Raw genomic sequence first — 72,089 nt, 5'->3', positions numbered from 1 at the left:
AATATATTTTATCTAAAGGAGACCACTTCAGCCTCATTTAATTCTATTACCCATTCATCTATCTTCCCAAGTTATGTTGAACTTCTTCCCTTTCTCAGAGATTCATTATTTTCTCCCTCTTCACTCATGCCATGCCATGGAGTTGATTCTGATTCATAGTAACCCTACATGACACAGTGAACCTGCCCTGTGGGCTTCTGAGACTGTAAATCTGAATGGAAGTAGCAAGCTTCATTGGTTTCAAATTACTGACCTTCTGGTTAGCAGCCCAGTGCATAACCTACTACTCTACCAAGGCTCTACCCTACTTCTACACATTCTCATGGTCTTTGTATATGAGGGGGGTGACATCCACCGCCCCCCCAAAAATGGAGAAGAGCTCTAGTGGGCAGAGCTTTCTTATTATGAATAGTTCCTCCTACGTGAGCATTGAGCAACTCACTCTGAGTTAAGGCACCTTGTGGCTTGGGAAGTTTCTCTCTGATCAAAGTGAATTTTTTCATGAAAGCAGTTTCACTCCAAGCTCATAGATTGGTGATGGCTAATTTAGTTTATTTTTAATCGTTTTATTAGGGGCTCATACAACTCTTATGATCCATCCATCCATCAATTGTTTAAAGCATATTTTTACATTCATTGTCCTCATCATTCTCAAAACCTTTGCTCTCCACCTAAGCCTCTGGCATCAGCTCCTTATGTTTCCCCTTCCTCCCCTCCCCCCTCCTTCATGAACCCTTGATAATTTATAAATTATTAGTTTGTCATATCTTGCCCTGTCCGACGTCTCCCTTCACCCACTTTTTCTGGTATCTGTCCCCCAGGGAGGAGGTCACATGTAGATCCTTGTATTCGGTTCCCCCTTTCCAACCCACCCTCCTTCTACCCTCCCAGTATTGCCACTCACACCACTGGTCCTGAAGGGACCATCTGCCCTGTATTCCCTGTGTTTCCAGTTCCTATCTGTATCAGTGTACATCCTTTGGTCTAGCCAGATTTGTAAGGTAGAATTGGGATCATGATAGTTGGGGAGGAGGACGCATTTAGGAATTAGAGGAAAGTTGTATGTTTCATCGTGGGTACATCGCACGCTGAATGGCTCATCTCCTCCCTGAGACCCTTCTGTAAGGGGATATCCAGTGCACTACAAATGGGCTTTGAGTCTCCACTCCGCACTCTCCCCCTCATTCACTAGAAGATTTTTTTGTTCTGATGATGCGTGATCCCTGATCCCTTCAACAACTTGTGATCGCACAGGCTGGTGTGCTTCTTCCATGTTGGCTTTGTTCTGAGCTAGAAGGCGTGATGGCCAATTTAGGATAACAGTGTGTACCAGTAAAATTTTGCTTCCTGTTGTGATGTTGAACACAGCTTACAAGGACAACGCTATGGGAAAAACTCAAGTGTGTGAATGGTTTACACATTTCAAAAAAAGGTGAAATGTTGATTGATGACAAACCTCATTCTGGATGGCTGTCTAGTTCCCGAACAGATGAAAATGTCGACTCACAGTTCATTTGGAATTTGTTCCACCAGATCAGACTGTTATTCACGCTTTCTAGTTAAGCTTCTGAAAAAATTGTGTAACAATGTGCAACAAAAAAAGACTGATTTGTGGCAGATGGGGGACTGATTTTGCCATCACAACAATGCACTTGCTTACACAGGCATCTTCAGTGTACCAGTTTGTGGCAAAAAAAAAAACAAACCCAAACATGCCTTTCTTGCCCCACGCATCTACTCACTTGACCTAGCTCTGTGCAACTTCTTTATGTTTCCTTAAATGAGGAGAAACATGAAAGGACAGCTATTTGACAATGTGGAAGAGGCACAGAAGAAAACAAGGGAGGTGCCGTCAGTCATCCAAATAGATGATTTTGGAAAATGTTTGCGAGAATGGAATTTCAAATTTGACAAATGTATTAAGTGTAATAGAGTGTATTTTTAAGGTGATAAAGTTGTTTTGTGAAAAAAAATTTAAATAGATCTCTTTGAAAACCAAATTCATGTTTTGGGGGGGCACCCCATCATATGTTAACACTTCTCAACTGGAGGAGCAAACCAGTGAAGCATACATAGATCTCTAGAGAAACAAACTTGCTTTAAAGAAATAAATCACACGGTTGTAATAACTGGTTTGCATGGTTTCGGAGGCTCAAGTACCCCAAACGGACAGATCAAGCAGTAAGTTCCAGGCCTTTGCAGCCTCCCGGGGTTGCAAGATTAGAAAATCCCAAGTCTGCAGATCACATGGCAACCTGGAAGGGTGCAGGATTAGATTTCATGAAATGTAAGCCAGACAGCAACTTTTCCAGAGCATCTGACCAGAATATACCTCCAAAGGATCTCCCCTTCCAACTAATGGGTTGCTTATATCAGACCATGAAATGAAAAAATAACTACAAAGTGTCTGTCGAACCACTGAAAGCCATAGTCTAGGCAAGTTTACACATTGTAATATTAGCCATCATAACCTCTCCTATTCGAATAGTCTTGTTCTCTCTCTTTACTTGACAAGCTTTCCAATTGCTTAGCTCTGAACTAAAACTGCATTTCCTTAAGGACATTTTCTTTGCTTTCTTTATCACAGTAGTCAGTCTCCCTCACAACAATCTCAACATCACTTCCTCTAGATTTTCTTCACAGCACTTGCATGGTATTATAGCAGTCTCTTTCGGTGTCTGTTTTCTATTCCAGATTGTGAGCTCTATGATTCTGGGGCTCTGGGACTTTTGTTCTTGGTTTAGAACCTAGACAGCATCAGAGAGGGCACAATAATAACACGCCAGTCCCCTTCTGCAACTAAAACCCTGCTCTGCACAGTGCTAAGCTTTGTAGTTGAATTACTAAGCCCCATCTCGGATTCCTGGACAGAGTAGGCATAGGCATGCTGCAGCCCTTTGCTTCATTGACCAACACACTTCTTCAGAAGCTTTAATATCATTTATCCTGGAGAATCATTAAAGGGTTGAAATAATGTATTAGAAATTTGAAGGGGAGAAGTTATGCACTTTTGAAAATGCACCCTGGCAACACTGGGGGCTTAGGAGTAGCCCATCCAGTTAAGATCGATAAAGTAAGAAGCTGAGTGTTGGGAGAAGTATAAGATTGTCAGAAGAAGGACATAATGTGAAGGCCTTTCTGCAGAATTTGAACCGAATTAATTTATAAAGCTACGAAAAGACTATAAAACAGCTTTGAAATTATTACCTAAGGTATCTAGAGTACCTAGGGTTTCTTACCTAGGGATGATGCTGTTCCCAGCCTTGAGGGGGGCAAATGATGGCAATGGAAAAATTCTGATTATTCATCCTTGGCTGTCTTACCAGGTATATGTGAACACTGAGTTGTTTTCGTTTAATTGGTGTGGTCAGTGTTTCTGTATAGCACTCTAACGATGTTGGGGAATACTTTGTTGCCACAAGAAACCCTGTGATCTAAAATATAGTTCAGAAATGTGCCAAGCCGGAAAATAATCAAGCTGTGTTTCAGAGTAGGACACAGTAAAAAAAACAAACAAACATTTTTTGGGGGGCTGGGGATTTCTTCTTTAAACCACTATTCATTTTGTGTAGCACTAGAATGTGAGAATAGTGCAATTTAATTAGATCTAAGATGCTTACAACCTCTATCCTGGTAAATATTGATGCCATTATGATATTAATATAAAATCGAGAGTTTAGAAAAGTATTTATAACGCTTAAGAAAAGCATCAGGAACCGATTTCAAGGAAATCAAGTTCATTGTCAGAAAAGTAAACAGATTTCTTGAGAATAGTACTCATATCAAGGACTTGTTAAATGTTGTCAGTCAGTTCAGCCACACAGCAACGTTAGATACAACAGAACAAATCACTCCCTGGTCCTGTGCTGCCCTCACGATTAGTATGTTTGAATTCATTGTTTCAGCCACACTGTCAATTCATCTTGTTGAGGGCCTGTCTCTTTTGAACCACCCCTCTACTTTACCAAGCACAATGTCCTTCTTCGGGGACTGGTCTTTCCTGACAACATGTCCGAAGGATGTGAGATGAAGTCTCTTCATACTTGTTTGTAAGAAGCACTGTGACCTAGACTTTACTTAATAAATTTTCAGATAAATTGTGGATTTATTTAAAGGAAAGAACCACATTTGGTGGGCTTTCATATTTAAATGGTGGATGGACCACACTAGGGTCATGGTTTTGAAATTTGAAAAGTATGATACTTGAGAGCGATGAGATTGAAAGGGCAATCAACAGAGGGTACATGAGTTCAGCACATTGGGGATGATGGAAGAAGATGGGGGGTGGTAGCTTAAAGAGAAAATATAAAGGAGGAATTGTCTATTTCTTCTGTGTACCTCTGGAGGGATATATGATTGAATAATATTGGGTAAAGGCATTGTCCCTGAGTTGTGCAAACAGTTAAGCATTTCACTACTAACCAAAGGGTTCATGGTTCAAATCCCTGAGAGGTATATCAGAAGATATGCGTGGTAATCTGCTTCTGAAAGATCACAGGCTTGAAACTTCATAGAGCAGTTGCAGTCAACAACCCTGGGGATGCCGTGAGCTGCGGTCTGATGGATTGCGGCTGGATGGATCCGTTGTTGTTCGAGGAAGCTGGAGCTAACGGAAGAGTTGCAAGGCGAAAACCATTCAATATACTGAACATGTGCCCAATATTTAACTTCCATCTTACCCTGTGCATATACAGAATGCTGCAAGAATGTCTACCAAATGTCCTCTGTGAATAATCCAGCACAGGGCATCAAGAAGGGCACCACGTGTGATTCTCAGCACATCTTTTCTGACAACTGGCCTCCTGTTGAAAACTGCCTCCAACAATGACCTCCAGAAATGACCCAATTCTTCTGAATCTGTATTGGTGTCTCTACGGAGGGCATAATAATTCGACCTTTTTCATAAGGCTTTTGTGAGCAGTAAGTTTGAAAATATGCATGAAACATTTAGAACTGTACCCGGCATATAGGAGAGGAGCCCTGGCTGTGCTGTGGGTTAGGCTTTGAGCTGCTAACTGCTAGGTCAGTGGTTCAAACCTAATAGCCACTCCCAAAGAGCAAGATGAGGCTATCTGTCCTCTAACAGCTTACAGTTTCAGAAACCTTATGCATGGCCACTATGAGTTTCAATTGGCTCTCTGGCAATAAAGTTTTGTGGGGCTTGAGGCAGGTTTGTTGGTTGTAAATTTAGCACATGCCACATCTTCAGATAGAGCAGTGGTTCTCAACCTTCCTAATGCTGCGGCCCTTTCATACAGTACCTTATGTGGTACTGAACATTTCACCCAATGAAATTCAATAGATGAACTGGAGTGACCCTGAATGAATCTCCTAGAACACAGAAAAGGGAAAGAAATATATAAGAATCCCAGTCAGTTCGATATCCAAGTAATATTAACAGGTGTTCTGGAGAGAGAAAACTGAAGCAATAGAAAAAAGGAAATTGTAATCTGGCCAATAGGAAAACATTGTAAAGGCCCATTTAGAAGAAAGAGAAAAGAAAACAAGACTTATGATGAATTCCTTAGAGGAGGGAAACATTTAGTAGACAAGGGTAAAATAAAAGAAGGTCACATTATGAAGAAGAGGCATCAAATATTATCAGGCTTCTCTCAAGAAATATTAGATACTAGTAGACAAGGACACCAATGTCTTTGAAGAATTGATGGAAAATTAAATTAAACAGATTTCTGGACCCACCTCATCTAACATCCAAGTTTGGGTGCAGGAAAAAAAAAACATTTTCGGCCATTCAGGGACATATACATGTCTCGCACCTTTTCTTCAGAAGCAACTAGAGGGAGTGCCTAAAGATTCAAGCAAAAGGCAGACATGGAGTTCAAAACCTAGCAGACACTGAAGAGAATATTCCTGAAGAGAAGTCCCAGACTGACCACAGTGTCCTAAGTCCTTAGAGAGCAGCCAGGCCAGAACAGAGCAAGAGGCTGGCAGATTCCAGGAATGCTGCCAAATCGACGCAGCAGCTACGCTGAGTGATAACGGAGTAAACGCCCCCACAGAAGTTTCCAGCAGCAGCACACATGGCACAACAAAATGCTAGAGCAACCCTGGCAAAGGCAGCCCCAGGAAAAAGGATCTACATTATTCATTAGCCTAAAAATTGCTAAGCTGGGAAGGAAAACACAGATGCCCATGCCATTTCACAGCTAAGATCTCCCATCATATACATTGTAGCAGAAAGGTCCAGGTTTTTTAAAAAGGCTTGGTCGAGTGCTGTGCCAAATGAACTGCCTTGGTATCTTAAGGCTTGCCGTTAGAGACAAGACGGATGTGATGGTTAGAGAAAAGCAGATCATGAAAGAGAAGCAAGCTGCCTTTCATATAAGAAGGAATCTAGTCTTAAGAAAAGTATTTTAAGTCATAAAGAGCTCTGGTGGTGTGGTAGACTATGTATTGGACTGCTAATGCAAGGTTAGCAGTTCGAAACCATCAGTGGCTCCATGACAGAAAGACAAGGAGACAAGGCTTTCTACTCCTGTAAGAGTTAGTCTTAGAAATCAACAGGGACAGTTCTACTCTGACCTACAAGGATGCCATGAGCTGGAATGGACAAAAAATGGGGAGCAAAAAGCAGTAACCTCTTTCTAAAATTAATTGCATCTGGAGTGTAGAACTCTGGCTGGCAAAACCTGGGGAATGGGAGGAGGGTCTTTCTTGCTCTGTAGTCATTTGTTTGTTTGTTTGTTTTGAATAAAGTATTTTATACTGAATCAATTATAATGATAAAAAGTAAAAAAAGGTTTATACTTGCTGATGACAAATGTATGCACACATACACTATTTAAAATACTGAAAAAATATGAAAAAGCACAAAAGTACCCCATTAACATATAAGTATATTTCTTTACATGAATTCATTCCTCCATTTATTCAGTCAACAAAAATTCATGACACACATGCAATGGATCAGACACAGTTGAAGGCATTGGGGATTCAATGAACATATTGTTTTTAATCTAGTATAAGCTGACCTGAATATCATCTGAGGCACCTAATTTTACCACAAAAACTGCATAAGAAATATGCTGAAAAACTCAGCTTATACACAAGTATATACAGAATGTTATTAGAAAAAAATTCTTGTCAATGTTCAACAGATGGAAATATTGCCTAGTTTTCTACGGTCCTCACAATGGGCGCATGGTTGCACCCACTGCTGAGTCAATCCATCTTGCTCAGAGTCTTGCTGGGTTTTGCTAGCCTTCCACATTTCTTGGCAGCATGCAATGAGTGCTGCTCGGGCTGCATCAGTGTTCCTTTGGTCTTCCCTCCATTGCTGGGTCCTTTTGTTGCTGTTCCTTACAGTTTACCTCATAGACTTTTTCAATAGAGCAATTCCTGGCTTGACTTTTTCTTCAGCTTTTTCATCTTATGAAATGCATACTGTGTTCTTCTCATTCAGTGTTTTAACGCTAGGTTTTCGGACATTTCATTATAATGCTTTGCTTATTCTTCTCAAGCTACCTTTTGAAAAAGTTTCCTTTACTTCATTTCTTTTATTTAATTTAGTTACTTTATATTCAAGAGCAAATCTCAGAATCCCTTGTGACATCATTTTGGTGTTTTCTTTCTAATGACCTTTTATGTTTGTCAGGTATGATGTCCTTGATGTCATCTCACACTTGTCTGGTCATTAATATTCAATGGGTCAATACACATAATCACACACACATACATGCATAGGGGGAATTGCGTGCGCTGATACTATATATGGTGATGTGAGAATACATTCTCTTTCCTGCCTGGACCTGACACCATGCAGGTGAGCACCCCAAAACTTTTGTCTGTCTCTGAATTCCTTCCCTTCAATTATACAACCGTCCCTTAGGACCCATCTGGAGGTGGGGCCAAGGTTATCATCCCAATGTTTTACTATGCCATCAGGGCTTCTTATGAACCAGGGGGTAAAAAAGTTAACCTGGTGTTGATCCATACTGTAAATATAAAATGGATTGTTGAGACTTGATTTGTTACAAACAAGATATTACAGCCCTCACCATCTTGCAATAAAATGCCTTTTAAACTTAGCAGGTCTTTGCATACATGACTATCTGGGCATGAGTACATTTTGATCAGCAATGAAGCCTGAGAATTTAGGGAGTGGAAAACCCAAGAAACTCTCCATGTTCCCTGTGAACTGTGCTTCCTTTGCCTCCTTACCTAAAGATTGTCACTTATTGTCACTAATCTGTTGAACACCTCCAGGGTGCAAAATAGTATATAACTGGCTTGTTTTTTGCTGAATATTGTAGCAGTTTGCGGAGGTTTCAACTCAGCTGTTTCCTTCCATCAAATGCTTACAGAAATGAACCTAGAATTTCTTGAATCAACCCAGTCTCTGAATTTGGGTAAACAGTAAAGGGCATCTAGGACTTTATCAGCAACACCAGTTACACACATATATATATAAACATAAATAATTGCTCACTTAAACAATATTTTCTTAGAATAATATATAGAATATCTCTGTAGGTTTACATGTACATAGTTTTGAACAGTGCTAGGTATACTACATAAACATAGCTATTATTTTTCTCACTATCTAACATTAAGAAGAAAATACAAGGACACAAGCCTTCTGATATTGTAATCCTCTTTTAGATGTTTGCAAGTCTTCGTTGTAAAGAACATTGTCTCACTCTCATTGTGTAAGCAAGCATCTGGGTGTGCATTGTTTTCTCTCTTCTGGAATGCCTCCAGTTGGAGGATTGGAAACACCTTGGGAAGACAATGCCTCTTGAGCTCTGCATTCAAATAAGCTTGGGGATGCTGGTGAATAAAAGTAAGTGATTGGCTTTTAAATAGCAGTGTTTCTCTGAACTTTTTTAAAGGTGAAGTAGTTTATTTTTTAATTCGTTTTTTTTAACAGCTGTGCCCTGTCATAAATTTTCAAATACACAAAGAAATAACATTTTTCTTCTTTCAACTATAAACTGCTGGTTACAATTTTACATACTCTGAACACTCATCTCTTTCTATGCCCAGTACGAAGCAATTTTTTTCTTTTCTGTCTACTTAATTTTCCTAGCTATGTTATTCCACATTTTATGAATACTTAATTTTATATTTCATATTTTATATATTATACATATATCATCTTATATTTTCATTTCTTTTACTCCTAGTTTGGAAAGTGGCATTTTAATTTTTTTCAATGAGTTTTCCCTAAAACTTATATCTTCAGCATTTATAGTGGCCAGTTCTTTTCACAACTGCAAAATATGCTTTGAGTTTTAAACGCTTGTTAATAAGAGAAATTGTGATTACTATTGTTTACATTTCCTTTTTTTATTTTCATTCATAGTTAAGTCTTGCCTTAAAATTTCAAGCATCTGCAATAATCCTTTTGAGGAACAACTCCAAGTTCACAGTCTGTTTAAAAATGTCAAAATGGCTTTCTGTTGGCGGTGGTAGGTGCCAGCCAGTCAGTTCCAGCCAATTGTGACCTTATGCACAACAGAATGAAACACATTGCCCATTCCTGCCCCTTCCTCACAATTGTTCCTATGCTTGAAACCATTGTTGTAGCTATTGTGTCAATCCATCTTCTGGAGGGTCTTTCTCTTTTTTGTTGCCCTGCCACCTTACCAAATATGATGTCCTTTTACAGAGACTTGTCTCTCCTGACAACATGTCCAAAGTATGTAAGAAGTCTCACCATTCTTGTCACTAAAAGGTACTCTGGCTGTCTTCTTCCAATAGAGATTGCTTTGTTCTTTTAGCAGTCCAGGGTACTTTCAATATTCTTCTCCAGCACCACAATGTAAATGCATCAATTCTCCTTCGGTCTTACTTATTCTATGTCCACATTTCTCATGAATTTGATGCAGTGGAGAATACTATAGCTTGGATCAGGAGCACCTCAGTCCTCAGAGTAACATCCTTGCGCTTCAATGTTCTAAAGAGGTCTTGTGCAGCAGATTTACCAAACTCAATGTGTCTTGTGATCCCTTCACTGTGGCTTCCATGGATATTGATTGTGACTCCAAGCAAGAGAAAATCCTTGACAGCTTCAACCTTTTCTCCATCAATCATGATGTCATCTATTGGTCTAGTTATGAGAGTTCGGTCTTCTTGACTTGAGCTATCATCCATACCAAAGGCTGAATCATTGATCTTCATCAATAAGTGCTGCAAGTCCTCCTCATTTTCAGCCAGTAAGGTTGTGTCATCTGCATTCCTCAGGTTGTTAACAAGCCTTCCTCTGATCCTATTGCCACATTCTCCTACAGAGAATCCAGCTTCTTGGGGGTTTTGTCAGCGTGCAGATTAAATAGAGTGAGAGGACACAAGCTCAAGCTCACTCTTTCGGATACCCTTTTAGAGTTGGGATGTGTGTAGTGCTTGCCATCTTCTATTTAAAGGACATCTCTTATTTTTTGTTTTCTACAACACCACAACACTACATTCTGTTTTTCTTCCTACTTCAAAATATCCTCACTTCCTTGTTTTGTCTGGCTCCCTTTATACTGTCAACATTTCAAGCATGTGCAACTCTGCTTCTCCCCATAATATTCTTTTTGCTCATTTAAAAAAAATTTGTTTATTTTTAGCAGGTTCACTGACCTACAATTCACATATACTTCAGTTGACCAATCACATTTGTAAGAGTTGTGCAACGAACACCACGAACAATTCAGGGACATTTCTTCTTCCTTGTACTTGTTAGCTCCCCATTTTCTGCCAGTCTCTCCAGTCCTGTTCTTTGGACACACTTAAGGTAAAGCTGTGCATTGTAAGGCCCCCCCACCCCCACCTCCAAACCACACGAATACTTATATCCAGTTAATTTTGATTCATGGCATCCCCATGTGTGTCAGAATAGTGCAGTGCTCCCTAGGGTTTTCCATAACTGGTTTATAGCAGTACCTCACCAGGCTTTGAGAGGCACCTCTGTATGGACTCCAGTTAAACTTCCTACCCTGCAGAAGGTAGTCAAGTTTATTAACTGTTTGCATACTGCCGGCACTCCAAAGCCCCCAAACTCATTGCCATGGATTCAGGGCTGACACAAAGCTACCCATGGAACACAGTAGAACGATCACTCCTTATGGAAATAAAAATCCCTGTCTTTCTTCATCAGAGCATCAGGTGGTTTTCAACCGCAGGTCTTTCAAAGACGGGATTTTGTGCATTGCTTCCAAGTCTGTGTGACCAATCTATTTGGAAAATGCTACCCTTAGTCAAGGGGTCCCATTAGAGTGTCAGGTCAAATTATCATTGTTGGCATGTGTCATCAAGCCCTGCTTTGGCTAATGGTGACCTTATTTAATAACAGAACAAAGTGTGGTCCTGGGCCTGTACCATCTGTTAGGGAAAATAATGCTTCGTCTCCATGGCATGATCCAGCGTCCCCACATCTCTTTCCCCTCTTTTTTTATTCTCCATAGCATGTGTCCCCATCTGATACACTGTGTCAGCATATATGTCGCTTTCCTGAGCATCTGTAACTACTTGAACAGGTTAAATTTTTAGTGTTTAGTTCACTGCTATATTCTTAACTTTTAAAATACTTCCTGGTACATAGTGGGCATTCCATAAATATTTGTTGATGGAATGGATTACAAATTAAAGCATGCCTGCCTGGCTTGCTATTCTATTTTCCATCAGGATCACTGCTCAGGAGAGCAGAGATGATACCTTATTTGTGTTTCTTTCCACATTACTAAACCAAATCACTAACGTTGTATCTTAAACCGCTGTGTGTTAGGAAGAAGCCACATATTTTATGTAAATAACATGAAAATTATATGATTTGGGGATGACTGGCCAACACCCTCATATGTTAGTTTTTTATGCACATTATACACCATATATGCATGTGTGATTTCTATGTGGATAAAATTATATGTGTAGCAAAGGAGGGCCTTCTCCTTGAAGTCATTTTCAAGAAGCCATCTTTTCAGGTAAATTACAGAAACCCTTCACTTACTAATAGGTAATCATCTGAAATTAGTAGACCCTATCTAGCTTGTTCAGTCAAGGTTCTGATGGCCAGAGAATAGAAATTAGATTTCCTGCTCTTATTAAACATGTGCTGTGTTAGTCTGGGGTGAGGAGAGAAACAAATTCATAAACACTCATATGTGTGTAAAAGAGAACTTGATTTCAGAGAGCAACTGTACATTAAGAAAACTTCCCAAACCAGCTCAGGTCAAGTCCATAAGTCCGATACTAGCTCATATGTTGATACTAGTCCGTAAATTCCTCCTGAGACTTACACAGCCATGCAATGATGCCAAATCAGGAAGATCTCTGGCCAGTGGGTGGAAACTCTTGTGGATCCAATGGCAGTGGAAGCATCTCACTATTGGCAGGGGTCTCCATGTGGCTCCCCCAGCTCCAGGGCTCTGGCTCTATCAACATAGTTCCATGTGACTTGTTGAGATAGTTAAAGTTTAGTGTGCCAACCTGGCCGATAAACACATGTGGGGATAATTCGTGTGCTTTGTGAAAAGGAGGAGGGCTTTGTAGAGTGGTGTCGGACATATGGGCTAATGTTGGAATGTGGGTTTGGGCAGCACTGGGTTGGGATGTTTTCTTGATGTCCCCTTACCCTTTACATAAAACTCTTTCGTATGCATATGAATTTCTGTGGATTTGTCTCCCTAGTTTACCCAGACTAGCACACTTGTCAACAGGAATGTCTCACATGGAGAGAAGCAGACAGCATATCTGGCCTCCCATGAGCTATTTATCTCCATTTGTACCTCCCAAGTGAGGTCATCAAGCTGCAACCTGATTGACAGACTAGTTGCCACTCCACAAGTTGACAGGAGATTGTGTCACTGCCACATGTACCTTTACATGTGGGCAAATCTGTTTCCCTGGAAAGGCCCATATGGTGTGGACCTGGAGCCTCCCATCAAAGTGCAGAGCCAATTATCTCCAGAAGCAGAAAATACGGTTCCTCAAGAAGTCTTTTTGTGTTTGCAAATATAGAAGTTGGAGGTCAGGTTACCATATTTAGAAAATTAAAATACCGGAAATCCAGTTTAAACTTGAAGTTCTGATAAAATGTTTTCTTTTAGTATAAATAGGTTGTGTGTAATATTAAGGTCATAAGAACCAGTTGCCATCAAGTCAGTGGTGATTCACGGTGACTTTGTGTGTTGTAGACTGGAACTTTTTTCAATCGGGCTTCCTGTGGCTGAGCTTTCAGAATTAGATTGCCACACCTTTATTCTGAAGTAACCTTGGGTGTGCTTGAACCTTCAACCTTTCAGTTGGCAGCTGAGCACATTACTCATTTGTACTATTCAAGTACTTCATCAGAAAATAAATTTAAGCAGTAATCCATTGTATTATTATTAATGTGGCAATACTAGTTGGATATTTGAGATTGTTTGCATCATTTATCACAATTCATCTTGAGATCATTACTAGTCTTTCAGATAGCCAGTAAATCCTGTCAGTTGCATTGTTTCTAATCAAGAGGCCTAAATTCTCCCCAATATGTCTTCATTGGTTTAGGAAAGAAATACATGCCTGTTGTGGAAAAGAAATAGCACAAGCTAAATTAAATTCAATTTGCCTCTTGAAACAAAACTTCATATTCTGATCCATATATAGGCTGTTGTCGATCTAATTTAAATGTAAAAATAGCTATCATTTATGGCCATAAATGGACGTTTCCACCACAGAATCTTGTGGAGGGTGCTTGGTTTTATGGTCGCTAATCACAGAATATTCCTTATTAATTCAAAACTCGATCCCTGTGGGACAATAAACCAAATCTGCATGATGGTCACACATTGCCTTCAATTTCCAGGTTAAAAAATGTCCATTAGAAAAAGGAACTGGATAACTACTATGTGTTTCTCCATCAATGGATAAGAATCAGAACACACCATGAACATCCAGAAAACCTGAACTACTTTCTACGTAGAAAGTATCCCTTGTTACCTATAACAGGAAACACATGGCATACAACAGGCAAGTGACCCTCTCACTCAAAACCTGCCACAGAGAGAGATGATGACACTTTCAGGTGTAGTCCATTTTGTGTCATGGACACGGGGTTTCAGAAGGGAGCCTACTTTCCAGGTAAGCTTAGCTAGGTAAGCTGAAAACTTACTGTAGACACGATGCCATTATTATCCTAGCTGAGAAAGCCATGAGGTCCTTTGATATCACAAAGCCCATGGGTCTCATTATATGGCTAATCATCAAGCCTTAGAGCAGTGGTTCTCGACCTTCCTAATGCTGCAACCCTTTAACACAGTTCCTCATGTTGTGGTGACCCCCAACCAGAAAATTATTTTCGTTGCTACTTCATAACTGTAATTTTGATACTGTTATGAATCATAATGTAAATATCTGATATGCAGGATGTATTTTCATTGTTACAAATTGAACATAATTAAAGCATAGTGATTAATCACAAAACAATATGTAATTATATATTGTAACATCCTTATTTCTAATTACAAATAAATGGAATTTTGTCTCCAGGCAAGGTGTAACATGGGTAAGTCTTCCCACCAGGTCCTGGGATGTGGGCATATCTACATGTGGGCAGACCCACCTGGAGATGGGTAGAGGAGCAGTGTCTCTGTTCCAAAGGCCATCAGAAATATATGTGTTTTCCGATGGTCTTAGGTGACCCCTGTGAAAGGGTCATTCGACCCCATAAAGGGGTCGTGACCCACAGGTTGAGAACCTCTGCCTTAGAGTTTGAGGTATTGGAGACCTCATTAAGCATCTTCCTTTCCTGAGGGTTTTCATGAAGGTTATGAGTTGGTCTTTTCAGAATTTGTCTACATTTGTTTAAGTGTGGGATTAGTACAATGGCTGCAACAATGGGAACACACAAGATTCGGGCATAGAACTGGACAACCTTCATGAGCAAGTGCTTTAAGTCTTCGCTGTCAGCCAGCAAGATTTTGTCATCTGCGTAGTGAAGGCTGTATCATGGATAAGTCTCCCTCAAATCCTGACGTTGCATTATTCTTTTATAGAGTTCAGCTTCTCTGATTATTTTTGCTCAGCATACACATTGAAGAAGCATGGTGCGAGGCTACAGCCCTAATGTAACTTTCCTGATTTTAAACCATGTAATGTTCCCTTGCTCTGTTTGAATGGCTGCCGTTTGAGAAACTTGGTATTCCATCAAAGTCCTCAATATACCTTGGACGTCTTCCTTTAATGTCATCACTTCTTCATCTTACGCCTTCTCTTAAAATATTTGTATGTCAATTAAGTTTTGATATGTTGATTATATGTCCCTTCCATCTTTGTTTGGTACCTCCTGCATTGTTCAATATGTTGACCATGCAACCCTTTAAATATTGCAATTCGAGGTTTGAAGTTTGTCCATATACATGTTTTACATGAGCACAATTAAGAGTTAGAAAATTCCCATTCTTCCCAAGCGCAGTCAAGTGCCTTTGCTTATTTGATGAAACACAAGTAGCATCTCATACTCTGAGCCAAGTTCTATTTGATGTCAGCAGTGATACCCCTTGTTCTACATCCTCTTCTGATCACTGCTTGGCTTCTCCTGTCAACTCTTTCTATGCAGTGCTGAAACGTTGTTGAATGATGTTAATCAAAATTTTACTTACATGTGTTATCACTGATCTTGTTCTTTAAATTTGAGCATTCTTTTGGGTCAGATTTCTTTGGAATAGGTACAAATATGGATCTCATTCAATCAGTTGACCGGATAGCTTTCTTCCAAATTTTTTAGCGTAGATAAGTCAGTGCTTACAATTCTTCTTCATATTGCTTATACATTTCATTTGGTATCCCATCAATTCCTGGAAGCTTTTTTATCACTGATGTTGTCAATACGTCTATGGATTCTTCCTTCAGTACCGTTAGTACTTCATCATATGCTATCTCTTAAAATATTTGAGTATCAACTAACTTTGTGATATGGTGACTGTGTATTCCTTCCTTCATCTTTTGATACTTCCTGCATCATTCAGTATTTGGCTTATATAATCTTTTAATATTAAAATTTGAGGCTTGATTTTTTTTCTTCAGTTTGATATAGTCTGAACCATTTCTTCCTTTTGGGGTTTCTAATTCAAGGTCTTTGCATGTTTTATACCAATACTTTACTTAATACTGCCCTTTAGAGGGCAGCTTAATTTTATGTCCAGCTATTTTAGTTCATTTCTTACATTTTTTAAGCTATACTGATTAAGAGCTCATTAGAGAGTTTCTTTTAACTGTGATCTTTTCTTGTTTCCAACATGTATCATTCTTCCCTCCTATATTTGTCTTCTATCTTACCCACATCTTGTAACTAGTCACCATCTTGAATCCACCCTCCATATTGTAATCTCCCTCCATCTAGTAACCACCTTCCATCCTGTATCCATTCTCAATCTTGTAACCTCCCACAACATTTAACCACTCTCCATCTGTCACCTCCCTCCATCTTGTCACCGCTCTCCATTTTGGAACTCTCCTGTCACCAGCCTCCATGTTGCAACCAACCCCATCTAGTAACTGCTTCCCATCTTGTAACTACCCACCATAATAGCCCCATTCACCTTATCACTCCCCTCCATCTTGTAACTAATCTCCCTCCATCTTGTCACCACCCACCTTCTTGTAACTACCCTCAATCTTGTTTCCAACCTCAGTCTTTAAAATTCTCACCTTCTTGTCACCCCTCTCCATCTTGTAACTAACACCAATAGTGTACCTACCCTCCATGTTGTATTCACTCTCCATCTTCTATCAAGTGACCATCTTGAATCCACCCTCCATCTATCAACCAACCTCCGTCTTGTCACCATTCTCCATCTTGCAACCACCATCCATATTGAATTCACCCTCCATCTTGTATCCACTCTTCATCTTGAATCTCGTCTCCATCTTGTAACTACCCTCAAACTAGGAGCACTCTCAATCTTGCATCCACCCTCCATCTTGAATCTACTCTCCATCTTGTAACTGCCCTCAAACTAGGAGCCACTCTCAATCTTGAATCCACCCTCCATCTTAGAACCATGCTGTCTTGTGTACACCCTCTATCTTGTCACCACCCTCCATATTGAATCTAACCCCATCTTGTATCAACCCACCATCCATCTCATAACCGTCCTATATCTTGTATCCAACCACCATCTTGTAGCCACCCTCCAGCTTGTATTTGCTCACCATCGTGTTAATAGCTGCCATCTTTTACCCTTTTAATCAACTTTAACCTTGTATCCACTCTCTTTTATTCATATTTTTCTACCTCCACTATAATCCAACCCCCTTTTTAATTGCACTTCATCTTATAACTGTCTTCTTATATTCACCCTTCATCATGTAATCATCTTCCATCCTCCATCTTACCTATATTCCCCTCCATCTTGTCATCGCCTTCTATTTTTCCTGTGTGAAGAAATTTAATCCCAGTAGATAATCAGGGAGTCTTTATGTAGTGAATGTGTTCAACTGATAACTAAAGAGTCTGCAGTTGAAACCTACCCAAAGATATTTCAGAAGAAATGCTTCCTGATCTGTGTCTCAAAGGTCACAACTATTAGCATCTTATGGAGCACATTTCTCTCATACATACAGATTACCATGAGTCAGTACACATTCAATGAAAACTAGTGGCTGAGTGGTCACCTTAATTTGTGGCATATTCCATGGTTCGAACTATATTCATTTCCAGCATGTATATAGGCAATTGTAGCATTTGTGATAACTACTGTGATGGGGTTGTACATATGATGTTACACAAAGAGTTTCTGGCTAGGTTGATGTTAATGTAAACCTTGAAAATGAAAATAAATTATCAAAAGAAAAAAAAATGGAATAGTTGTAAGGTTGTAATAGCACATACATTGGCTCTTGGAATACTATATTGCATATTATATATGTAATTCATTAAATATAATGTAATAGCTCTATAATTTTCTAATTATATCATTATTACATAAATAATGTAATATGTAATAATATAGATGTGTAATATAATATAAAGAATATAAATATGTATATAAATACAATTATAGCTACAAAGTATAACCAAGTGGGGTGTTAAATTAAGTAAACAACTTATTTTGATATCCATATGTTATATATGTCTGAATATATTTTCTCTCCTTGATCCTCATCTCACATTTTACAGTTTTTGAAATTGACCTCATCTAACCCATAATTAGACTTCAGAATGGCTTGATGAAGATCAAGGGTTGCAGCTTTAAATATGGATTATAATTTATTCTGAAGAAAGAAAAATTCCTCACAACTGATCCAATATATAACATCACAATAAACAGAAAAAATTGAAATTGTCCAGGATTTCAACATATTTGTTCACAATCAATGCTCATGGAATCACAGTCGAAAGATGAAATAAAACATTGCATTAGGTAAGTTTTCTGTACAGGAGGACTTTTTAAGTGCTGAAAAATAATGATATTACTTTGAAGACTAAAGTGCCCCATAGTATTTTCAATCACCTCATATGCATAGGAAATTTGGACATTGAATAAAGAAGCACAAAGCAGAGTAGAAACATTTAAATGCCAGGGCTAGGGCAATATATTGAAAGTATGGGCTTCCAAAAGAACAAACAGATCTCTCTTAAAAGTACAGCTAGAATGCTCCTTGTTGTTAGATGCCATTACGTCTATTAGGATCCATAGTGTCCTTGTGCACAACAGAGTGAAACACTGCCTGTCCTGCACCATTCTCACAATTGTTCCTATACTTATCGTGTCCCTGTGCACAATAGAACGAAACACTGTCTGTCCCGCACCATTCTCACAATTGTTCCTATCCTTGAACCTAGGTTTTCAGCCACTGAGGGCCCTCCTCTTTTCCACTGCTCTTCTACCTTAGCAAGCATGATGTCCTTCTCCACGAACTGGTCTCTTCTGACAACATGTCTGAAGTATAAAAGACGAGTCTCACCATCCTAGCCTCTAAGGGAGTGCTTTGGCTGCACTTCTTCAGAATACCCCAGAGAGGCAAGGATGGTTAGATTTCATCTCATATTTTGGACATGTTATCAGATGAGACCAGTCTATGGTGAAAGACATAATGCTTGCTACAGTGAAGGGCCAACGAAAATAGGAAGACCCTCGATGAGAGAGTGTGACACAGTGGTTGCAACAATGGGCTGCAGTAGAAGAACAATCAGGAGGATGGTCCGGGACTGCATGGGTGTTCATTCTATTGTATATAAGGTTGCTGTGAGTCAGAACTGACGTGAGGGCACCTAAAAGCAACAACAATATGATAGGGAGAGTGATGGTTTAGGGCTATAAATCTCTCAGGGGCAGGACACTAGGGTTCTATTCCCATGCAATTCACACCTTATGTGGGTCCAAAGGAAAGACCCAAAGATGTCCAGCAGTCAGGATACAATACATTGTGAAAAAAAAAACACAGGCAGAACACTAAAAAACTAGATACCACCTACTGTTCCTTAGAGTATGCAGGCCAGAAATAAATTCATACTAGGTCATGAGTATATTGTTGAATGAGGTTGTTTTAGCAATGCATCCTTAACCACTTAACTCCTTTGTTAACATTTGTTTCCTAGGGTTCCCCCTATGTAATTTGAAATTCTCATCTTGCTGGGCCCCTTTGTAGTATATAATTTCTTCCTAATCAACGAGTGGCAGGGTGGACTGTCAAGTCTAACTCTTGCTACACACATCCAATATATAATAAGTTCCAATAAGATCAGTTACTGGCTAAGAGTGGATCCATTTTGGGAAAACTATCTTGTGTATTCATGTCCGGTAATCAGCAATACAAGCCAGGAGGGCCAGCAATGCACTTTGCCACAATAGACACAAGGGTGTGCTCTTGGACACATCATGCATGAACACCAGTGGGAACTCGAATCCAAATGAAGCAAGTTCATGCAATTACCTTCACTATTTAATTGCATGTATGTACAGAGTTATGTATTAAGATTTTCCAACAATAAGAGTTATAACTTTAAAATGTTTGGCATAAACATAAGCACAATCTAGCATGCTTTCAATAAAAGAGTAACATGGGTATCATTTATGATTATAGCATTTATTATGAAACATTAATCAATATTGGAGTAGTTTAAAGCAAAATTGATCTAAGACAAGTTTTCTTTATGGAATATTAACAGAATTTCAGATTAATTGGTAAAATAACTAATTTTTTGTTATTGTGGAATATGTGGGATTTCTTTCTTTTTGTAAATTATGTATATAGTATATAGTAAAGTGCCTCACAGCCACTAACATTTTTGTAATTCAGTTCTACTAAAATGGCATATGCCATTTTTGCAATCAATTGCTAATATTATAATTCAATGTAAAAAGAAAATAAAACATGGGGATCTAAGACCTACACACATGAGGGGACTTGAAAAAGTTTGTGGAAAATGGAATTTAAAAATAAGTGAACCTTTATGTGACCTTTTTGATGTCCTCACATACTCATAACTCACATGTCCTTTTTGAAAGCATGAGTAAGCAGAGGAAAGGCGCCACAAGTTACCAGTGTTTAGGGCCCTTGCATGTTTTAACCCATACCTGGGGCTTATCCAGTATCTGGCATCATTTTGTTCTACTAGCATGTAGTGGCCATAAGCCAGGGGCCAACCCCACAGAAGTTAACTCCAACTACAAATAATGTCTATTTTTCCCAGTTCTATATTAAACTCCAGCTCTTTAGTCAGCTGCCCATTAAAATGTCCAGGTTGGGGGGGGGGGGGTCTCACAACCACTTAAAAATGAAAACATGAGAATTTCTTTTCTCTGCTCTTTTGCTCTTCTTTTCTTCTTTCCCACGCTCCTCTTCTTCATTCTCCTCAACAATTCATTTTCTTATAAAATGGCATCCCTATTTACTGAATAACTAAAGCAGACGCCCAGACATCATTCTTAACAAATTGCTCCCACACACCGCAAATCACACAGCCAGTCCTATAATTTTGACTTATAGTTTTACATCTCTCTCTAAGGATTTCCTTTTTCTTGGGTACATACTCAATGCCCCTGGAAGAAGTCACGATATGAAATCATATACTGCATTGCATAGATCTGCTGTATAAAAGATCTTTAAAAGGGTTGATGAGCAAGGATGTCATTTTGAGAACCGAGGTGCTCCTCCCCTGAGCCCTGGTATTTTTATGGCCTCATAAAGTTGAACATTGAATAAGGAAGACCAAAAAGGCATAGATGCATATGAATTGTAGTGTTGAAGAGGGACATTGAATGTATGAATTGTGGACTGCCAAAGGAAAACCAAATCTGCCTTGAAGAAGTATGGCCAGAATGCTCATCATGCTTGTTCACAAGGCACACAATTATATAGTTCTGGAGTGTGAGTGTATGGTTATATAATAAATATATTAAAATTCAATGATTATTACTATGCTTTAAGAGATCACTATAGTATTCATAACCTTGCACTAGGTATTTGACGAATGCATAAGCAATGTTAGAAATTGAAGAGTAGTTCTATTTAAAGAAGGAAATGTAGCCAAAGGATGCTAAAGAATTTCCCCAAAATTACACAGCCAGTACAGCCAAAACAGATTTAAAGCCAGGTCACCTGGATTCTGAAATGCTCTGGTCACCACAAAGTTCCCTGCCATCAAATCTACATATTTTCATAACAAACTGATAGGCTGAGTAGAACTGTCCCTGTGGGCTTCCAAGGCTGACAATATTTACAGGAGCAGAAAGCCTCATCTTTCTCTTGAGGAGCAGCTGGTGTGTTTGATCTGTCAACTTGCTGGTTAGCAACCCAAGTTGTAACCCATTAAGTCATCTGAGCTATTTATCCCTTACAAAAGTCATCTACAAATCAAACAAACAAAACATTGTCTTTCAGTCGAGTCCAGCTTGTGGGGATCCTTCAAGATAGTATGGAACCATGCCATAGAGTTTCTAAGACTTTAAAATCTTATGGAAGCAGACAGGCACATCTTTATCCCATAGTGTGGGTGATGAGTTTAAACTTTCAGTTCTATTACTTGTGCCTATATATCTATCTGCAACTTCAGCCTTCAGGGGTTCTATATCTATCTATTATACCAAAAGTGATTATTTCTATGCATAGCAGGTTCATAATGGGGACAACATTCATGCCAAGGAAAAACTGAAACAAAAGTCTCACTGTAATCCTAGGATATAGTAATGTAATGTTAGAAAGGCAGGATATATTTTTTCTGGCATGAGCTGTGCATTCTGTCTATATTATTTTTGAATGTGGCACAGTGACTACACCAATGGGCTCAAGCATAGGAAAGATTGTGAAGACGGTGCAGGGTCATGCAGTGTTTGTTCTTTTGTGCATAAGGTCACTATGGTTCGAAACTGATGTGATGGCATCGAACAGTCATATCCAACTCAAAATGACCCCATGAAAAAGAATAGAACATCTCTATAGTGTTTTCCTGAGCTCTTTACAGGAATAGGCTGGCAGGTTTGTTTCCTGTGGATTCTCTGGATACATTAGAACCACCATAAAAATCAGCTACCTAGGGACTAATAATTTGATAGAAATGATAATCTTAAATGTAGCCAGTGAAGATCCATGAGGAATGTGATTTACAAAATAGATACTTAATTCTAAATATATCAGTTTAAGTGTCTTAAAATTAGAAATTAGTTTTTATACTATAGATAAATCAATAATATACAGAGATAAGGAATAATAGTCCAGCTCACCTGACATCCCAAACTTGATTGAGAAATACCCACTGCCATCATGTCAATTTCAACTCAAAGCAACCCTATGTCATAATTCAGAGACTGAAAATCCTACGGGTGCAGACAGCCTCATCTTTCTCCTGAGTAGTGGCTGGTAAGTTTGAAAGGGTGACCTTCTGTTTAGCAGCCCAAAGTCTAAACCACTAGTGTTCTTTTTAATGAGAGTAGTTTCCTCTTAGATTAGTGTTGCCAAAGTCCATAATGGTATTTATTTATTGACAGAACTATCTTTCAAGAAATTGACATTTATTATAATTAATGTGATTTATCTGCATGCTAGCTAATTTGACTGAGGGTTTTCTTAAAATTGGAAACAAACTGGGAATGAAATTTACCAAAATATACAGTATATTTCATATTCACTGCATCAAATTTCATATTCTGGGACTTTCAAAGTATTTCAACTGTTTTTCAATTCTCAGTAGTAAAAAGATCCTGTTTGTTCTACATATTGAAAATGTTGGTTATTTAAAGAATAGCTAAGTATCAGGATTCATTCTAAAGCCAGTTATAAGTGGTTCAGGCCTGTCCCTAGGAATTTAATAACATTCCCTCATGAAAGGATCAAGGGGAGACATTAAGGATTTTTCTTACCAATTTGAATGAGTGTTGGAAGTGGTGGTTGCCCTGCATAAGCATTGTAAGCATAGAGATCAAGTTTGTGTTGTTTTTGTTTGTTTTGTTTTTTCTGACAGATAGTTTAAAAGTCTGTAACACTGAGTTTAAAATGGGTTGATGACTCCTTTATTTCAACATGGGGAAAATACCCCTTTCGGGTTGAAGCTTTATCTATAGAATGGGATAATAACACAGAAGCTTTATTATGAAAAATGGAATTACATAATGCACACAAATTGCTTAGCTAAGACGGTTTGACATATTGGTAACCTTGGTCCAGCAGGCTGGTTGATTGCGCCAGGTGTGAAACAATGATCCTGTAGGAGATTCAGATGCTCTATTTCTTACGAAGCAGCTCCCTGCATCCCATATGCCATAAGATAAGACTGCATTTTAAAAGTCAATTTAGCAGTGGTAGAATTCTCACCGTGCATGCAGGAACTCCAGAATAGATTACTGGCCAATTCACTTCAATGTATAGCCACCAGCCATCTGGCAATGTAGGCTTACATATGGCAATTCAGAATCAGATAATCCTATAGTTTACATGCCAGCGATGATTTGTAACAAGAACGATAGGCTGAGGTTGACCCTATAGTAGAAATCTAAAACAGTAAGTGCATAAGCATGACTTAAAGAGGCTAGTTCATCTTTTCAAACAAAATAAGCTGCTTTAACAAGTCTTCCCCTTCTGCATATGAATATTTTGGAAACATTACTAAAAATCAAAAAGTCATTTAAGAATAGTGTGCATAATTAAAGAAGAATCCTATGGAAAAACTACAGTATGACTTAATTGGTATTATATATATTTTAAACTCCTGTGGTAGAATTTAATACAAGTATATTAACAACACACACACCTTCCACCCCCTATCCCACCCCCAATAAAACTCACTAGGATCAAGCAAATTCTTACAGTGATCCTATAGGATGGAGGAGAGCTTCCCCTGTGGGTTTTCCAAGGCTGTCTAGCTTTCTGGGAGCAGAAAGAATCTTCTTTCTTCCATGAAGTATCTGGTGGGTTTGAATAGATGGCCTTGTGTTTAGCAGTCCAGTGCATAATAAACTATGCCAAACAGGCATCTTATCTAATCCATAATATTTTATTAATTATATTCTTTCCAATTCATAGATGTAGAACCTCTCCTGGGCAAACTAAATGGATTGCAGAGACAGTTTACAACTTCTGTGCCACTTGGGTTAAATGGGAAGGAAGTTAGCTGGATAAATTTAGTCTTTATCCTTTATGGATGTATGAGGGAGTACACCCTCATAAAATGGACTTTTTTGAAATCTATGTATTTAAACTATTTTACAAATCAATATTATCACCTTCAATGAACTCTCCATCACACTTAATACATTTTTCAAATCTGCAATTCCATTCTTGGAAACATTATCCAAGCTCATCTGTTTGGATGGTTGACAGCACCTCCCTCGGTTTTTTCTTCACTTCTTCTCATCGTAGTCAACTCATTGTCCTTCCATGCCCCTTCTTCATTTGATGAAACAAAAGGTAGTTGCTCATAGTGAGGTCAGGTGAGTCAGGTGCATGGGCAAGAGAGACATGCTGTTTTTTGCCCCAAACTGGTGCACTGAGATTGCTGTGTGAGCAGGGGCATTGTCCTGGTTGTAAGACTGCCCTGTGTCTACCATAAATCAGGCCTGTTTAAAACATACTATTATTATGAAATATTTTTAGAACCTCTAAATAGAAATCTTGATTAACAGTCTAACCTGGTGGAATGAACTCCAAATGCACTATCCTTCTCAGATAAAAACAACAACAACAACAACCAAATTAGCATCATCTTGATTTTTTATTTAACTTGATGAGCTTTTATTGGGCAAGGCGATGGTGAGATGATGTCTTCCAATGCCTTGATTGATCTTTGGTTTGGGGCATGTAAGAATAGCACAATGACTCGTCACCAGTAATAACCTTAGGGGGAAAAGTCTGGGTCAACTTGGAGCTGTTCCTTCAAAGCATGGAGTATTTCCAATGGACTTCTTTTCCTTGGTCAGTCATATCCTGAGGGACAAATTTAAATTCACCGAACCAAGCTCCAAGATAGTCCAGATAACTTCCCCATCTCTTCAATGGTTTGTTGTAAGACTTCAAGAACAAGTGCATGAATTTTGTGAACAGTTTCATCCCTTTGGGAAGCTGGCAGAAGTCCAGAATGAGGTTTGTCTTCAATCAACAGTTCACCTTTTTTTGTGTTCAACATCAGATCAATTTCTGTGTCATTTTCCCCAAACAGGAAACAAACTTTCACAGCCACATGCTATTTTCTTAAATCAGCCAACCCAAAAAATGAAGTTCGAATAAAACTGCTTGCATAAAAAAATTCAATGTGACCAGAGAGAACCTTCCCAGGTGACACCTCAGGGTGAACTCCAAACGAGTTGTAGGATGCTCACCTAGCAGGACAAATTCATATAACACAAATTCTGTCCAGAGGAGCTTTCTTCCATTTTGGGGGGATATGCTCTTATATACCAAGATGAGAAGACCAGTTCTGAAGTGTAAAGTCATAATAAAGTGGGAAGTTGCAACACTACTTTCATATAGTCTAACGAACCACACATCAAAAGGCAAAAATGCTGTTTGCAAGTGTTCAAAAGACCAGAAGGACCCTAAAGGTGTGCTAATAAGAGAATGGCTACAAATTAAGGGCTTGCAATAATATGTAATGATTAAAAGTAATGTTCTAGATCTGTAATTTAAGAAAATTCATTGGTCTATGAAACCCTTTGCATTTTACAGACTTACTGAGAAGCTTTTGTTTGAGGAGATTATTTCAGTTGCTATTTACCATATTAAAATGAGCTTGGAAAATGGTCAATTTCCCATTAATTCATTTAAAATAACAATAATATAGAAAAAAGAACAATAATAACATGAGCACAAGTTAAATTTGTTGAAAACACATTTTTTGCCCAAAATCAGATGTAATACAGTTGGAAGAATTGACACTGTATTATAAAATTCTAGTTTGAAAAGGAGTGTCTTACATGCTTCTTCAGAGAAAAGGATATTCATTATTATTACAGCAAAAATCAATAAGTAGAAGTTATTTAAAGATAATATAAATGTGAAATTTGAACTTAGACAACATGCCAGTGAACCATTTTGCATACTGAAAAGACTGTTTTTGTTGTTGTTGTTGTTGTGTTTTGAACCTATGCAAGAATTTGTTTGCAAGGCCATTTGCGAACTACTGCTTTGCATTTGCTGACATTGCCACCTGTTTCATCAGAAAAGGCTTCATGTATGAAAAAGCTGTGAAGCTTCTGGTGGTGGATACAATGTTTCTGAGAGGCAGATTTTCACTTGAATTGTCAAATATTATCATTGTCAGCAAGTACTGTCATTTGTTTTCCTTGAAGTGACAGACTCATTTCACTTATTTTGAGGCAATGTCTGCAGAAGAACCAAGTCTGAATAACCACAGTTTTTCTGTCAGTCATTCTTTCAAGAAAAAAAAGGTGTCCCCTGAAACAGAGCTGCTAGTTCAGTTTAATAATATAAGAATTGAAATAACAGTTTTCTTCAAGACTCAAAAAAAACACACCCTCAAAATCACTGCCATTAAGTTAATTCAGTCTCAAAATAACCCTTTAGGAGAGAATAATACTGCCCTTGTTGGTTTCCAAGACTGTAAATCTTTATGGGAGTAGAAAACCCCATCATTCTCTCATGGAACTTTGAGTGGTTTAGAACTGCTGACCTTGTGGTTAGCAGTCCAACATGTAACCACTACACAGCCACTCTCCATTCCTCAAGACAGTCATTTATTTCTGGATGCAAGAGAAGTGCTTGATGGGTGCTTTCTACTTTTTCACATATCAAATAGCATATTTAATTGTCATGCAATCTAAAGTCTAAAATTAATTGTGCTATGTTATCAAGTAACTTTTGTAGTGAAACTGATATTTTCCCCTTAAATGAGAGTGCATGGCTGTATAGAACACTGTGACTAATACCTACAACTGATTTTAATCCATCAGTACAAATGTCAATACTAAGGGGTGAAGGTGGGGGTGGTGAGAATTTAGACCTCACATATACTCTGAAAATATCTCAGAGAATTGTACGGGTTGATAGACCACACTTTGAAAGCCATATTTTAAAATATGTTTCAAATTTGCCCCTCCAAAATATGGGGAGATAAAACCATTGTACTCTTCCTTCCACTGCCATTTTTTGGAAAACTGGACCTTAGATGCCTAATTTCCCTGTGCTTCTAATCTGTCCTGCCGCATTAGTTAAGGCCTTCTGAGATGGAGACTCCCTAAGCAAGATTGATATGCATATGGTTTATTTAGAGAGGGAGAAAAAAGTGAGAAGATCCTTCAAACTCTGATGAAGGTGTGACACCTCTGGAAGATGAAAGGTGTGTTAGTCCGGGTAGACTAGAGAATCAAATCCCGGGAGACTCATATGTCTGTAAGAAAGAGCTTTATACACAAGAGTGTTTGATTATTGAGAAAATATTCCAGCCCAGTCGAGATCAAGTCCTTAAGTCTGATATCCCGTGTGTCTGATGCCAAGCTATAAAGTTCTCTTCAGACTCACAAAACACATGCAATGGCACCAAATGCAAGAAGATCACAGACCAGTGGGTGAAAAGTCTTGTGGATCCAGTGGTGGTAGAAGCATCTCAGTGCTGGCTCCAGAAGATTCACAACAAACAGTAAACAAACAAACAAAAATTCATTGTGGAGAATGGATTGGGGGTTGGACCAGAGACCAGAAGCCCATCTGTAGAAAATGTAGCATCCCCCACAGTAGGGGGTTTCAGGGAGGGGATGAACCAATCAGGGTGCAATAGAGCACTCATGGATCATGGACTAGACTTCTGATCCCTTGAGGCCTCCTCACCCCCCACTATCATGACCCCAGTGTGGCTTCGCACTCTGGACTAGACGGAAGTATATACATAGATATAGGCAAGAGATAAAACTCACACCACGTAGAACCCAGGAACAGGAATGAGAATAGAGATAACAAGATGATATGGGGAAGGGGGGAAAGAAGTGGGGAGGGAGGGGCACTGATCACAATGAATAGCACATAACTACACACCCTCATCCAGGGGGAAAGAATAACAGAAACCAGAGGGGAAGAGAGACAGTGGTCAGTGTGAGATTTGAAAATAATTAATCTATAATCTATCAAGTGCTCATGAGGGTTGGGGTGGGGGGGAGGGAGGGGGGGAAAGAGGAGCTGATCCCAGGGACCTATTGGAAAGTAAATGTCTACAAAAGAACGATGGAATATATGTACAAATATGTCACATACAAATGGATGTGTGGATTGTAACAAGAGTTGTAAGAGCCCCCAATAAAATGTTCTTAAAAAAAAGAAAGAAATCTACAAGGGCTATTCTACCTGCCCTATAGGGTCGCTATGAGCCAGTGTTGACTTGAGGATAGTGAGTTTTTTGAGACAACACTCATACCACATAGCCACTTCTCCAAGCAGGTTTGTGAAGCAATCATTGTGGTAGGGAAATAGACATGCAGCTGCAACTAAACACAAAACAAAGCGCCCCAAATGGCTCACTGACATTGAGTTTATTCCTAGTTAAAGCAACTCTATAGGACAGACTAGAACTACCCTTTGGGTTTCTGAGCCTGCAAGTCTTTACAGGAGTAGAAAGTCTCTTCTTTCTCCCGCAGAGCAGCTGCTGGTTTTTGAACTGCTGACCTTGCAGATCTCTGCCCAGTGCGTAATACACTATGCCAACAGAGCTCCTTAGAAAGCTGCAATAAGAATTTCTAAATCCATAACCTGGTCTGATGTAGTCATCATGTCAGGTAACATATATTAAATTCAAAATTAAACTGTCTTCTGGGTTTCTGAAACTGTAATTTTTATGGAAGTAGAGGGCTTTATCTCTTCTCTGCAGGGCAGCTGATGGTTTCACAATACTGACTTTGTGGCTATCGGCCCAGTGCATAAGCCATGCCAAATGATAATATGTACATATGATTATACATATATATCTCCCTGCCCTCAAGTTGACTCTGACTCATAGTGGTCCTGCATAGCGTTTAAGATGACAAATCATTATAGGAGCAGAGAGCGACATCTTTCTACTGTGGATACGTTTGAAACACAGACTTTGCAGTTAGCAGCCAAATGCCTAACCCTTCGCACTGCTATGACTCCTATATGTTTTTTCACAAGTCTGTTAGGTAGATATTCTTCCCATTTTATAGATAAGGGAACTGAAGTTTTGTGGTATACTCTCTTGTTATCTTGTTCAATTTTGTTACCACTCATCAATGATATAGAGGATATTTGAACCCTATTTTTGCTTAAATGCCTGAATCCCACTACCTTTGACATGGAAGGCCTCCCTTGGGAAACCTGACACTTGCTGAACACATCATTCTGCAAGGCATCTCCATGGAGCTAATGTAGAACAAGCAAGAGTTATTGGCCCAGAACAGCACAAAACTCTGGAGGTGGCTCTTGCTCACCTGCTATCATAATTTTGTGAGACATTTCTACATACTTTGATAATATTAGAACTGATTTCTTCCGCTAGATAATTCCACAGGCGTGGTATCTGATTAAGCTTTAACCTTTCCTTTATAAAGAAATGTGGAAACTTACAGCTACATCCTCATTAATAACAGTTGTTAGCTGGCATTTGGTATATGCTTAGTGGTTCCTGCTGTTTCCTGCGAAGTAAATAGAATCCTGCAGCATCTCATTTTCCACTGAGCCTATCATCAGGGTTCATATGCAGACCACACGGATGTTTAGCTTTTACCACTGTCTTTAGTTTTCTCTTTAGTACCTTTATTTTGCAAAAGAATCATTGCTTCCTTTAAAATTTTCTCCTCCAACAACATCCTACAAATTCTGGGGGAAAACCAATTGCATCATATATTTAACTCAGATTTTCCCAAAGTGGATGATACCGCCGCTCCTGGGAGGGGTGGGGTGCTGGGGGGACGAGAAGGATAAAAGGGGGGGGTGTCTGCTAAAGCAGATATCTACACTTTACCCTGCATTACAATACAACATTTTTTAATTGCCATAGGATGCTGAGATGTTTTGTTTGCTTGTTTTCCTGAAAAGGATGTGGTAGGAGATGTAAGTTTGAGAATCTATGAATGTGAGGTTGATAATATCACCTCATTATTTTTTTTTCCCAACAGATCAGAAAATCAAGGCCCAGCAAAGATGAAAATGAGATTCCCAAGGTAATACAATTGCTAATGGCAGATTTGGTGGTCCAAGGGCTAACTCTCCATGCTCTTCCAGAGAGGCAAAAAACTTGTGATCTGGTCAGGGAAGAAATAAGACAATAGGGCAATAACAAAGACTTTGTATAATAAGTGTCAATTTCACTCAGTTTGCTTTGACTTTAATAAGTCAAATAATTCTGAGTAATCATCCCGAGATTTGAATCCATTGAATAGTTTTGTCCCTCTCATTCTCACATAATAATCAGAGTGTATTTAATTTGGTCTTCTATATTAATCGCCTCTACTTTGGCAGCCATGCCAGAATGCCTGTGTGTAAATAGGGTGCATGCATCTAGTATCATAAATGGCCAGTGTCTCCTCACCGGCAAGATCTACTATAAATCCTCATAACACTGTCTCCTGAGTCAATTTCACTTAATTTTCAAAAAATCTACTCCTTGGCCATCTCACAAAATATTAGTTTTAAGTTCTCTAACAACCCATCCATATGTCTTTTTTGGGTAAATTTCATCTGTTTTTGACACTGTTAGGGAAGTGTACTGCTAACCACAACATAGGCAATTCAAACCTCCCAGCAGCTCCCTGGGAGACAGGTAAAGCTATCTGCATGTATAAAGGTTAAAAGTATTGAGGAGACTATGGATTGGAATCAACTCAATGGCAGTGGGCTTGGTATTTCTTTGTCAAGGAAAAAATATGCTGTGCTATACTGAGTTAGGAGTCTGCCTGTGATGTAGGAAAACTAAAGGCTGGCAGAAGTGAATGGGATGGCATGACCTGGCATAATTCTAGAAACTTTAGATTTACTCTCATTCACCCAAACAGTGATCAACATGGCGGACAGCTAGCCAGGATAGATGGAGGTACTAAGTGACTGAAGGTGTGTGTGTGTACAGAAATGGCAATGACTATGGTTTTCCCCAAAAGTTTGAACATCACCTGCCCATTGCAGTATGTAAATGCTAGAGGCCTTGTGGAGTAAGTCAAATTGTTCCATACTTCTTTCATCAGGAGCTGGAGCTGAGATTAGAGGTGGTAGTATGGGGAGAAATACACAGTGTACCTGTGTTCCACAGGGTTTCCAATGACTAATTTCTTTATAAGGATATTGTTAGGCCTTTCCCCTCAGGTGCTTCTGCGTGATTCAAACTGCTGACCTCTTGGTTATCAGCAGAACATTTAACTATCCAGGGACTACAGTGTGATTATATCGTTTATGTAGCTAATTCTATCTGAAGAGAAGTGACGAAGTCACTTCCTTAATAACAAGACTTTACCAATCCCCTCTTCCCTCCGGTACAGTGGCAAGCAATGTTAAAAGGTGATGGCTCTTTTTACAACCTGGGAAAATGAGTAATTATAATAGCAGAGTCATCCTCTTCATTACACAGTGATGAATGGGCCATCTGCTTACAATATGTTTTTTTTTTAACATCACTATGACTTGGCGATTATTTGTAACCTACGCTGTCTTTATTGATGTGATCTTACTAAATTACAAAGATGTCTGGTGTAAACTCTGGATTTACATTTAAGCTCAATGAGTCTCATTGAATCATAGCAACCCTATAAGACAGAGTAAGACTTCCTTACAGGATTTCCAAAGCTGTAAGCTTAATTGGAAACAGATCACCATGTTTTTCTTCTGTGGAGCAGCTAGTGGATCCAAACTGCTGAGCATTCAGCTAGCAAGAGGACACTTTGTCGCTGTGCTACCAGGGCTCCTTGTTTAGCATTTATTAGGTAGGTTACCAGATCCCAAGAGAAACAGAAACAATTCACAGTTTTATACATGCTGACATTAATCTGTTCATTCTAATGTCAGTGCAACACCTTTGATGGCTGTTGTTTCGCAGTGGGAGTCCTCCAACTATGTTATTTTTCCCAAGACTATTTTCACTCTTGTAAGTCCCCTGAATTTCAGTGAGGATTTTAGGATCAGTTTGTCAATTTTGGCTAGAAAGGCAATTGGAACTTTGAAAGTGCCTACAGTAAATCTGTGGTATTGTAATCTTAACAATGTCAATTCTAATAATACATGAACATTGGCTAACTTTCCAGTTATGTCATTCCTATGTAATGGCAATTATCATTGGTAGTTTGCCATGTACAAGTATTATACTTTAATAAGTTTATTTGTAGACAGTTTAATCTTTTATCCTATTTAAATGGAATTGATTTTTTTACAAATTTATGCTGACATATAAAATATATTTTTTACTATTTTGGTTCTTGGTACTGCTACTTTGTTGAATTATTAGCCCCAAACAAGTTTTCGTTTTACTTTTTCTCTTGCGGATTTCTAAGGATATTGTCTGAAAGATCTCTCTGAAAGGACCACACAAAAAGATAGTTTTACTTTTTCCTTTCCAACCTAGATAGCTTTTATTTCATTGTCTCACCTAATTCCCCAGCCTGGTGCCTCCAGTACAGTGTGGAATGAAAGAGACAAGGTTAACCATAATGGTCTGGTTCCTGAACTTATGGGGAAAGGCTTTAGTCTTTCACCATTACATATGTTGGGAACTGTGGATCTAATGGTAATAAACCTGAACTAAAAATAAAATGGAACTTCCTTAACATAACACAATTTCTGGATCTAAATGATGCTATTTTGTGTATAATTAATATTAAAATTTATTTTAATTTATGTCCAAATATTGAACAATTGCTACATTTACAAAATAAATATTCTCTATTTAATATGTATTTTTCAGTATATGATTAAATTCAAATTCCAATACTTTATATTCTACTTACAAAGGTAAGTCAAATAATATTGTTAAAGAAATCATGGGAACCCTTATTACTTTATTAAATAAAAATTTCAAGATCATTTCTTGACATGTCTCCCATATAATTATATATACTTCTGAAAGTGATGTTTCCAACTCTCTAACCCTTCCTGTAAGAATGCTACATTATTTGATGCACACCACATGAAAGAAGCAATATTGGGATCCTCAAAGGATACCAATCACGTTGCTTTTAAATGTTCTTTGAGTTTTGGACACAAAGTGAGTTCTGAAGGGCAAAGATCAGGGCAGTGGCGTTGATGGAGTAAGATCCCCAAGTAAATGCTCACAGGACAGACCTGGGTATCCTTGATGAATGAGCAGGGGCACTGTTGTAATGTTGTCGCCTTTCTTTCAACTCCACCATTCTCAATTTTCTTAAGATTTCTTCATAATAAGGCCACATAATTGTCTTGTGCCCTTCAAGAAAATATTTCAAGATTATTCCTTTGAAGTCTCACAAACATTCATCATAACCTCTCCACCTTGAATTGAGCTGCCCCAGCAGATCCCCTGAGAAGATACTATTTGATTACATCTTGTTCTTGTAAGCACATCATCTACTGATCTCAGACACATGCTTAAGCATGTTTTGTTTGGAATAAGTTTGTCCATTTTATGTGAAATGTAAACTTAGTAGCAATACTTTTTTAGTTCCCCTTGCATGATTCTCCATTTTACATGATCACATATGAGATCGAGTTATTACTTAAATTACTTTTTTAAGCTTCTAAAGTTTTTATCATGGCTATGTTAACTATATGTAATGTATTGGGTACTTTTCTACTCCTTTTATGTTCTGAAACATTAAATAGCATAGAAAAATAGCTATTCTTTGAAGAAATGGAATGATTCATAGATAACTCATGATATTTTAGGAAATGATTTTAAACTTAAAAAATATTTCTTTCATGTTCCTGTTTCAGACCACAAAATTTTCCTTCATTCCCGGAATCAATTTTGGGAATTTACATCTCCTAGTAAATTATCAGTTTCATGGATACTTTTGCAGCTTTTCAACTGCTTATAAATTTCATCTTTCAGATATTGCAAAGTTCTAATTTTTATTTTTTGTTTATGCATGTTTGTTGTATTTGTTTGTATTGAATAGGTTTATTTCTATTATTTCTATTTTTATGCTCTTTATATATTTCCCAACTTTTTCTTTGCTGATATGGAAGGAATTTTGATCCTATGAAAGAGCATGAATATTTTTGTGAGATAATATTCTAAACCATCTTTTGAATCATTTCAATATAAAAGGAACCTGATTTTTCAAGAGATGAAGTCATTACCAAAGCACAAAATACTCGATGACAATGTCCTCTAATTGCAGAGCAAACACACAAAAGCCAACAAACAGCTTTTTGATTGCTCAATTTCAATTCCTCAGATTAAAATGTGATATATTTTATCAACATTATGCTTCCTAATATTAAAAATAACCAGCTGTTTTATTTACATGTCCATGTTCAGAAAAGGTCTTTATTTTTGCATTTTGGCTGCAGATCTATATAATTTCTCTTCCTTCTCAGGAAAAGGGGGCTTCTTTTAAATGTCTACTGAGCATGGTATGGAATATATCTTTTTACACAATTTCCACTCAATACATTTAGAGCCATAGGATTTCCAAAAAGTATACCATTATCATCTAGTTGGTTCTGATTCATAGCGACCCTTTATAGGGGTGTTAAGACTCTAAATCTTGAGAGGAGGAGATGGTCTCTTAGAGAACACGGGGTGAGTTTCACTGCCAAGCTTGCAATTAGCAGTCCAAGGCATTGTCCGTGTGTTAGGAGTGCTATCTGTTCCTCAGGGTAACTTTAAATGGAATTTGTAGGTGAAGTGGCATCGGCACATAAGGTTCTTATTTAGCATTACTTTAATACAATAAAGCTCTCGAAGCCTTGTAATGATTTTAAAGGTGCACATGCAGCATGTAAAGTGTTTGCGATGAAGAATTTGTTGCAATTAGGGGATGTAATCATTACAACGTGAGGGCACATTTGCATGACATAGTTTTCCCTTTGGCATGGGGTTGGCCAGCTTGGACGTTGATAATCAAGGGACTCCCTGTGCACACACAAACACCTCTTTAAATGAACATTAATCAACACAAATGAAACAGATGTTAGTACAAATGGTTGTTACTTGAGTAGATGCATCAGTATTTTTTCAGCTACGTTATCATTCTAAAGTAACTAAGGCTTATGGCCTTGTAACTGTGCACTTGAGTCTGTAGATTACCTAGTCTCAGTAAGAAGCAAATTACTTAAACTTGAAAAAAAAATCCACGTGTGACTTGACCTGCTTTGAAGGGGATTTAGTCTCATTATTTTAACTCATGCTGGCAGCACAGCAAAGAGACTAATATCCACACATGTGACTTACTGCATACTGTCTATATTTGATTTTCACAGCATAAGTATATGCTGCGACGTGGTTTCTTTGTGATGTACCTGTGGAGTCTACACCCATATTAGTTATTCAAGACAGATGAAACTTACTTTGCTTTTAACCCCTTGATGGATATTGCAGTGGGGTTTTATATGGAAATTTAAAATTTTTAGAATGTTTAACAATAAGTTTTTTATATGCTGTCTGCCCCAAACACTGAAAGAGTATATAGAAAGAAATGCGGACATAGATGCCAACTACACAAGGTACTAGTGACACATCAGCTTACCCTTATGCTTTACTTTCTAGGACATCATTTCCCAAAGTGCAATGCAGAAAACCTCACCATCATATGACACGGGTATGTGCTAAAAGTACAGACTGCCTTAGAGGTAAGGACGGAAAGATTTGATCTCATGTACTTTGGACATGTTGTCAAGAGAGACCAGTCCCTTGGAAAAGACATCATGCTTAGTAAAGTGGAAGAACAGCGAAAAAGAGGCAGGCCCTCAATGCAATAGATTGACATAGCGGCTGCAACAATGGGCTCAGTAGCAGGAACAATGGTGAGGAGCAGGCAGGACCAGACCATGTTTTGTTCTATTGTGCATAAGTTCACTACGGGAACGAACTAACTAGATGGCACCTAAAACAACACAAACAACGCAGAGTGCAGTGGACAGTGGATGCATGAAAATGTAGTTAGATTAAAATTTAGTATATTATCATTTGTTTTCTCTTTTGACCCAATTTTAATTTGCTCTAATTTCTATTATCTTCCTCTTTCTAGTGAATTGAGGGTTTCTGTGTTTTATTTTCTTGTCATTGTTTTTATTGGTATTATTTTTTAAATGGGAAAGCTAGAATAGGTGAATCCATAGAGACAATAACTAGATGGTTTCTTGAAGTTAAGGCAAGGGAGATGGGGAAGAGGAGTGATAGAAAGCTAATAATACTGGGTAACAAGATGAAGACAATGTTCTAAAGTTGATGGTGGTGATGATTGTGCAACTCTTACTAACGTATTTAAACCACTGGACTGCTTGGGACATGGATTCTATACCAATAAAACTGTATGAAAAAATGAAGCAGCTCTTATTTTGGATTGCTCTTGTTTGGTGCCTGCATTTTAAGATATTTTCGTAGATTTTTGTATCCTTAATTTCAACTCTGATGTCTATGATACAAATCTAGGTATAAGTCCTAATTTTTATATTATTCTGCATGGAAAATTCTGTGCTTCCCAAACCTGAGAATTCATGTTTTTCATCAATTTTTTGGAAGTTTGAAAATATGAACTCGTTAAATATTTACCAATTTGAAGCAGTTATAGGCATATATCAGGATATTCTTCTTCCCTCTCAATCTAGCTTTCTTTTCTGTAACTGTAAGCATTTTCACCTTCTGAACATTATCATTTCTGGATAATTTCTTCAGAGCTTATAGCTTTTAAAATAGGACTTCATCTTTGACACATCTTGTGTTTTAAAATAAATTTCTGTAGAGTGCTAATTTCTATACATATACTTTTAAAATTATTTTTGAAGTGCTAGCTGTAATTTTAAAGAATGCTCTTTGATATCTACCACTTATCTATCCCTTTATCTGTCTCATATTATCATTTTGAAATGTATTGATTACCTTTTATGTGTCTCTCATTTTAAGCATGCTCATTCTATCCCTTCTATCTGATAAAAAGTTTATTTGATATTTAATTTTTCACTTGTTGTGACTGCTGATTTTTCCTCATGGTGAATTGCTTCCTCTTATACCCTGAGTTTCTAGTTTGCAAGCTCTCGATTTTAGCAAGTAAGTCCAATGTGCACTAACTAGTAGGAGAGTATAACTATATCGATGTGAGGTTGCTTTTCCTTCTGCCAGTAAGCATCACTGGACTTGACCAAGCAAGGTTTTGTGTTAATTTCTCATTATGGTAGTTTCCAGATCAACAGAGTAAATGTTCACATTCAAAATTATTATAAAGATAAATCTATAATTTCAATGTACCAGGGCCAGCTTTTTTCCTATTTTGAGCCCAGACTCAGATAAGAAGCCTTGCCATCTCCATTTAAATGTAAATAGAGTTTTTTTTATACCCACAATAGCACTGTGTTTATAACACTTTGAGGATTTCAACATTGCCATGTCTTCACACGTCCAATTTTATTTCTCATGAAATAAAAAGTTCTAAGCCTGTACTTGTTGGATCTTTACAATACAAAAGTTGAAAAGGAGGATACAAGCTGTCAAATAGGATTGTATACATAGAAAATGTAAAAGAAAGAACAAAAAATCTTGTAAAAATTTGAAAAAAAAGTAAGATTATGTCATAATAGATGGTTATATTAGCCCATTAAAATATATATTTTATTTCTGTGTATTAAAACTAAATGTTTAAAAAAGGAAACAATTAACATAGAAAACCAAATTATTGGTTGAAAAAACCGTGGTACATTCATATAGTGAAGTATTTATTAAACTAATGAGCAACATTTTCAAATGCAGATATGGAATGGTTTCTAGGCTATGTAGCTAAATGAAAAAAAAGCAAGATGGTGTAAAAATATATATAGAATGTTATAAGTTAATTAATAAAAATATTCATATACTCACATATTCTTTTTAGCACTTTTAAGTGGTCTTGTGAAGCAGATTTGCCCAATGCCAAAAGGTAATTTTTCCAATTGCTACTTTCATGCGTATTGATTATGGATCCAAATAAAATTAAATCTTTGATAAATTCAATCTTTTCTCTGGATCACGATGTTGCCTATTGGTCCAGTTGTGAGGATTTGGGTCATCCTTACATAGAGTTGTAATCCATACTGAAGGCTGCAATCCTTGATTTTCATCAGCAAGTACTTCAGGTTCTCCTCACTTTCAGCAAACAAGATTGTGCTATATGCATATCGCATGTTGTTAATAAGCCTTTCTCCAATCCTGGTACTGTTCCTCAAATTCGAGTCCACCACAGTGACTCCATGTAACGGAGAAAAGTTTGGGGGACCTTCATTTTCTGACTCAAAATGAAAAGAAATAGCTGCAAAGAACTTAACATTCAGAACATTGAATGTTTGAAATATGAATCTAGGAAAATAAGTTATCAAAAATAAAACGGAACACAAAAAAGTCCACACTCTAGACATTAGTGAAATGAAATCTGGTATTTTGCCCACAGAATCCTTTAATATGGCAACATGAGTCTTGAATTTTTTCTCAAGATCTTTCAGCTTAAGATATGTCGAAGACATGCTTCCCTTTTGGTTTTCTCATTCAACGCCTTTGCATATTTCATTATAATACTTGCTCTTTCTTCTTCTTTTAAGCTTTGTATTGGGGACTCATACAACTCTTATCACAATCCAAACATACATCCATTTGTGCATTTGGTGCCATCATCATTCTCAAAATATCTTTTTTTATACACGAGTCCTAGGTATCAGCTCCTCATTACCCCCTCCTTCCCCCTCCTTCCCTCACGAACCCTTGAAAATTTGTAAATTAGTATTTTTTTTCATGTCTTACACTGTCAGATATCTCCCATCACCCACTTTTCTGTTGTAGATCATTGCGATTGGTTCCCGCTCTCTCCCCAACCTTCCCCTCCTGGTATCTCTACTCTCATTGTTGGTCCTGAGTGGTTTATCTGTCCTATTTCCCTGGATTTCCAGCTCTGATAAGTACCAGTGTACATCCTCTGGTCTAGCTGGATTTATAAGGTAGAATTGGGATCATGATAGTGTGGGGGAGGAAGCATTAAAGAACTAGAGGAAAGTTGTACGTTTCATCGGTGCTATACTGCACCCTGACTGGATTTTCTCTGTCTTATTGAGTTACCCTTTGGCATTTTCCTTACCAACTCTTTTATTTCATAATTTCTTCCACTTTCTTTGAAAATAATGTTCAAGAGCAAGATTCAGAGTCTTGTGAAATCTTCTTCAATGTTTTCTTTCTTTCTGTGCTTTTAATGACCTGTTCCTTTCCTCACATATGATATTGCCAGTGTCATCCCATAACTAGTCTGAAGTTTGGTCATTAGTTTTCCATGAATCTAATCTGTTCTTGAAATGGTCTCTAAATCCAGGTGGGATACACTCAAGGCTGTTCTTTTGCTCTCCTAGACTTGTTTATTTTTGTTTAGCTTCAACTTGAACTTGCATATGAAAAATTGATGGTCTGTTCCTGACCTTGTTTAAGCTGATATTGAGCTTCTCCATTGTATCTTGTCACAGAGGCAGTTAGTTTGATTGCAGTGTATGCCACTGTCAATGTCTAAATGTATAGTAACCATTTGTATTATTGCTAAAAGGGATTAAAAATGAAGAAATCATTGCTCTTGTAAAATTGTTCGTGTGCTCTTCAGTGCTATTTTCATCGCCGTATTTCCCAAGTACTGATCCTTCCCCTTTGTTCTCAACTTTAGCATCGCAGTCATTTATAATTATCGATGCATCTGGATTGCAGGTGTGGTTCAACTTGGGATTGAAGAAGTTGATAAAAATCTTCAATTTCTTCATCTTTGGCTATAGTGATTTGAGTGCATATGGATATTGTCCTATTACTGACAATATTGTACTTAAGGTACATGTTATCTGTTCTTTTTGGCGATTAATGTGAAGCCATTTCTGCTCAAATCTAGGCATAGGAGGCCATCTGATTGTCCAGTTCAAATAAGCAATATTAGTCCATTTCAGCTTACTAAGTCAGAGGATATCAAAATTTAGACATCACATTTTGTTTTAGATAACTTCCAGTTTCCCTAGATTCATATTTGTACCTTCTATGGTCTGATTATTTATGTATGTTGGCAGTTGTTTCATCTCAATTAGAGTCATGTCATATAAGTAAATAAAAATGACAAAAGCTTTGCTCCATCCATGTCATTGGCATTGACACTATTTTGAGGAGACAGTTCTTCTCTGCCTTCCAGCCTGAAGAACTCATCTAGTACCATATTAGACAATGTTCGGCTTCAACTCATTAGGTTTTCACTGACCACTCCTTTAGAAATAGATCACTAGTTCTTAGTACGTCTTAGACTAGACACAACCATGAGTGTAACCCATCTGAATTTAGAGATCATTTCAAGAACAGATTCAATGCATTTAACATTAATGGCTAAAGTCCAGAGACTTAATCGGTTGCCACAAATAAAATCATAAGTGAGGAAAGCAAAAGGTCAATAAAAAGACTACTCAAACCATGTGTCTTGTGTGACCTTGCTGGTATTTTAAATACTAGTTGCATAGTTTCCAGAATCACAGCAAACTTCACAATGCAACAAACAACTGACAAAGCATTGGTGTATATATACAAAGGGGCTTAAAAAATTTGGGAGCAAATTCTGTTATCTTTTAATACCCCATTTCCATGATTTTTTGAGAAAGCCTCATATATGTATATATATGGATTCATGCATGCATACATGCATATATATATGTATAGTATTTATATGTATAAATCTTACTGCTTTCAAATCCATGCCAACTAATAGCAACCCTACAGGACCGGGAAGACCTGCCCAAGTTGGTTTCTGAGACTGTACCTCCTTACAGGAGTATAAAGCCTCACCTTTCTCCTGCATAGCAACTAGTGGTTTTGAAGTGCTGATCCAGTGGTTAGCAGCCCAATTCATAACCATTATACCACCAGGGCACACAAACATATATATATATATATATATATATGTGTGTGTGTGTGTGTGTGTGTCATATATGTATAGTATATATAATTCGTAACTTCATTAACCAATTTTATTTCACTTGTTATCAATTTTAAATCCACATAAAAATGAATCAATTCATAATTGACAACTTCATTGTAGAACTACCCAACTATGACTTCTTATGCTGTAAAAACTAAGGTCAACAACACATATTTCACTAAATGCTATTTTTAATGTTAGGTTAGTAATAACGTGTTTGCTGGTCAGATTAACAAATTTTAAACATGTGTTTTCATGGGTGAAATAAAACACATTGCAGAGAATGAATTGCCTAGAAGTTATGAACAGGATTTTCTACTCTTTCGAATCAGAATAAAATACAGGTATACCTCATTTCATTGTGTTTCACAGATACCGCCGTTTAAAACATTGTTGTTCTGCAGAATCATGCCACACGCATCAAAAAGGTCATTTGGCACCATTTCCAAAGCATGTGATCACTTTGCGTCTCTGTGTCACCTTTTGATCACTCTCACAATAGTTAAAATTTTTCCCTAATGGCATTGCACATGTAATAGAGAGTATAAACATAACTTACACTTGGAAAGAAACAAAAGTTACTCAGTTGATTATGATGTTCACATTATTGTGAAGGTCTGGACCGAAACCTGCACTATCTCCCAAGCAGTTCTGTAATGCAGTAGACCCAGCTGATTACGGTGTTTGGAACAGCCCACTCAGCCTATGACACCACCCCTCATACTCCTAGTTGTTTGCACAGGATCTTTTGCCACTCTACTAGAAGTTTACCCGAATGCTGCCTCTGGATAATTACCCTATCATCCTCAAGTTATTCTTTCATGTGAGATGCTTGTGGAGTGTCCAAAGGGACAGAGACCTGTGTACTAAAGAGGTGGAATGAGAAACTGACTGCGGAAAAATTTCATCGGTGGCAAAATGAGCACTAAGATTTGTGTGTATTGCAGCATACCTGTGGAGCAAGGGTGCGGGGAGGGAAAGTTATGATTCTCACTTGACAATAAAGACACAAAGTCTACTAGTTGTGAAAAGCCAATTTGGATTAGATATGTTTGCCACTCCATATTTTTTCTATTTATTCATGACTTTTATTCCCCATCACATGTTATAAGTTTTTAAAATTTTCTTTTGTTAAATTTTCTCATCTGATGCATTAGACTGTGAGCCCTTTGGGGGAAGGGACAGTATCTTACTTAGGCAAATCTGATTGAGAAAAAATAACTTGGAAGAATAATTAAATTGGTTGGAAGCAAAGAATATAAGAAAGTTTTTTTGTATTCCACTGATTATGAAAATGTATTATATGCCATGGATCATAACAAACTATGGATAACAACATGAAGTTTAGGAATTCCAGAACACTTCATTGTGATACCGCAGAACCCGTACATAATCCAAGAGGTAGTCATTGGAACAGAACAAGGAAATGCTTCATGGCTGAAAATCAGGAAAGGTATGTGTCAGGGTTGTATGTTTTCACTATATTTATTCAATCTGAATGTGGATCTAATCTGAAATGTTAGACTCTATGTAAAAGAACACAGTATCAGGATTGGAGGGAAGCTTTATAATAACCTGCCCCATGCACACAGCAAAAACTTGCTTGTGGAAAGCAAGGGGGACTTGACAACTTTGCTGACAAAGACTAGAGACTGCAGTAGACTTCAGTGTGGTATTTGCAAAGTATTGGATGTACTATGAATTGGCAGAAGAACAAACAACTCTGAGATGTTGTACTGGGTAAAGCTGCAGCACAAAATCTCTAAAGTGTTGAAGAGCAAGGATTATACTTTGAAGACCAAGGTGTCTGGCCCAAGTCTTAGTATTGCAATGGTGTCATGTGCCTTTGAAATTTGGGCAATAAATAAGGAACACTGCAAAAATCGATACATTTTGATTTTGAATTTTGAGACAAATATTGAAAACTTTATGGACTGCCAGAACAAACAAATCAGTGTGAGAAGAGGCACAGCCAGAATGCTCCTTCATCTCATGTTCAGTGGACATCTTATCAGAAGGACCAGTCCCTGGATAAGGACACTATTCTCATTGACTTGAATATTTTTTGTTCAGCTCTATGACTTCATCATTTCTTCCATTTGCCTCAGATACTCTATGATCGAGAACATGTTTCAGAGCCTCTTCTGACATCCACTTTCATTTTTCCTTCCTGTCTTTTTAATGACTTTTAACTTTCTTAATGTATGTTGTTTTTAATGTCGTCCCACAGCTCATCAGGTCTTCTGTGATTAATGTTCAATTCATGAAATCTGTTCTTGAAATTCAGCTGGGGTAGACTCAAGATCATATTTTGGCTCTCTTGGACTTATTTTTATTTTAATTAACTTAAAATTGAACTTACATATGAGAAATTGATGACTTGTTTTCAGCTACCGATATTGAGCTTCTCCATCATTTCTTCCCACTCAAAACCCAAACTAAACTCACTGCCATTGAGTCATTGCATGCTTGAACAGACCCGATATTACAGGACAGAATTTACCCTGTAAGTTTCTGAGACTGCAGCTCTTTCTCCAAACTCACTGCTATGGAATCAATGTGGATTCACAGTGACCCTTTAGGACAAGGTAGAACTGTTCCTGTGGGCTTCTGAGACTGTGACTGTTTATGGGAATAGAAAGACTGCCTTCCTGTAACTCTTTAGGGGAGTAGCAACCCCTGTCTTATTTTCTGCAGAAGAGCTTTTGGTTTAGAATTACTGACCTTGCAGTTCGCAGCCCAAAACATACCCACTACACCACCAGGCCTCCTTATAGATGTAGTCATTTTGATTTCTGTGTATTTCATCTGGAGGAATTCATGTGTATAGTAATTGTGTGTGTTGTTTGAAAAGGGTATTTGCTCTGAACTCAGGTATAAGGTCAATCATTAGGATGATGCAGGATCATTCAGTGTTTCATTCTGTTGTGCATAGGGTCGCTAGGGGTCAGAACTGACTCAGTGGCACATGACAACAACAACAAGATGAGCACAATTCTGTCAAATATCACAGACCACTGAAGAGTTCTAGTCCTACTTTTGCTATTGGTTACATTCATGACCTTGACTCATTTGTAGAATGTGGATGATAAACAATTAAAAGTCATATTCAAAGGATCATTCAGAGAATATGAAATCAAAAATAAAAACAAGCTCACTGTCGTTAAGTCAATTTCAACTCATATTGACACGACAACATGGCCTTCTGTTGTACAGGGGTCATATGTGTCAGAGCTGATGCAATGGCACCTAACAAGAACATGAATAAGTTCTAAGATGAATTGATGTGTTAGGCCAGGTTGACTAGAGAAACAAATTCAGATATACTCATATATGTATAAGAAAGAGCTTTATATCAAAGAGTAATTGCATATCAAGAAATCATCCCTGCCCAGTCAAGATCAAGTCCACAAGTCTGAAATTAGCCCATAAATCTGATACTAACCTATAAGTCTGTCTTCAGATTCACGCAGCCACATCCAAAATGCAGGAAGATCACAGGTCTGTGGGTTAAAGGTCTTGTGGATCCAATGGCGGTGGAAGCATCACAGGGCTGGTGCAGGCCTACACCACATGGCTTATTCAGGTCTCAGCCTGGGTTCTACATGGCTTGTCAACAGGAAGGCAAATCAGAGAGCGAGAGCTCTTACAGGTCTCTATAAGTCTCTCTGTGGGCTCTTCAACAGGGAGACCAAGGCACAGAGAGAGAGAGAGAGAGAGAGAGAGAGAGAGAGAGGAAGTTCCCAGAATCCTCATGATCCTCATGAGGAAGGCCATGGCCATAAGGAGGCATCATCAGCCTGTGATCTGATTGACAGGCTAGACTCCACTCCTGATGTCTACACGAGATGATATAGGTACCAAATTTTATTATTCAGACGCTCTGGTTATGAGCTAGACTGCTAACCACAGCATCAGCATTTTGAAAACGTCTCTCTCCACAGAAGAAAGATGAAGCTTTCTACTACTATAAAGAGTGACAGGCTTAGAAATTGACAGGGCCAGTTCTACCCTGCCCTATAAGAGTTATGAGTTGAAATGAACTCAATGGGCTTGAGGATTTTGTTGTTGTTGTTTTGTTTTGTTTTAATTATTATTTTCTGAAAGACCCCTTTAAAGCCTATTATCATTATATTTTCTTATTATCATTCTACAAATGAATGAAGGTCATGCATGTAATCAATGACAAAAGTAGGACTAGAGCTCCTCAGAACTTGGAGATATTTGAGAGATTTTTGCTACTCCCGCTCACCTCTCACTGTTTTTCATGTACTGGTGGCAACAGCATCCCTTGGGATATTTGTTTAAGTTGTGAATGCTGGTCTTATCCAACGGAGTTATCGATTCAAGAAGTCCGTGACTGGACCCAGGAGTTTGAATTATTAAAGAACACCCTGTGCTCTTTATGTTCGCTGCAGTTTGAAAAGTCTGATCCATAATTACCCCACAAGATGACTACTTATAAGGAGGATAGGATGAAAAGCCACTGACATAGACGAGGCACCATTACATAAGGTACAAAAGAACCTGTCTACCTTGCATAATGACAAGTAGCTTCCCACTCCTTTCTATAACCAGGACCAGCACTGCTCTGGTGCCTCTGTGTAAAGAAAGATAAGTGATAATGTTTTGAGGGGGAACCATTTCTGGAAGTCACGTTAACAATGATATGGATGGTCTTTCCATTCACATTTCATTGTACGCTGGCTCAATTTACAATTTGAAACCATTCACAGCAGAACCTGGTCAAGTCTCATAAACAAAAATACAACATGGTTTTCAGAAGATTTCCAGTGCTTCACAGCTTGTGTCAATCCATCCTTTTCATTCTTTCCCTGTATAGATTTTGATGTTATTGATAGTCCCTTTTTAAAATACTCCAGTATTTCCAAAACTACGTTTAAGTGGTGCCCAACCTTTCCATTGAATGAAAGAGTGTTGGATATAAATCTCTTCATTTTGTAGTCTCTCATTATCACATGCAGTGCGCACCTGTGACTTTTTGGAAATGTCTCTGATTTGAGCTAGGAAACAAAGCAATCATGTATTGATGTTGCTGCACATCTTTTCTCACTTGCATTCTCTTCTTCAAATCTTTTTTTTATCTCCTCTCAGTTAGCTTCCCTTAAGGTACTCTGTGGGATCCAAGTGCAAAAATTTCAATATCTGCCCAATGAAAATATACATTTGAAAGAATAGTATAAAAGGAAATAAAAAAATACCAGAAGTAGAATTTCTCTTATAAACTTTTAGATATATTAGGATATTTAGCAGAATAATTTATCCCAAATTCATTTTCTAAAAGGAAAGTGTGAGTGTTTTCTTCGGATAAAACCCAGACAATCAGGGTTTCTGGTTTTTCTCCTCTAAACACATAAAAAGTTATGCTAAATCCCTTTGATCTGAGCATGAGTGAACTTTATAGTTTTATATAGTATATGTGAAAGAATATTTCCCTGTTTGTGTTTACTCTGTTTTTCCAATTCAGCTTTAATCTGAGAACTTCTCACCAACCTCCACTGCAGCTGTCCTAACCTAGATCACCATCAGTTCTCACCTGGATGGATGATTGGTACATCCTGCTAACTGGTCAGGCTCTTTCTGTCATTTTCCTCTTAGCTTACTCCCAGTAGAGAAGCCAAATCAATCCTATTAAATCAGTCTTCTCTACTCAGAATTCTGTGCTAGTTTCTCACCTTATTCTGAGTAAGAGTGGAAAATTTATTGACCTTCATGGTCCCAGAAAATCTCTCCAATAAATTCACCTCTATGATCTCATCCCTTGCCAATCTTCATCTTTCCTTGACTTTCTTAAACCACTTATGCCTTTTCAGTTGCTGATTCTTTTGTCCAGACAGTCTTACCTTGTATGTTTTCATGGATAACTCTCTTACCTCGCCAACATCTCTGCTGAAATTTCACATCCCTTTCCTACCAGCAGCATTCTGTATCCCACTTTTCAAAAATGCCCACAGCCTTATCAACAATTGACATGCTTTATTTGTTTTCATTTATTGTTGACTCCTTCCCATCCAACAATAAAAAATTAATGGACTTCAAGAGGCCAGGAATTTGGGTCTGTTTGTTCACTGTTCTTATTTACAAACCGAGAATGATACCTGGTACAGAATATGTGGTATGAACTCAAAACCACTTGTTGAATGGCTAGACAGATGGTTGGGTGGATAAATAGATGAATAGATGCTTAATATTAGCTATTTCAAGATTCTCATTTTCAAAACATGACCAAAACAATATTGTATATATGCCTTTTATTTGCCTGTTTAAGAAATTGTGAAAAATCTTCACCAGGGGTTTTATTATAATTTTCAATGTCTCCTCCTCCTCCTCCTCACCCAGATCCTCAGCCATATTTTTAGCCTTACACCATTGCCTTTTACATCGCAGACAATGAGTACAACACACATCCATTAAAAATACTTATTTTCTTCTGTCCATTCTTCCTGATAATACGCAAGACTTACATCTGGGTAACACTTGTAGGTTTCCAAATCTCCATCTTCATTGTGCTTTTCAGTTCATACAATCTCATACACAGACTGTTTAATCAGCTATAATTTAATGAGCAACTTAATGATTTTTGTAGTAGAGTTTCTTGAGTGACAATAAAGTCTAAAAGAGGAACAATATTTTTTTATCCAAAATCAGAAGATTAGAAAATAGCACAAAACCATGATTGCAACCTACTCTGTTCATCTTAGTGAAGCATTTGATTTTAATCATTGAGAAATACTCTTTTGGGGTGTCCATTCTATTGCATTCTTTAATGGGATGTGTAATATGGCAATGCACTTGGGATATAGCCCCTAGTTATTGTAGCTAACATCAACTGAATAAAAAAGGCAACCTTCTTAATTCAGAAGCTTTGGGAATATAGAAATAGAATACATTTATACTTTACACTTCACACTTTACACAGAAGACAGACACAACAGATATAGTAACTGATTTATCATCTAGTATAACCTACTCATTTTAAAGTGGTTGAATCTGAGGCCTATTAGGTATGCAGAGCTGATATAGTGTGCCTTAATTTATAGACAAGGATTTTGAGGCTCAAAGAAAGAGCATGATAGGGATAAAGGGCATTGGCCTTGAAGTAATAAATTCTGGTTTTTATTCCTAATTCTGCCTTCTAGCCTTCCCTGAATAACCTTGGGCAAATCACTTCCCCCTTATTGGTTCCAATGTGCTAACCTGCTAAGAAGTTAAAATAAATGACTTTCTAATCTTCTCTTGTTATGTCCTACAGCCTGCTCATTATAACACAGCGGGTCTTGAATCCAGTTCTACTTGACTTCAAATACTCCACCTTTCACTGCACCCATTGCCTCTTTGTTCCTGGAGCAGAAATGAGCCTTGTTCTATTGGTAGAATTCAAATATTATAAAACAGGGACTGCATTACTTCCACCCAAGGATCCTAACATCATATCAGTACTATATGATTTTGGAATGATGAATACAGTGCCCGCGCCCCCCTACCCCTTTTGTCAATAAAATCAAACAATCATCTTCAGACATACTGCTCTTGACCCGGATGCTACAAAGCTTTCTTTGCAGTGGAACAGGGAAGCATCTGCAAAAGCAACATTTTTACTTTCATAGGAAGAGAGACCATTATTTCAGCCTATTATCTGATCAGGGAGAAATTCACCTTTAGATTTTTGTTTGCAGACAGCAAAATATATAATTTGTCGCCCTGCTAATTTCTCTTTACTAGGGAAAGGGACAAAGAAAACCTAAAATGTGGCATCATCAATGAAGAGATTTTTGTGTATAAAGAATTTGTGGTGCACGTTGGAATTGCTTTAGCATCATGTGATTGAGGAAAGCTGTAGAACCATTGCCTATCAACTTCTTAAGATATACCTTGCCTTTTGAACCAGGTACCTTGGGTTCAGATTTAGGCAGTTATTTATAATTTCTATTTCCTTGGGCAAGTCATTTATATCTGTACTTACCAGTGCACAAACAATCTCGCACCAAATAGTTGTTAAGGAATGAATGAAGTCATCTATTCCTTTTTATCTAACTTTTAGCTCTGTAAAAAATATATAATATTATCTGCCTGCCAATGCTATTGTGAAGATTGAATGAAAAATGTATGTTATGATCCTAATCCATTAAAATAATACAAATAATAAATTAAAAATACTACTCTCATATAGTTAATTCAGATTCATAGTGACTCTAAAGGGGATTTCCAAGGATACAGATCTTTATAGGAGCAGATAGCTTCATCTTTCTTTCATAAAGCTGTTGGTGGGTTTGAATTACTGACCTTGTAGTTAGTAGTCCAATGCTTACCAAACAGTGCCACCAGGGCTCCTTAATCTACAATAGGAATTTAATTACACTTAGTTGCTGTTAACACTCCTATTTAGTTACACAGGGATGCAGAATACTGATGATTTATACATATTTATTGAAGTACTTTTTAAATATTCTTGCATATATTTCTATTTATATTATTCATTGATTTTGTTCGGGAGACTTTAATTTTTAAAAAACATTTATAGTGAATTATGTGAAGGTTTACAGAGCTCATCACAAACTCAATGTACAATTCACACATACTTTGTTTTAACATTCATGAACATTTAATCCCCTCATTGTGCCGCCACATATCCTACTTCTTCACTATGTTTTTCAATTACATTTCTCTTCTTTCTTAACACTGAACTTTATCTTAGGTAAGTGCTGTTCCTTTGACCTTAAATGGGTGATTTTTCTGAAAGGGAGGTAAGTTCAGTTTCCAGACCTAAAGGGTGACATAGTCTTGAATGTACCACCTATATTTTTACATCCAATAAATCTCATCTCTTTCATTAATTAAGGTTTTGTTGGACATTTTTCTACTGTTCTACTCAAGACTTTATAATATGATCCTTTTCAAAGCACAATGGTAGTGGCAGTGGGCCACCATCTAATTTTTCTCAGAACTGTAGGACTGATGTTTGCATGGTCCATGAATCCAGTATTAAAAATTTCTTCCCAAGTTTAAAACATGTTGTTCTATCTTGAAATCTACTTTACTTCCTCTCCACTCCTCCCCCAATTAATTCTGTGATTGTCTTTATTAGAAAATGATATCTATGGTTCCTGGTTCTCAATTTTGAAAATTTAAATGAGATGTTTTTATGTCTGGATTAGGAGCCCTGATCATGCAGAGGTAACACGTTAGTCTGTGATCTGCAAGATCAACAGTTCCAAACTATCAGTAGCTCTATGGGAGAAAGATGGCACCTTCTGCTCCCATAAAGAGTTACAGTCTTAGAAGCTCACAGGGACTGGTCTACCCTGACTTATAGAATTGCTAGGAGTCGGCATCTACTCAACGGTAGTGAGGGGTTTTTTGTTGTTGTTGATTTTTTGTTTGCTATGGATCCACTACTGAGTATTGTCATATATTTTCATCGACTCTTTTCGAGTTTCTGTCTAAAGAATTCTTGAGCATTTCTCTTCAAGTTGCTATGTTTTTAACAAATTCCTTTCATTTCTGTTTACCTGAAAATGCCCAACTTTCACCAGTGAATTTGAGGGACAGCTTTACTGGGTATAGAATTCTTATTTGGATATTTTCCTTACAGAATTTTGTATGTAATCCCATTGCCTTTTTGCCTATATGGTTTATAATGAGACATTACAGTTTAAACTTATTCGTTTTTGGTTCTGTTTTGTTTTGGTTGGTTTTTTTTTGGCAGGTGACTTTGTTTTTCTGAGCTGCCATCAGAATTCTTTCTTTTACTCTGATTTTGGAAAGTTTAATTACGGTATATCATGCATGCAAGGAAATCCAATTGGCATCTAGTATTCAAATGTATGCACCAACCACTAAAGCTAGTGTGTTAGGCAGGGTTCTCTAGAGAAACAAAACCAGGACACTGTGATTAGAAAGATAGGTTAATACAGCAAGAAGGGATATAACAGCTAATTAGTCTACACAGCAGTACAGAGGGTTCAATTTAACTCGCTTTCATGGAACAGTTAATATACTGGAAGTCCTTCAAATCAAGGAAGCTGCTGGGTCCATGTTCAAGGAATCAGCTGATGGAGCCAGAGCCCTGGAGCTGTAGGAGCCATGTGGAGACCAATGACAATCCTGAGAAACTTTCACCACCACTGGATCCACAGATTTTGCACCTGCTGGCCTGCAATTTTCCTGCATTCGACGTCATTGCATGTGTGGTGTGCACCTGGGGAGGGATTTATAGACTGAGAAGCAGACATATAGACTAATAGAGTCTTCCCTGGGGCAAGGGAAGTAGAGTTGGCCCAAGGGCAACAAGCAGCAGAGTGGGTCACCATTAGTCTGTATCTCTGGCGGGAGTTTAGCGAAGTAGGCCTGGAAGGGATATCAAATGCAAGCAATGCACCAGCTTCAAGCTCCAGTGATGTACTCAACAGCAGCAGCAGGGCAAAACAGGTCTCAAAGATGCCTTGAGCTCTAGCAACATGATGCACACATTGGCCTGGCCCACAGGTAGTGCAGCTCATAGGTCAAGGCAGAGAACTAGCTACAACAGCAGCACACACGCTCCAGCATGCTCCTATCACCGGAGAGTAAGAGAAACAAATTATTAGACACTCATATGTGTAAAAGGAAGAACTTTATAGCAAACAGTAACTTTATAAATTAAGAAAACACCCCATCCCGGTCCAGATGAAGTCAATATGTCTATTAGTCCATATGTCTGATTCCCAGTCTATAAATTCCTCTCCAGGTGCACACCACACATGCAATGACGTTGAATGCAGGAAAATTGCAGTCCAGCAGGTGCGAAATCTGTGGATCCAGCGGTGGCGAAAGTTTCTCAGGGTTGTCATTGGTCTCCACATGGCTCCTACAGCTGCAGGGCTCTGGCTCCATCAGCATAGCTCCACGTGTCTTGTCAGCAAGAAGACAACACAGAGAGAGTGTGTCTGGTTGCCAGTGAGCTATGTATCTCTACCATGCCCCTATAGGAGGTCATCAAGTTGAGACATGATTGACAGGCTAGACAGTACCCCTTAAGTTGACAATCATTATGTAACTGTCCCAGCTAGCAGTAAAGAAATTGAGGAATTCTACCAGCTTCTTCATTCTGAAATTTATCAAACATCTAATCAATATGCATTGATAACTACTGAACATTAGAACCCCAAAAATGGGAACAAAGAGGAAAGAATAGTGTTGGAAATATGTTCTTAATGATAGAAACAATATTGGAGATCTCATAATAGAATGTTGCAATACCAATGATTTGTGCATATCATGTGCCTTTTGTTAAACAAAACATATTACTACTATGCATGTGGATTTCAAAGAGAGAATATACAGAAATCAAATTGAATACGTCTGAGGGAAGACAACAGAGAAACTAATAAAAGCAGGTAGAACCAGGCCTGGGCCTCACTGTGGAACAGATCATCAATTGGTCATAGGTTAGTTCAGCTTGGAGTTGAATAAAATTAAAACAAGTCAACAAGAGCCAAAACATGATCTTGAGTCTATCCCACCCAATTTTTGAGAACATCTCAAGAACAACTTTGAAGCATTTAATACTAGTAACAGAAGATGAGCTGCGGGATGATATCAAGAACATCAGTCATGAAGAAATCAAAAGATCACTAAAGGGACATTAATAAAAGGAAAGATCTAAGTGGATGTCAGACGTGACTTTAAAAGTTACTGGTAATCTTAAACTATTTTAAACTATTAAGTCAAATTAAAAAAATGCTATTGAGGAACCGAGAAGAAAAAGCCAAAAGGCAGCTCTAGAAGACAAAGTAAAATATAATAAAATCTGCAAAGATCTAGAATTAGAATACTAAGAAATGCATACACTTGGTATATCGGTATATCGTTCACTGGAAGAACTCAAGAACATGAAAACAAGCCTCAAGCTGCAATAATGAATGATTCTATGGGCAAACTTTTGAATTTTGCAGGAAGCATCCAAAAAGAAGAAAAAAAAAAAAACCCTTACCACGGTGAATGAAGGGGGAAGTTCAGAGTGGAGACCCAAAGCCCATTTGTCGGTCACTGGAGATCCCCTCACAGAGGGGTCCAGGGGAGGAGATGAGTCAGTCAGGGTGCGACATAACACCAACGAAGAATACAGCTTTCCTCCAGTTCCTAAATGCTTCCTCCCCTTCTCTCCCCCTCACCCCCCACACTACCACGATCCAAATTCTACCTTGCAAGCCTGGATAGAGCAGAGGTTGTACACTGGTGCATATGGGAGCTGGAGGCACAGGGAATCCAGGGTGGATGATACCTTCAGGACCAGGGGTGTGAGGGGCGATATTGGGAGAATAGATGGTGAGTGGGTTGGAAAGGGGGAACCGATTACAAGGATCTACATGTGACCTCCTCCGTGGGGGATGGACAACAGAAAAGGGGATAGAGGGAGACACCGGATAGGGCAAGATATGACGAAATAATAATTTGTAAATTATCAAGGGCTCATGAGAGAGTTGGGAGCGGGGAGGGTGGTGAAAAAAGAGGACCTGATGTAAAGGGCTTAAGTGGAAAGCAAATGCTTCGAAAATGATTAGGGCAAAGAAGGTACAGATGTGCTTTATGCAATTGATGTATGTATATGTATGGATTGTGATAAGAGTTGTATGAGCCCCTAATAAAAAAAGAAGATGGACAGAATACACAGAGTCAGAGTGCCAAAAAGAAACAGGTGACTAGTAATCATTTTAAGAGGTAACAAATGAGCAAGAATCAATGGTACTGAAAGAATTCCAAGTTGCACTGAGAATATTGACCAAAATCAGACATTAAAGGAACACCAATTGAAATGTTTTAATGATTTGATGAACCTCTGGAAGCACTAATTCATTTATGTTGGGAAATTTGGAAGGCAGCTACTTGGTCAACTAACTAGAAGAGATCCACATTTGTACCGTGTAAAGAAAGGTGACCCAACAGAATACCAAATTATAGAACACTGTCATTGACACCACATGCAAGTCAAATGTTCTTGAAGATCATCCAACAATGGTTGTAGCCGTACATTGACAAGAGGCTGCCAGAGGGTCATGCTGGATCCAGAATAGGATGTTGAATAGGGGATATCTTTACTATCATAAGATACATCCTGGATGCAAATATAGAATAACCAGAAAGAACGTTTATTTGCGTTACAGTGACTATGCAGTAGGCATTTGACTGTGTGTATCATAACAAACTAGAACATTTAATTTCAGAACATAAATCTGTTCATGCAGCATCAGGATTGGAGAAAGACTTATTAAGAACCTATGTTCTTAATGACACAACCTTGCTTTCTGAAAGTGAGGAGAACTTGAAGATCAAGAATTACAGCCTTCAGTGTGGATTACAACTCAATATAAAGAAACCCAAATCCTTACAATGGGACCAGTAGGTCCAGAAAAGATTGAAGTTATCAGGGATTTTTGTCTCACTTGGATCCACACAAGGCTCATGGAAGCAGCAATCAAGAAATCAAATGATGCATTGCATAGGGTCAATCTGGTGTACAATATCTCTTTAAAGTGTTGGGGGAAAAAAGATGTTTCTTTGCGGAGTAAGGTATGCCTGGCCCAAGCTATGATATTTTCAAATGCCTCATATGCATGTGGAAGCTTGACATTGAATAAAAACATTGAAGAAAGATTGATGTATTTTAACTATGTTGTTGGTGAATTATATTGACAATACCATGGACGGCCAAGTGAACAAACCAAACTGTCTTGGAAAAATACTACCAGAATGCTCCTCAGAGGCAAGGTAAATGAGACTTTGCATCATGTGCTTTGGACATTTTATCAGGAGAGACCAGTCCCTAGAGAAAGACCGAATTCTTGATAGAGTGGAATGGGAGTGAAAAATAGCTAGATCCTTGATGAGATGGATTGACACAGTGGCTGCTACGATGGGCTCCAATTGAGAACAATTGTGAGGCTGGCCAGACGAGAATTTTGCCATCAGTTTCTTTTCTGGTTGCTTTTGTTCAGCTTCTTTTCCTCTTAAGCCTACTGCCTCAAGTTGATTCCGATTCACTTCGACCCTATAGGACAGATTAGAACAGCCACCACACCACCAGATTCCCTACTTCTTCATCCTTTCCTCTGAAAGTCAGCGCTCCATGATGATCATCCATGTCTGTCTCATCCAGTGGCTCGTGTCTTTGTTTCAGTAGGCCTATACACTATGCTTACCTAAGACTTCCATCTTTCTGGAGGTCCACTGGGGGAGTTGCTATCAGTATGTTATCCCACTTCAGATTTGATGCAACTGGTTGTTTTTGTAAGGTGCCGAAGAGTTGGCTCCAACTCATAGCTACCCTATGTCCTATGGAAGGACACACTGCCGCTTCATGGCCTAGCCTCACAGTCACTGCTATGTGTGAGCCCATTGTGTTGATCCATTTTGTTGAGCATCGTCTTTTTTGCTGACCCTCTACTTCAAGTTTCGGGTGATGTCCTTCTCCTGGAACTCGTCTCACCCCTGTAACATGGTCTACAATGTTTGCTGAAGCTGCAGCCTTTCCATCTGTGTTCCATGCCCTAGAAAGAACATGGGAGCTCATGCATCAGAGTCATTTCTTTGCAGAGCCGTTTCAGATGACTCACGCCACATTCTCTCTGAATGTTCCTAGCCATGATGTCGTCCTCTGGCCTACGCTGGCTGCGAGAGAGGTTCAAGAATGTAGACTTCTAGTGAAGTACATTGATATACTAGTCAACTTAGGGGTTCTTTTAGGAAGAAGAACATTGATAGTAGATAAGCAATTAGAATTCTCTATTACAGTATTTCAGAAGACACTTGAGCATAATAAGAAATTAATTCATGAATGAAAAATGCTGAATGGACAGCTGGGAGCAGAACATTTTCCCTTTCTCACATGAGGCTTATTTCACACCATTTGGGTTTGTCCACTTATCTCTGAATGTAAAATTTAAAAAAATTTGCCTCACTATGACAAACTATCCATATTCTTGGGAATTTTACACTTATGTCAATAAAATGATATTTTTCTGCCCTTGAATTAGCCGATGACCTTCATACATTTAAACATGAGCCAAAAACAAAAAAGAAAGAAAGAAAGAAATAGCTAGCTGAGTCTGTAGTTTGTTAGTTCCTTTGTTGAGTCATGGCTTTATAATCCAATCTCTTCCCTTTTTGCCACTGCTTATTGTTATGATGTATAAATGAGAGATGACAATTTAGGCATGAGGAAAACAAACGGTTTAAGCAGAGCTTATTCCCAAACATTGGAGCACTGCACTGCAGTCAGTATTTTAGCTGCTCCTTCTCCTTGGCAAAGGATTTTATTTATTTATTTTATTTTATTGCATTTGACTAAGGCATGGTACTACTCGTCAAGCATATTTTCATAGTGCTCTAAAAGCAAATATCTATAAAACTGGTGAGCTATTCATGAAAAACAAATCTTGGAGTCACATAACACTTGAGGCTAATTCCAAGGTCCACTGATGTTTACTTTGCTATTCTCAGCTATCTATATGTCTTTGTAATTGTGTCCCTATAAGTCAAAGTCAGACGATGGTAGCTTCCATGATGCCAGGATGCTGGAAGTTAGGCCACAGGTATTTTAAATACCAGAAGAAGCATTCCTGGTGGTCTGGTTTCAATAGAGGTTCCCTACGAAGTCAGATTCAGAAGCAAGTCTGATGAGGTCCTTCGGAAAGTTAGCTAGTGAGAACTCTACAGATTACAGCAGACTGTTGTCGGTCCAATATATTGCTAGAAGGTGAGCCCACTAGGTTAGAAGGTCCTCAATAACACAATGACTGCAATCACGGACACAGACAGAGCACTGAGTACGAAAAATGGTGTAGAAATGGGCACTGGGGTTTCCAAGTGTCAGAACCAACTACACAGCCACTGCCAACAAAAAACACAAAGAAGAGTGTAACTAGTAAGGTCTAAGTAAGTGCCATCAACATTTGCATGCATTATTTGTGTCTTTCTGTGTACTCTGTCCTCTCTATATTAATGAGTGTTGGGTTTTTTTTTAACAATTTATTGGGGCTGATACAATTCTTTTCACAGTTCATACATATACATACATCAATTGTATAAAGCACATCTGTACAGTCTTTGCCCTAATCACTTTTTTCTCTTTTCTTCTTTTACATTTTATTAGGGACTCAAACAACTCTTACCACAATCCATACATATACATACATCAATTGTATAAAGCACATCCATACATTCCCTGGCCCAATCATTCTCAAGGCATTTGCTCTCCACTTAAGCCCCTTGCATCAGGTCCTCTCATAGTTCCTTTGAAGAATGATAATGACCATATTTTTATATTGTTTTTCCTTCAGTCTAGGCTTGCTTAATGCAACATCTTAAATTGCAAAGACAACTTGCATTACTTTTCCCTTATCATCTGTCATATTTTAAAAACTAAATACAGTTTGCTGTTTGTATTCAGAAATCATCTAACATTATATAGTGATTCTTGCCATTCAAAGGGCTTTCCTAAAATGCTTTTCCATTAAGGAAAATGACGACTGTATGGATGCATGATGAGTAAACCCTACACCTAAAAGCCAACCTGAGCAAAGTCGGGAGGTGGCCCCTCCAAGATGATAACTCTCAAAGAGCTATGTTACATCCTTTGCATCCTGTGAGCTCCTTAGTCAGGTGGAGCCATTTATAAGCTTTTGCCAGCCCTCTTCCTTTTCAGGAAGGAACATTTTCACAGCTTGCTTTGCCCAGCTGTGAACGTCTCCTTCAAATGCCAATGTTTTTAATGCAGTTTTCCCTTTTTGCCTTAAACTATTCACTTTTACTAGCCTTAAACTGGGTAGCATACCACAGGTCCTCTGATCTACAGGGTCTCTTCTATTTATGGCATCGAGGCTGGAGTGGGGATGAATATTGAACTGCTGGTGTTTATTCACCCACTGTGTCTCATACATTTGGTACCTCTTTTGTATTCTCTCTTCATTGTTGTTGGCAATGGCTCCAGGGATCTAATTAGTATAATCATTTCTTCTGTTAATCCCATGCATTATGCCTCATGTTGGTAAGACTCCACAGAAATATCCACATTCTAATGTTTCTATTTCCTACTTAGGTACAGCTGGAGGTCAAGATATAATTGTGCAATGGGCAGGTATAAACATCACTTCTCATTGCTTGTTTGGCCACCCAGTGTCTCTTTTCTCCAAATCCACAAATGCTACGCTTTGTTTCGGGTTGGTACGCAAGCATTCATGGTCTCTGGCCCCATTGAGGAGATCAGAGTGGCTCATGCATTTGTGATCCTCTGAGAGATGCACAGTGCCTCTGTCAACACCATCACTGACACCTGCAATCACAGGAGAGGTTGACTAGCAGGATCTACAGATTGTGGATTTTCTATGATTCGTTACTGTTCTTCTTAGGTATCATGGAATTGCTTTCTGTTCATAATGAACCAGACTCAACATGAATTGGACGTTGCCTGAGCCTGCATTGTCCTTACAATCTTTCATATGTACAGTTGCATTTCCTCTCGTCGAGTGCCTTCTTCTCTCCCGCTGGACCGCTACCTTACCATGAACAATATCCTTCCTTTGGAATCACTCTCCTCCATCACATGCCCACAGGTCATGAAATACAGCCCCAGAAGGCACGGTCATTTGGAAATGGTAGTGCTTCATTGTGAGAACATCTACCTTCCATGTAGTAGAGCTGCAGGTTTGATTACTTGCCAGTGCATCTGGCGTAGAGCCACTACCTACCACTCAGTGCAGGTTCGAGTGTTGTTATGATGTTGCAGAGATGTTAGTGAAGCATTTAGCAGAAGATTCTGAGTGCTTCAATAATATTGAATATGTAATAATCTGCTTCAAGCATTCACTAAGAAGAAATGCAAAAATTCAGCCAGTAGAATCTCTCTACATAACAATCAAACAATGTAGAATCTACAGCCCATCTTGGGGCTAGCATAACAACGGGCAGTATATGGTCACACTGTGTTGGGGTCACCATGACTCAGAAGCCAACTCAAAGGCCAAAACACCAACCTGAGATGCAGATTTTCAAAGGACAAACTACCAAAAAGGGACTGTGCCCTTGGACTGATGATTGTCCATTTATTTGTTCATCAAGTCAACAGCCATTTATGGAAAGCCTATTGCATGGAAAGTCCTGTTCTAGGCCCTGTGGATACCAGACAAATGAAATACTAGAACATCATGAAACGAATCTTCCTGTGCAGCAAGGGACAGACAAAATATGAGGAAATAGAATGTCAAGTGGTAATAAGTCTTCAAGTGGTAATAAGTATAGCAAGACAAGAGAACAGAGGAGAAAATATATAAATGAAAAAACCGATGACTGACTCTTTAAAATGTACTCATCAGTGTTCTGGGATTTTTTTATGTAAGTTTTCAAAAGTAACTTTGAAAATAAAAATTTTAAAAAGCTGATATAAACACAACCAATCCCGTTTCCCCACAGTCCCTGTAGAACAATGGCCACCATTGGTCAAAAAGAAGAGGGGGACCAGATGGGCCAGGGCAGACACCATTGGTTTTATTGCTAAATGCAGTGTCATGGGACTGGAAGTGACCACGGAGAAGAGCTTCTTGGGTCAGAAGCACAAGACCATACGGACGTGTGTAGCATAATATCCATCTGGCCTTATGCTTCTGACACAGTGAGATAATTAAGCTTTATTGTGCCCACCTGGCTGATAAACACATGTGGGATTAATTGAAGGGCGGAGGGATAAATGGCTTGGTGAGCCTCTCTAGTTCTTGGGTCTCTTGTTTTGTGGTGGTTGGACCAGGGTGCAGCGGTCTTAGTCAGTTCCCTGCTTCAACAGCCAAGGCTCACTTCCTGCCAGACATCCCTGAGGAGAAGCCACATGGACCTACCCAGATGCAGCCCTGGGTGTTGGAGCAGCCACATGGAGACCCCTTCGAGCGCTGAGATGTTTACATGGTCACTGATGTGGCTTTCCCCCTGAAGTCAGCGTCATTGTGTGTGCTTTGTGAGATTGAGGACTTTGTAGATTGGTGTCAGACATATGGGCTAATGTTGGATTTATGGGGTTGGACAGCACTGGGTTAGAATGCTTTCTTAATGTACACTTACCCTTTATGTAAAACCTTCATATATGAGTTTCTGTGTATTTGTATCCCTAGTTTACTAGACTAACACACACAGGAAGCTGTTTTCAATGGTCACTCAATGGATGATTCTAGGTCAAGTTTTGGAGGGATGTTTCTCTCTGAGGGGAAGGGCTAAAAGCCAGGTATGATGAGGAGAACCATCTCAGATTTTCTCAATATGAATGACTTCTCTCCTCAGGTCATGGGTTTGCTTTGCTACCTGTCTTGTCTCATTTCCTTGGTGACTGTCACTGTCCTAAAAGGGCTTGTCAATTTGAAAAGAGACTTTGATCTTGGAGGATGCTGCTTGGTGGTTGACAAAGAAATGCCAGGCAGAATCTTTGATGTCACGGAAAAATGTGGAACTGTTCACTTCAGATTGGCGAGTAAGCAGACAGACGCATGTGTGTACCTAGTTTATTGGGCAATCAGACACTGTATATTTTTGAATGGTTTATTGCACTTGATTTCCATTTCCTTCTCTGGCTTTTGACCCCACTGCTGTCCTGCCGTATATTTTATGTCCAGTCAGATTTCCTGAGTCGGAGCTTTTCTCTTAGTCTCCCTGCCCTCAGGCTCCCCATGCCAATGGCCATCCACAAATATAATCACTATGATGTATGGACACTCCTCTCTGCTACTGACCTTATAGGCTGTGCTCAATTGTACTTTAAAATCTTTCCAGCAAAATGTTTTCTAAAGCCTGCTTGATTCAAAAAGTTACTGGTATTGTGTAGTTTCCCTTGATTGAGACAGAAAATCAAAACACCAAAGCAAACCTGCCCTTTGTATTCATCTTGTTTGTCTTTCTCCATTTCAGTCCTAATTTTTAGTGGTCTGTTCATTTTCCTTCCTCACTAGTTAGAGATATAGAATGGGACCCCGTACTTGTCAACAAAAGTCTTATCTATGTCAAGACAGTGTTGGGTCAAGATTCCCTCCAAGGACTCAGATTAATGGCAATGAGTAGGAAGGACATTGGAAATTTCTGGAGATATTTTGTTTTCTCCTGACCAGGAGAGAAATGGTACTGGCATTTAGTAGGCAGATACTACCCTTCCCACACCATGGGTTCTCAGAGCCCAGATACGCTGTTGAGAAACCCTGAGACAGTCTGACGGAAGTTGCCCTGGTGGTGTAATGGCTGGTACATGGGTTTCATATTCAACCATGATCTATCACTTCTTGGAATAAGGTCAGCAGATGGAAGCTACCAGCTTCTGCGAGGGAGAACGTTGGAGATTTCGACTCCCACAACCAGTCCTGGAAACTCGCAGGGGCAGCTCTACCCTGCCCTGTAGGGTCACAATGCCTCATCATTAACTAGATGGCAATGAGTTTGACTTTTGGATTTTTGGAGGTTGCTATGGAACATTTTTTTCTTCTGTACTCTGCACAGGCAGCTTATGCTCATCTTAGAAATATCTACTTGACAACTATCTTGAAGTCTAGAACCAGAAAATATGTTTGCAATGAGATACATTGTACATTCACTTTTTAAAAATTTAATATCAAGTTCTATGCAATATATGTAAATGTAGGAAGCTGCTGTGAAGTTGCACAATCATTAATAAACATACAGTGTATTTAACTAAAATTTCCTGTAAATTATGTTTCCTATAATCACTTACAAGATACGATTTTATTGACATGATTACTATTCACAAGATTACTAACTGCATTTATCTTGAGATATTTTTGCTCCCTGTATTTTTGCTGCTACATTAAAGAAATTGTATATTTTGAGAGTTTTGTTCATTTGCTTTTTGGATTATAAAGATAAACAATTTTCTTCATTCTGTCATTTGAGCAGCATATCCTTTGGATTTTTTCATGAATAAAAAGTGGGGGTAGTTTGTTAGAAAGGTGCTGGATACAGCTGGAAAATATTTTGTAAGTAAAAATGCTTCGTGTCCTCAGAACTAATAGAGAATTTTAAAAGGCTGTGGACAATGGAATCAAATGGTAAAAATATAAAAATCTCACCTTTCTTTTTTAACATAAGCTCCATCAAGGTCAAGACATGTTTGTCAGCAATAATACCTAACATTGAGCCTATATCTAAAGAACTGAGAATCCTAGAGATTTAACCATGGCAGTGCAGTCTTTTTTCCATTACTAACTGAAGAAAAATGTGTGCCTTCAAAGATATTTTTTTAAGATTAAGAAACAAATATAAGTGAGAAGGAGCCAAACCAGTACATAGAGGTGTATTCCCAATGATTTCCCACTGAGATTCATACACCTATCCTTGTTTGATGAGAGGAATGAGCAGTGTATCGCCGTGCTTGAGAAGGACTCTCTGGTGATGTTTTCCTGGGAATTTTTTCCTGCTAAAGTTTTGGCTAACATTCTATATGCACCCTTATAATAAGCAAATGCTTTCATTCTTTGGCCCTTCAGAAAGTCAAACTAAATGCCTTAAGCACCCCAAACCAACCCTCCCCCAAACAAACAAACAAAAAAGACATTGTTTTTGAGCAATCTTCTTTGACTTTGGTTAGACTAATTTCACTTTCAGTTCATGTCAACTTGATAAATAAGTTTAGCGGTTGAGTCGAACCTGTCAAACAGGTCACAGCCTGACAATGCCTCCTTGTGGGTGGGGCCTTCTCAGGAGGATTCAGGAAAACCCCTCTCTTTATACCTGGAAGCAGGCCACATACTCTACTTTCACCATTCTGTTGAGAAGCCACTTGAAGCCATCTGGAGGAGAGACACTGAGAGCTGGAGGAGCTCTCAGTGTCTCAGCTCTCAGTGCTGAGATGCTTCCACTGCCACAGGATCCACAAGAATTTTCCCCGAATGGCCAGTGATCCTCCTGCATTTGGCATTTTTGCATGTGCTGTGTGAGTCTGAAGAGGAGTTTATAGATTTGTATCAGATGTATGGGCTAACATCGACCTTATGGACTTGGTCTGAATTGGGCTTCATGAATTTCATTTTTTAGGGAAGAAGATAACCAAGTCTTCATCCTGTGAAGTATGTGGGTGGCTTAGAACCTCCAACCTTTCAGTTCACCGCTGCACTGCCAGGGATCCTCCATAAAAGGTCGCAAGTAAGAAAACTCTGTGGAGCACTCCATCACACATGTGGTGCCCTGAGTCAGAACTGCCTCAACATAAATCGTGTTGGTCTCATTTTGCACTGGGCCCCGGACAGAGATCACAGAGTAGAAGCCCGTGCACCCCTACCATCTAGGAACTCACGATTTAGCCTGCACAACAATCACCTGAGAAGCTGTGAACCTACAACATCAAAGGTTCAAATGCAGGCTTGACCAGTGAATGTAGAATTTTACAAGCATCTCAGCGAAGATGATTATGATATAAGTGACCTCTGGATATGCAAGTAGGAGAAACAGCCACGGATTGGGAATTGGAAATGATGATGGCATTCAGTAGGTAGTGGAGGGGCAGCTTTGACTGGCACACTGGATCACTGTTGGGATGTGATTGAAGAGACACAGTTGGGCCAGAATATGCAAAATCTTGAACATCCAACCAAAGCATTTGAACAAATTCCAAATGTCATAGCATTTCATTTAAATCAACTAGGTCATGGAAGAACCACTGGACGTTTTTCATAGAAAATATTTTGGAAAGGTTTTATGGTTTTGGAAGGTTGTTCTGGCAGTGAGGTATAAGATGTGTGGGTGCAAAAGAATTATGAGCATTTAAAAGTCGGAAGATTCTAAGGGAATTGTCCTAGTGTAGGGTGTAAAGGATGCACATTGGGGTGGTTTCAGTGGACAAATGTAAAAGAGAGGCAGTGGAGGGATTGCCAAGGCACCAGAGGAACACAAATGTGTGAGTAAAACAAGAATCAGGAAAAAAACACTTAAGTATTGATACCTGGACTAATAAAATATTGAAGATGATGCTGAGTTGACATAGAAAAGTGGTACATGACAGCTTAATTCCTGGGAAGATAAGAATAAAAATTTAGACATAAGTAACCTGGAATGGAGAAGAAATACTCATGTGAAGGTCCCCTGTTTGCAATGAGAGCTATTGGACATGGATTACAAAAACAAATGGAGATCCCCAAAGCCTAATAATGGTGCCATGATCCAAAAGAGCATTTTTCCTATTGGGTTTAGTAAAAACAAAACCAAAATATTATCATAACACTATGAATTATATTCCTCAATATTTATTTTTACATCATTTTATTTATCATTTATACTACACCGAAAACTGCATACTTTTCAGAATTCATTTCACGCAGTGTGCATTAGGATAGCAGTGTGCCTGTTTCTTTAAGGGCCACACTACTGTTTCTGGAGCAGGCATTTGGGCTGACATTGCATGAATTTTATTTGATGCTTATTTTATATGCTATGGTCTGGGTGCAAGTTAACAGCATGTTTGTTTTCCAATCAAAGATTCATAAGCATTTTACTTCATGATTTGGTTACAATCCCCAAAATGCAACAGCATTCTTCCTGCTTCCTCCTTAGATTCCAGATCTCCGTTTGTCCTTCTCTGCTACCCCTTCCTGCCTTCTGAGCCTTGCTTTTGAGCACATGCTGCCCTTTTGGTGTCATACGGTTGATTGTACCTAGGAACATGTTCCTGTATAGTATTGTTGTTTATTTTATAAGCCGTCTCTTGTTTCGCTGAAAGGTGGTGGCAGAGGGAAGGGAAGTTCCAAATTTGAAGAAAGTCTAAGGGCCACAATCTTGGGGATTTTAATAGTATCTCACAAAACAGGAAAGCAAATGGACAGCGAAAAAGGTGAAATCCTTCAACAAGATGGATTGACACAGTGGCTACATCCATGGACTGAAACACAAGAACAATTGGGAGCATGGTGCAGGACTGGGCGGTGTTTTGTTCTCTTGTACATGGGATTGCGTTGAGTCAGAACTGATGAATCACATAGCAATCCTCTAGTTCAGTGGTTCTCAATCTTCCTAATGCCCTGGTCCTTTAACACAGTTCCTTATGTTGTGATGACCCCTCATCCATAAATTATTTGCATTACTACTTCATAACTATTAACTTTACTATTGTTATGCATCAGGTAACCCCTTTGAAAGCATCATTTGACCCCCATAGGGGTCACTACCCACAGTTCTGTAATATTTCCTCTCCTTACTATTATGATTTTTATTTGTTTTGCCACATTAATCATGTTAGATTTGTGTATGTTCATTTGTGTTTTTAAGATCGTTTGGCACATAAAAGCCAAGATAGATAAGCCTGCAGAAACTGTAACATGAGCAATGGTTCCCTGAGGGTATGGGAAGAGAGGAGGGGAAGGGGGAAGTAGGGAGCTGATAGCATTAATAACTATTGGGATTGAACAACAGAATTATATGCAGAATGAAATACTATCTGGTCTTGTTTCATTTTCACAATTATTGTTATATTTGAGTGCATTATTCCAGTCACCGTGTCAGTCCATCCTGTTGCCTTTCACTTACTACAGCCTGACTACACCAAGGTTAATATCCTTTTCGAGGGACTAGTCTCTCTATTGAACATATCCAACGTATGTGAGACGAAGTTGGCCTCATATGACTTACAATTACCTGTAATGTTTTGAGTAACTATTTTAAATTTTACTAGAAATAATTAAATATCCAATTATTTGCTATAGTTTACCAAATTTATTTGGCCTACCACCTCCTTTTCAGAAAAAAAGAGAAAGAAAATCACCTAATAATTCAGTGAATCCCTAGTGGTTACAAGTTGGGCTGCAGTCTGCATGGTCAGCAATTCAGAACCATCGGCATGTCCACAGGAGAAAGAGTGGGTTTTCGACTCCTGTAAACAGTTACACCCTTGGAAACCCGCAGGAGGTTGCTGTGAGTCAGCATTGGCTCCATGGCAGTGAGTCTGGTTTCGGTACGTTCTAAAGCCCATGAACTTGGATAAAGGGCAGGCATTTACTTTTGCAGCTCCCAGGGGTTGGTCTTGCCCAGTTTGGAAAATAGTCTTTTAAATGATCCAGTAAGGATTGGTGTGGCATTTACCCTAATTTAGTGGCAGATGTGAATATTTAAAGTATTTAGAATGCATTGTCTTTAAGAACATATAGTAATAAAATGCATGAAAAGTGATTGACTTCCACTGTAGCCTATCTACGAACTGTTTGATGTTTCCCACAGTCCCCTTGACAGAAATCGTTTGGAATAGCCCATTAAAGGTGACTACACATTTTCTTCTCTAAAGGAATTTCTTCACTGCTGTCAACTACTTAACAAGTTGGAGGTCAATTACAACCTTCCAGGACCCTTCAATGAAAACTTGCCCACACAATACTAAGTTGTCATTCTGTGCTTTCTATTATTCCTTTAAGCAACATATGGTTCTGGTTGTTGTTGTTGTTAGGTGCATCAAGTCAGTTCTGACTCATAGCAACCTTAGGCGCGCCAGAATGAAACACAATCTGGTCCTCAGCCATCCTCACACTTGTTTCTATCCTTGAGCTCATTCTGGCAGCCGCTGTGGCAATCCAGCTGGTTGAGGACCTTCCTCTCTTTGATGCCCTGACACTTTCCCAAGCATGATGTCCCTCTCCAGGGACCGGTCTCTCCTAGCAACGTGTACAAAACATGTAACACAAAGTCTGGCTACCCTTGCCTCTAAGGAGCATTCTGGCTCTACTTCTTTCTCAGACAAATCTGTGTAGTCATTTGGCAATCTGCAGACAAAATTCTTGACAACTTAAAACCTTTACTGCATTTATCAAGATGTTACCTCTTGGGACAGGCGTGAGGATTTTGATCTTCCTGACATTGAGTTGTCATCCATATTGAAGGCTGCATCTTCATCAGCAAGTGCTTCAAGTTCTCCTCACTTTCAACAAGCAACGTTGTGTTACCTGCATATCACAGGTTGTTTATAAGCCTTCCTCTAATCCAAATGCCCTGTTCTTCATTACATAATTCAGTTTCTCAGATTCTTTGCTCAGCATACAGATTGAATAAGTGTAGCAACATAGCTATAGGTAACTGTTTATCTTAGTGGTCTTGAAAATAAAACTAATATAAGTAAAACTACCTATTGGCCACCTTTTCTCTGTTTGGCAACCAGTGATGTTGTTATGAGTATCATCGGTAGTAAAGCTATGGCAGCTTGGTGGTGTGGTGGTTAAGAGCTGGGCTGCCACCTGCATGGTCAGCAATTCAAAACCATTACCAGATCCGTGGGAGAAAAATGGCATTCTACTCCCATCAACAATTACAGGTCCCGGTGCGGTCCCAGTCAGCATCGCCTCGATGGCAGTGAATTGAGTTTTTATGAGTAGAAAGGATATGCTAGCAAGCACAGGCATGTCCAATGGTTGGCTTCAGGCTAAGCCATCACAAAGCTGAAGCATTTGTTCCACATCAGCCATCTATCAGACATTTGAAGAAGCAAGCCATGTAAATTTTACCATATCTATCAATTCATACTCTCTCTTTCCTACCCAATATTTAATAGCATATACTGCTGCTGGTAATACTCCTCACCATAATTTTAGAATAAAAAGCAGTTGCTGTGGAGTCAATCCAAATTATGGAAGAACCCATGTGTGTCAGCTCTAGGGCTTTCAATGTGTAATTTTATTTGAAAGTAGATAGCCAGGTCTTTCTTCTGAGGTACATCTGGGTGGACTCGAAATGCTAACATTGGAGCAGCAGCTTAGTGTGTTAGCAGTCAGCATTTTCCACCATCCAGCAAGTCCTCTCAGATCACGCCTCACAACAATTTCATTGAATGACTACTCACTACATTGTTTTCATTACCAATAATAATGGGTCTCAATATTTATTTACTAGATGAAAAATATATGCAATAACAATTATCTATTAGGATATAAGCTGTTTAAAGCATGGATTTATACCAGGACCATCAAAAAATATTTGGATGATGATTCAAATAACAAAAATGTATGTTTTAAATATAGAATAGTTCATACAGAACAGTACGCATGGTGACATAAGTTGACACAGTAGCCTTAACGTAGGAATCTCACAGAGTCGTGGTCATGAACATGACCCAGGGCTGGGTAATTGGGTTGCTATAAGTCAGAGGTAAATGAGGGCAACTAGCAACCATGGTTTCATATCTTGAAGAGCCCGCTTTCAGGAAAATGATCATTATTCCTCTCTCAACAACTCCTAACAGAGAGTAAGTTTGCCTCTTTTATTTTCAGTGACATGCAGTCAGATCTTTGGCCAATGCATTGTAAATTTGGAACACATTAGTGTACTCTTATTCTAAGCCCATTTTACTGCATCAGGGATTCACGGGTGGCTCAACTCATTGTGGCCACGGAGAGTTATTCCACTGACGGATCTTTTCTTCTGTAAGTGTAGACAACTGACTTCCTTATTAGTATGAATACCTACCTCTCTAATATTATTGAACTGGCACACAAACCATTTAATGCTTGTTATGTCTTGGCCATATTTCCTACTTAGAAGTCAAATTATATATGATTGCAAATTCCTTACGTAAACATTGTATAATGATGTAATGAAAAGAAATTGAAAGTAGAAAATATCTCCAATTATTGCAGAGCCTCCCCCATCTCCTGGAACCTTTAAACTTCTTTTGTTACGTAATTTACTGCTGCTCCTAACACTATCTCCTCCCTCAATTTGAATTTGAGTTAACAGTCTTACGACATGCAGAAAGTTGTGGGAAAGAAAGCAGATGATGCCCCGCTATAAAGTGAAATAGTGTCTGGGATCTTAAAGGCTTGTTATCACACAAGCAGCCATCTAAGTGAGAAGTCATCTGAGTCCACTTGGAGTAAGCACCCAGCTTTTGTGATCTAAAGATGACAATAGCAGGATCAAATACAACACAGGGAGAAGATCTGAGCCTAAATTGTGAACACCCAATTTGTAGAAGGCTCTGGAGGACATTGGGAGCCCCAAGCCCATCTGCAGAGCACCTATCCTGATGAAGCCCCTGGCAGAGCCCCTCTAGTCACAGGCAAATGTTTAAACAGCTTTATCTTTATCACATAGAATCTTTGTAATCATGATGATACTGGATTTAACTTGATACTTGGTCAGTTGAGCTCCCTCTCAACCCAACCTGAAGTTGTTGTAAGTGCAAGTATTTCTTTTCTTTTCTTTAATTTATTGCTTGTTCCATGACAAAAAATTCTTCCCTGGCTTTTTAAATATTCATAGTGGTCTTTTCTTTCCTACTCATTATTTGTATTTTTCTCTTTTTATTATTTTATCCTTAAAATTGCTCCCATTTCATAATCTGATAAAAGCAAATCTGCTTCTTCCTTCACATTTTATTACTGACATGAAAATATATGTACTTTGAATATCTTAATGTATCTATTCCCTCTCAAGTTTTGTATCTTCTACAACATATATGGGTATTACTTCAATGCCTTATTCATGAAGAATTGTTGCTCATGAGAGGATCAACACTATTAAATATTTAACATGAATTTTTATATAAACATTAAATATAAGTTGTGTGCATAATTTTATGTACTCCTTTGATATCTCGCAATAGTCTTTTCTTTGTACTGTACCTTTTTATCCTTCATGTGTACCATTTTATCCTTCACATCCATGTGAAGCCTAATACTTCTACTCTCACACTCACAAGACGTGATGAGAGCAGCTGGAATGGGCTGTAGTGGTATCTTTTATATGTATAACTGTTTTCTGCAGTGTAGACAATAATGGTGTATGGCTAAAAGAACTAATGGAGCATATAAACTTCAGCCTCCACTACCCTGAAACCAGAAAAATACTAGATGGTGCCCTTTACTGACTTCTCTGATCAGTATCACAACAGAAAGTCCTAACGGAATGAGAGAAGAAAATTCAAACACTGAAAAGCTTACAGGTCAGGTACAGACTGTTGGAATCCCTGATCCTGCGGCCTTTCACACCCTTCAGACCTGGAATTAAACTCACCCTGGGAAGTCAACTTTCAGCCAAACAGGCCTAGAAATTGATAAATAGCAGTAGGGAGAAATGAACTCCTTACTACAATCAACTATGTGAGACTGAACAGGCAGCATTTATAGAAAAACAAAGTTTAGAAAACAAGAATTGACAGGAAATAAGAATGTATAGAAAAGGAGAGCCTAGGGAGGAAGTAGGAAGAATGCTTCGAGGGGATTTCAACTAATGTTGTGAAACAACACATGTATAAGCTGTTGAATGGAAAACCAATATGCTCTTTAAAATTTCTCCCAAACTAAAATATAATATTATAAAAATAATAATGGTGCATGACTAAATATGGCTAAGGTGTGCATGACCCAAACCATGGTATTTTAAATTCCCTCATAGACATGTGAAAGTTAGCATTGAAAAAGAAATCGGGAAGACCACTTGATGGGTTTGAATTACATTGCGATACTTACTGGAAGTAACGTGGAGTGTCAAAAGCACAACCCAATCTGTTTTGAGAGAAATGCGGTCAGAATATTCCTTAGAGGCAAGACTTGGTCCCATTTGCTTTGGACATGTTATCAGGAGAGACCAGTCCCTGGTGAAGAACACCATGCTTGGGGCACTGGAAAAGAGGCAAACCCTCAACAATGTGGATTGGCCCGGTAGCTGCAAAACTGGCTTCCAGCATGACAATTGTGAGGATGGGACAGAATAAGGAAGTGTTTCATTCTGTGGTACATAAGGTTGTGATGACTGGGAACTGATCCTATGGCACCTGCCAGCCTAACAACAATTAATATTTTACCGCATTAAACATATTGGTCAGTCTTACCTCTGCCCTGGGGAAAATTATCTTAAGCCTGATTACCATCTCTTTTACACTTCTCTTACCTCCGTTGGGGCTCTCTATATACATGAACATGGGCAAACATTTCCCCATCATTTGTTTTAAAATTCCCATGAATCCATTTGATTCACTCAAAAAGGATCAAGAAATGCAAAACAATGTTCATCTCATCAATATCTATAATGGTTTTAAAAATATATGGAATCCACATAAAGTACAGTAATAGAATCTTTAAAACTTATAATCAATGTTGTGAGATAAATTGCAGCCATTAAAATTTTTTAAAATCATGACTATACATATAGGCATGAAAAATGAATATGTTAGGTCGAGTACAAAAAGCAAAATGAACAATTGTATCTATATTATAATTGCACATATGTCAAAACAAAATACACATGCACATGAAAGGGATTCAAACATTTGTATTAACTTTTCATTTTTCCATTTATATTTTAAATCCCTCTCATATATATGGATCTCTGTGTTCATATGGTTTGCACTGGCCTGTTCACCTAAAGGTCGCACGTTGAACCCACACCATAGGGCCACAAAAGAAAGGCCTAGAGATTTATTTGTATAAATACTACAGCCAAGAAAACCTTATGAAACAGAGCTTCTATGTGATATATGGTTATAATGGATTGGAAACCGCTCCACAGCAGTGGGTTTAGTTTATATACACGGGATCTAGAAATGACTAAGGAAAATTGAACACAGATAAGTTGGTAAAATAGAATTTTTGTTTTTTACTTTAAAATGGTTCCCACTGTTACTGTTATGAAAATGTTTTAGTT

Source organism: Tenrec ecaudatus, chromosome X (assembly GCF_050624435.1).
Source record: "Tenrec ecaudatus isolate mTenEca1 chromosome X, mTenEca1.hap1, whole genome shotgun sequence".
Taxonomy (NCBI): domain Eukaryota; kingdom Metazoa; phylum Chordata; class Mammalia; order Afrosoricida; family Tenrecidae; genus Tenrec; species Tenrec ecaudatus.
This window is presented reverse-complemented; position numbering follows the sequence as displayed.